The sequence below is a fragment of the Pelobates fuscus genome, chromosome 5, assembly GCF_036172605.1.
Source record: "Pelobates fuscus isolate aPelFus1 chromosome 5, aPelFus1.pri, whole genome shotgun sequence".
NCBI lineage: Eukaryota > Metazoa > Chordata > Amphibia > Anura > Pelobatidae > Pelobates > Pelobates fuscus.
This window is the reverse complement of record NC_086321.1, coordinates 131,946,381-132,018,469: the sequence shown is the minus strand read 5'-3', so window position 1 is coordinate 132,018,469 and position 72,089 is coordinate 131,946,381. Positions and strand designations below refer to the sequence as shown.

Genomic DNA, 72,089 nt, shown 5'->3' with positions numbered 1-72,089 from the left:
TGCTATCCTTACAGCAGAGATCAGACTGTAGTGGACACTGAATACCCTAGCCTAGCTATCAATTTCCCTATCTAATCAGCAGCAGCTACCCTTTCCCTCCTCTCACTAAGCATGCAGCTTCAGAATAAATCTAAAATGGATGCTGGGAGGGAGGTGGGAGGGTCTGCTAGGGAGGGTGTGCTGCTGATTGGCTGGAATGTGTCTGCTGACCGAGAGGCGCAGGGTCAAAGTTTGCTCAATGATGACGAATAGGGGGCGGATCGAACCGCACATGTGTTCGCCCGTGGTGGCGAACGCGAACACGCTATGTTCGCCAGGAACTATTCGCTGGCGAACAGTTCGGTACATCACTATTTATTATACATTATCCCCCTTAGTCATTTATCGTTGGACCTAGGCAGCATGATGTCTTAGGCCGGCCCAGAGAGTGTGTGAGTGAGTGAATAATATAATACATATGTTCAGAAACATATTAGTAATATATGTAAATCGGGTTCATGCAAAGAGGGTGAAAAGGTATTAAAGAAAAACACACTTATTGCATCAAATTTACAAAGCCAAACTTTTAAAAGCTTTCCTCATTTCTTTCTCGGGATGAGGAATATATCGGTTTCAGACTGAGGATTTCCATCTGCCCAATCTTTTAATAATATGCACTGGAGTGTCAGTGTTGAAGGAGACCGAAGCTGCCCCTATTCTAAATGAAAGACCCGAGACATGGATACAACACAATCTTAGGAGTAGTGTTCTGATGTAGAAGATGAATTTAGCCGTAGTCAGAGGGATTCCGTGAGAGTAGTGGTGAAATGTGTGTGGCATGACTGAGTGTGGGTAAGTAAGAGTCAAGTATTTTAACTGGGCACTAGCTCTAGGTGGGATAAAGTGGTATAGCGGATGCATGAGTAGTTTGGTTCGTTTTAGAGGTTTGTAGAGAAAGTATATAGTGATCATGATTTTTAGCGATATCCAATATTTTTAAGGTGGTCTCAAACAAACATAAAATGCTATATAAAATTTGTGGGAATATCGAATAGTCGTGTACAGTAAATCAGAGAGGGCTCAGAATATCGAACCATCGATCGGTAACCTGGATGAAGTAGGGGGTCTGTTTTATTAAATACGCGGTAATATGCTTTTAATGGGATAGGACGTTAGGAAAGGTGTGTGATTGGGATAAGTGGTTGTGGCTGTATTTACCTTATCCTGGGACCGACCTGGCTCCTAAGCTTGAGCCGCGCGTGGCTGGATTACTCCTGCCTCCACACGAGCCGCATGCGGCTTGATCTCCTCTTCTGACTTAGCCGCATGCACTGACCGCAGTGATCGGTCACGTGGCCCGCCTGGCACTAGGAGCATGGCTCGAGTCACGAGCTCGCTCTTAAAGGGGCAGACACAAATGTTTTGGGGGCGTTGGCATGATGTGGGCCAATCAAATGTTAAAGGATATTTAAACTTCCCTAGACCTATCCACTTTGTCCCATCGTGGTTTCTGTGTCAGTACCCTTTAGTGCGTTCCTTGATCTATTTAGTTTATTTTGGTATTGACCATGGCTTTGTTTTTTACTCTGAATTTATCTTTAACCCTTTCCTGTCTTGTTTGACTGATTACCATCTACCTGACCGCTATTAAGCATGTCGGGTCGGTCAGGTAGGAGCAACATTGCTGGGTCATCCCCTTCTGGGGTGAAATTCGCTTGTTGATAGCTGCTTAAAGTGAGATATTGAGGGAGCTCACACGAAGTGCGTCTTTCCTCCATGACAGCTGCTGCTGATTTAATAGGGAAATCGATAGCTAGGCTAGTGTATTCAGTGTACACTACAGTCCTGAATGACTCATCTGATCTCTGCTGTAAGGACAGCACCCCAAAAAGCCCTTTTTAGGGCTAGAACATTAGTCTGCTTTTTTTCTTCTTCTGTGTAATCTAATTGCAGTTGCCTGCCTGCCAGCGTGTGTGTCAGGCTCATAGCGTATACTGTGCCCACTTGCCCAGTGCCACCACTCATATCTGGTGTCACAATAGCTTGCATTAAAAAAACTTTTTTGACTGTAATATAAGAGCAGTCAGTTTCCTTCACACGTGTGCGTTTCAGGGCCTGCCAGGGCACAGTGTCACACCAGTGCAACTCATATCTGGTGTAACAGTAGTGTACATAAAAAAAAAAACTAGAAATTTGACTGTGAAATAATAGCAGTCAGTTTCCTTCACACGTGTGCGTTTCAGGGCCTGCCAGGGCACAGTGTCAAACCAGTGCAACTCATATCTGGTGTAACAGTAGTGTACATTTAAAAAAAAAATACATGGGGCTTATTGTCACCTTTCGGGGACCGTGTTGTACGTGGCTGGTTGGAGGAAGAGACCTTCTATGACATCAGTGAGGACAAGGAACGGGACATGGCTAGTTTGGTATCCAACCTTGTGCAAATGGGGAGTTTGCGGTTGTGCAAATGGACTGTTTGCGGTTGTTTGCGGTGCGTTAAACGGGGAGTTTGGTCTGTCACTGTGAAGCGGGCGTAACCCTTACACTACCTGATCGATACAACAGCATACCTGATGTTTTAAAGCACGTTATTCCAAACAATTTAGGAATGTTAGGTGATTTCTGCCCTTTATGGATTAAAACCAGACTCTGCATCAACTATGTAATTTTCCATGGGAGTTTTGCCATGGATCCCCCTCCGGCATGCCACAGTCCAGGTGTTAGTCCCCTTGAAACAACTTTTCCATCACTATTGTGGCCAGAAAGAGTCCCTGTGGGTTTTAAAATTCGCCTGCCTATTGAAGTCTATGGCGGTTCCCCCGGTTCGCCCGTTCGCGAACATTTGCGGAAGTTCGCGTTCGCAAACTGAAAATGTTATGTTCGCGACATCACTACTGATATATTGTGATGCACACTAGGCAAGACTGATATAGGAAGCAGCTGTAGCAGTCATCTGAGGAGTGGCCAGTGGAGTTATCACTAGGCGGTAATGTAAACACTGCATTTTCTCTGAAAAGACTAAAGGTAATGATTCTACTCACTCTAGAACAAATGCAATAAGCTGTAGTTGTTCCGGTGACTATAGTATCCCTTTAAGTGTATAGATATTTTTTTACAGTTAATAGATAATTTTATGTTTGGATACCAGAACAAGATACATAGGTTCCAAAGCCATTTTGAGTAGCTTATAATGATATTTATTTAAGATGCCAGGAATTTTGGAGGTAGTACATTTTGCATAAGAAAATACACATGGATAAGTAAAATAAAAAAGCTTGAAGGGGAGGTAACCATATTCAGGATATTGTAAAAGAAGAAATGAAGGGCGGAGCCTGAACGCCGAGGAGAACGGTCACAAGCAAAGCGAGCTCCGGGACTCACACTGGGAAAAGCACGCAGAACAACCTACCTCACAACCTACCTCACAACCCACCCGAAAGGAAAACACCCCAGGACCACATGGGGAGAAAGGGGGGGGGAAAAACGATACCAAACAAGCCCACCCCGGGCCTCACGATCGGGGAGATGTGGAAGCAAACACGTGGAGTCACTGCATCAAGCATGGCGGCACTACATGGCGGGTGCTCAGACTTCTCGGACGAGATGTCTGACGACGCGGAAGAGGTGCAGCCCCAGCCCTCTTACCCACCACGGAAGGTAAAACACCAAGGACTGGAGGCAGACTCAGCCCCAATCACCACAGCGACCATGAAAACATTGCTAGAGGATCTGAAGAAAAGCTTCCATGACGATGTCACAGCGCTCCGTGCAGACCTCAGAGGCCTGACAGGCCGCATCACCAAATTGGAGGGCTCCTCACAAACGCAGGCCCAAACCATAGCCACACTGCAGCACAATATGCTGGACCTGAAACAGCAAACCCAACAATGCGAACACTGCCTCGCTGAACTGGAGGATGCCAGGCAGAGCCCTAACATCAACATTAGGGGAGTGCCTGAGGACATCCCAGGGACAGAACTGCCGAAACTAATGGGGCGCCTACTACTAACAATCTTGCCACACAGACAGGCCACCACGACCACCCCAGAAGAGGTCTTCAGAGTCCCCAAACCGAAAGGAGCACCACCCACAGCTACGAGGGACGTCATTGTCACCCTCCACAGCGGCAGGGACAAGGCGGCGATAATGGCCTCCCTTCGCGGCAAAACCCCCTACCGCTTCGAGAACATGGATCTCTCGTTCTATGCAGATCTGTCCAATGGCACCCTGGCCTGGAGAAGATCACACAAACCGCTCACCTCAGAACTCCGCACTCACAGCATAGAGTACCGCTGGCGCCCCTCCAGAGCACTGACGGTCCAACAAGGATCGAACATCTACACCATCCGAGACATCCAGGATGCTCCGGCCATGCTGAATTCCCTGAACCTGCCCCAGGACTCGTTACTCCCAGTAGGACCAGCAGGTACCAATAACAACTCCCCAGCTTACACCCACTCCTGGAATCCAGAACGGATTACTCCATTCGTCCCCCAGCACTCCACTCCTGACGCATATGCCGCGGTCACAACCTAAGACCACAAGCTACTTACCTGCAGAAGTATCCTGCCGCATACCCTTTTATTTTCGGTCCGGGGGACGGGGCCCCAAGTAACTACCTGACTTACCCTTGATACACTTTACAGAAACCGTACGTGCCCCTGCCTGTGATCACAGTAAGCCATCACTGCAGTTATGACGGATGTGACATTTGGAAAGAAAAGAGCTTGGGTTTTATATTTGTGTTCATTTTTAAAGTTAAATTCTTATTTTATTTTCTCAATTCATGTCCAACTCTCAAAATGTCTGCATCGCACGACTAAGCCCTTTTGTGGGCTATTAGACCATTGGTTTGAAATTAACCTGTTAGTTGACTCTGCCGTGAGGCAACCAGTACCATAAGCATAATCTAATTCCCAGCTGTGCCCCATGGAAGAGCTCGGCTATATATGTGGAGTCCAGTAGATATTTGCCCCTTTTTTTTGTTGTTACAGAGTTGAACTTTACGGACTCTCATTTTCTCATTCTAGCTCGACGTGTCATCAATATATGTAATCCCTAGCCAACATTCACCCTCACTTGTAATGTTATATATTTTCTCTCCTTACTCCATTTGTGTTAAGGTATAACTCCAGTGATTTATAACGTTGTACTTGATATTGCCTCGCTAGTTACTTACACTATGAACACTAAACAATCGCCCACTAATGAGGGCAGCGAATAGAAACGCATACACAAGCCAGTTTGAATCCATCTCACTAAAAATGTATAGCCACAATGTTAGGTAAATACAGCACACCCATACACAACGAGGCTAACCAGTCTAAAGCTGTACGACTGCTTACTCTCTTGAAAACACAACACCAAACAACCACAACCTTAAACTCCACTCCTGCGGTTGTAGACATGTCCAACCTAGCCCCCTTTAACACACGCGACATAGGCGGCATAGACTGCTACACTACCAGATCTTGGTTTTTGCTGTCGGCACAGCATGTTACCCGCAGCCCCTAGCATACCCCGTAAGTGTGCTCCCTCGGTGAAGGCTGCACGCTCAAACCCATAACACCCAACATATTATTAGCGAACAGGCACCAACCGTCAACATACATTATACAGCCTGGAGGCTTCATTGCATGGCTGCTTCACTTACCTAAACTCTTCTAATGATTAAGCATAGGTGGCTACCCATCAATCAGCTAACAACCCGAATACCTCCATACACCCTGCCTGTATTACACAGGACGCCATCTGATACTGCATTACTGATACACTAGTACACTAGAATTTGTGCATGATACTCACCAGCTAAACCAAGCCTATTCTCTTTTTCTTTTTTCCTTTTTATTTTCCTTTTCTTAAATCAAAACTATGCGCTGTACACTTACCCATGCTAAGGTTTAAACTGTCTAAATTTTTAGCACACTGTTGAAACGTCGGACCCTATTAGATTCTCTCATAAAACTAAAAATGTGCTGTATAATTATATGCCACGTTATGTTTCCTCTGTTTGATGTATTACTGCTTGTGACTGCTATTGTGGCTGAACGAGCCTTTTGTTATACCACGCACAACAAAAATAAAGAATTAAAAAAAAAAAAAAGAAGAAATGAAATGGGTTTTGTGACGAACCGCTTGGCACTCTGGCCGAGTGCCTCCGCCAATCAATGCTCCTAGTGCTCACCGAGGAATTCCAGCACTCTACCAGACACCAAAAGCACTGCAGACCCCACTTCCAGCGATGCAGCTGCGCCAGGGTCTCGCCGTCCTTCACCCACCCTGGACCCTGTGACCAGCTTCCAGTGGGCAGACCTCTCCTACTCCCAGAGAGCATAGCAGGAACAGCTCTTATAAGCTAGTGATTATAATTCCTGGGGAGTATAGTGATATAGCAATCCCCAGGATAGATACAGCCGTTTCCCCCACACATGAGATGGGACTCTATGTTAAGGGTAAGCAGTAACAGAATTTTAATGGAGGCACATTGGCCTTTTATGCAAGTTTCCCAACAAGGGTGACATCCAGGTGGACCTTGATGGGCACAGCGACACAAAGTGAATAAACCAATACAGACAGAGTCATACAGTGAGACACTCCCATACACAAACAATGGAATCCCTCCTCTGTGCATGGGAGATAATTGAATCAGGAACTGTACTAATCTAACCCAATTATCTCCAAGCACAGAAAAACATACAATTTTATGAAACCCCAAAAAGTACCTTACAAACACATAAAACCCCATAATATCCCCTTATAGCCCCGACCATGCACATGGTCCTATGCCCAAAAGAGTTCCAGGGAATCAGGGCTAACGGTCGGTCTTTCTGTCTGGAGTACAAAAGTACATAACTCACATGAACAGAGCCTTTTAAAGTATTTTAGCCAGGTCTATAGCAGGGGCCATAGTCACAGGGTAGGAGGCTGGCAAACAGGCCCCTCCAAAACCCAGTAGCGAGGTTACTTTTGCCACAGGTTTATAGATTAAATACTTTAGCACCTTACGCATTAAATATTGAGTTCGATCTTTTTAACTTTTTTTTTTTTTTCAATTCTTTATTTAAATGTCGACCGGCACATTGCATCATATTACTTTTGGCCTACGCAGAGGCCCAATCATAAGAGTCCTCTTAATAGTTGCAATACAGAAAGGAAGGGTATGTTAGTGCATAGAAAATACTTCGCACATGGCTTGCGCAGAAGCCTTTCAGACATATATTTGTGTTGTGCCGAGTCTACATGTATTTAGATTTCGTCTCAGTTCGTAGGTACATATATACATCGATGACTATTGTGCATTGAGACATATACAAGTAAAAATATCCAACAAAATATAAGATAATAAAGTAAGGTAATATATGTACAACATAAAACAAAAACTGTAAAACCTGTAACATTGGGTATGTCATGTTGTATTTTGTATCTTCGAGACTGTCGGAGTTGGGATTATGCTTAGTATATTATATGTCATATTGTTCCCAGAGTGCCCAAGTTTTTTGGAAGGAGGCATTGGAATCGCGAACCTGTGCGGTTAGCTTGTAATTATCCCTGATTTTGGAGAGGACTAGGGAGATCGGGGGTACTTCGTGTTTAATCCAATATTGTGCTAATGCTCTACGAGCTGCCAGGTTAAGCATATTTAACAGTTTTTGGTCGTGTTTATTGAGCCCCTCTGTTGGCTGTGATAGTAGGCATGCCCAAGGGTCAAGTGTTATCCTGCGTTGCAGAATATTCGAGGTTAGGTCTGTAACTTTTCCCCAGTACTCTTTAACCTTGACACAGTGCCACCACATGTGGATGTATGTGCCCTTTTCTCCGCAGAGCCTCCAGCAAGTGTCTGTGGGGCTTAATTGCATATGGCATTGTTTAACAGGGATCGTGTACCACCGAAGTAGTATTTTGTATGATTGCTCCTGGAGGGCCGTGCATACGGAAACTTTTGCATTAGCCTCCCAGATATCCTGCCAGTCTGTCCCCTCCAATGTCTCCCCTAAGTCCGTCTCCCATTTGTCTGTGTGTGTCTGATTGCCCCAGGTCCCTGATTCTAGGCATATATGATTGTATAAGAGCGAGATTAGTTTGGTTGGCATACGTTCTTGCAAGCAAATTTTCTCATAGAAAGTGAGCGGTTTGGCTATTGCCGTTCTGACTTCTCTGGTCTGTGCGAAGTCCCGTATCTGGAGATATCTGAAGAAGTCACTTGTTTTTAGTGGGGCCAGGGATTGTAGATGTTGGTAAGAAACTAATTGGTTGTTTGAAAACAGGTGTGTGTAGCGTTGTAGGCCTGTGGCCTCTATGCCCTGAAACTCTCGTGCCCTCAGTCCGGGTGGGAATGCCCTGTTGCGCAAGACCGGAGTCATTGAGGACGGTAAATCTGTTAGTTTAAGTTTCTTTGCGACCCTGTCCCATAAGCTAAGGGAGTTAAGGATTGCCGGGCATTCTGTCCGTAGGAGTACTCTGTGTTCTCTGGGCACCCACATAAGAAATTGCGGTAGGTCTGCCCCAGTCATGAGGGATTCTATGTCCACCCACCTACGTTGGTTAGTCGGGCAGTGCCAGTGAGCTATTTGAGCCAGTTGTGCGGCCGTGTAGTAATGGTGCAGGTGTGGCATACCTAAACCTCCCCTCCATTTAGGGTTATACAGATTTGCCTTGGCTATCCTGGGTCTCTTTCTTTGCCATATAAAGGCATCTATTGCCTTTTGTGTGTCTGCTAGGTCATTCTTGGTGACCCGGACTGGGAGCGCTTGGAAGAGGAATAGCAGTCTTGGCAGTATATTCATTTTTACTGAGTGTAGCCGGCCAAGCCACGTAATCGGTTTATCTGTCCAGTTGTCTAGGTCTGTCTTAAGTCTGTTGAGCAGCGGTGTGTAGTTGTGTTGGTAAAGTGCTTTGTGGTCCGCAGTTAGCCTGACGCCTAGATATGTGAGTGTGGTCGTAGACGTTTTGATGTGGTGCGTTCGTCTAATGTATTGTAACTCTTGTTCGGGAATGTGAAATGGTAGCGCTATTGATTTGGTGAGATTGACTTTGTACCCGGATAACTCCCCGTAAATTTGAAGTAGTTTACCAGATTCGCCATTGAGGGGATCGGATCTTCCAGTGTGAGGAGTATATCATCCGCATATGCTGCAATTTTAAATTGTTCCCCCCTAATTTGTACCCCTTTAATATTTGGATCAGTTCGGATGAGATGTAGGAGTGGCTCAAGTACTATCGCGAACAACAGCGGCGATAAGGGACAACCCTGTCTCGTACCATTGCTCACTCGAAATGGTGTCCTCGGGGCGCCCGTTATTATGGTTTGTGCCTGAAGGTCTGTGTATAGGGCTTTTATGGCAGTGATATATGTGTCCGGGAAGCCTTGTATTTGTAATAAATGGAACAGGAAAGACCATTGGACCCTGTCAAAGGCCTTCTCTGCGTCAAGGGACAATGCCAGGGCTGGTGACTTAGAGTTAGACATGAGCCACATCAGATCGGCTCCTCTGCGTGTATAATTGTATAATTGGCGCCCCGGCATGAAGCCAACTTGGTCTGGGTGTATTAATTTTGGGAGTAGTGGGGTTAGTCTCCTCGCCAATATCTTTGCGAATATTTTTAAGTCCGCGTTTATAAGTGATATTGGTCTGTAATTAGTGGCTAGTGTACCGTCTTTGTCTGGTTTGGGGATTAAAATTATGTTGGCCGTAGCCATGTCGCGGTCTGGAGTGCCGCCTTGGAGGAAGTGGTTGTATAATTTGGTGAGGTAGGGGGCTAGTTCCGGTTTATATCTTTTGTAATAGCCCATATCGTACCCGTCAGGGCCCGGTGCTTTGCGACCTTTAAGGGTTGCTATCACCGATTCTACCTCCTCCTGTGTGATGGGGTTCTCCAGGGTGTTGGCCTCCACTGTGGACACCTGGGGGAGGTTTAATTGGGACAGGAATTCTGTTATGCGTGTGGTATATTGTGTCTGCGCTTCCCCTTCTCTTGGAGTGTGGTTGTATAGTTTCTGGAAGTATTCGGTGAACGTGCTATTGATGTCTTTCGGGGTGTGTACCAGGTCATTGGCTGCGGTCCGTAGCGTGGTTATGGGTTTACGCCCTGGTCTGGGTCGGAGGGTCCGTGCTAGTAGTGTGTCCATCTTGTTGGCTTTTTCATAGAAAAAGCACTTTGACCAGACTAAGGAGCGTGCTATGTCTGCTATGGTAAGTTCTTTTATAGCGTGACGTACGGTTTGTAGCTTTGTGTATATGGTGGTTGTGGGCACCTGCTTATGTCGTAGCTCTAGTTTCCTCATTGTGGTTTGTAGTTCTAGGAGGCGTTTCGTTTTGGTTCGTTTTTTATGTGTGGCTGCCTGTATGAGGTGTCCCCTTAACACCGCTTTGTGTGCTGCCCACAATGCGGTCGGGTTGATGTCTTCCGTGTCGTTAGTGGTGAAATAGTCTAAGATTTTCAGTCGGGTGGTGGCGGATATGTCGTTGTCAGTGAGTAGGTCTGTGTTGAGTCTCCATGTCCATGCGTTGTGATGTTGGCCTATGCCTAAGGTTATAGTCACATCTGCATGGTCCGACCATGTGATATTGTTGATTTATGAGTGTATTAGTTTAGCCATGCCAGCTCCGTTGAGGAGAAGGTTGTCTATTCTGGAGTATGTAGTGTGGGGTGCGGAGTAGTATGTATAGTCTAAGGTGTCTGGGTGTTGTAGTCTCCACGCGTCCATTAGTCCAGTGCGTTGTAGAAAGGTATGGAGGAGTTTGTCCTGACCCCCTCTTCCCTGTGAACGCTGAGTCCCTATTTTAGAGCTACGGTCGGTCGCCGGGCTGGGTACAGGTGCATTCAGCTTATCAGGTCTACTCGTTAAAGGTGAACCTAATACCCCTTGCTTCTAACAGAGCTCTGGGTCTCTAATTGATCCAGAGACCAATTCGGTCAGTCGTACTGATATCGGGTAGGCTGCAAGGGTGTTGCTACACACGTTAATGCAATAACCCCAATTCTAACATTTATACGCGTAACCAGAACAAGTTTGCAGGTATCTGGTTGCGATGCTAAACTTTCTTCCAGTTTTTAACCCTCTTTTTTTATGTTACTTTTTTTTTTCCCCAATTTTTGTTTTTATGCTTTTTTTTTTTTTTTTTCTCAACATAACATAGTTTTTAACATTTGGTGTTGCCCATTACCTATCACATGTCTACTATATTTAGCAGGTTGCTGGTATGGATAGGGTGTAGTGGTAGTGTACAGCATGTTGGGGTACTCCGTGTGGGGGTCATCATATCGCAACATACAGCACACAAGCACACCCCACCTCCACGGATCGCTCTTTCAGAGCTGGGTGTAAAAAATTAAGTCCCATGTAGAAGACTTTAACTAGGCAAAGGCTGCATACGATACCGATCAGCTGTCAGTGATGAAGTGTACGACAGTTCAGGTGAGTCTCTCTCTCCTTAGGAACCGGGTCCCGGCATGTTGGGAGAGTGAACCATAGGTGGTCGTGAGGTGACCGCTGAGGGTCTCAGGTGTGGCGGTCCGTCGAGGCTTTAGCTGCTTTGACGACTGTCCAGTCTGTGGGTAGATCTTCAAGCTCGGGCGGTGTTTCTCCGGATAGGGCAAAACTTCTTGGTGGTTCTATCTGGAGGCTCCTAAGGAATCTTAGTGGGTCTCCTCCTGGTTGCAGGGTGTAGGTAGTCCCGGCCTTGAAAGCCACCAACTTGAAGGGGTGTCCCCATGTATATTTGATTTCCCGCTCTTGAAGCAGAGTTGTCAGGGGTCTCCAGTTTCTCCTGCGTTGCAGTGTGGTTGGGGAAAAGTCCTGGTATAAGGTGATGATAGCGTTTTGATAATTTAGTTCATTGGTTCTAGCATACTTCATCACCGCTTCTTTTGTGGAATAGTAATGAAAACGGATGATGATGTCTCTCGGTGCCTGTCCCTCCGTTCTACGGGCTCGGAGCACTCTGTGTGCTCGATCGATTGCCCAGTAGGTATCAGGGATGTCTGGGAGTAAGTGCTTAAAATAGTGCTCCATTTTGCTCACCAGGTTCCCTTCCGCGGCTGTTTCGGGGAGGCCTCTAAGTCTCACATTATTGCGCCTGGAGCGGTTGGCGAGGTCTTCCACCGTGAGTTCTAAGTCACAGATCCGCTGTTCCATTGCTCTCGAGTATGATGCGGTATTGTTATGGGCCTGCGTGACCAGATCCATCTTTTCCTCTAGGGCCGCCGTCCGGGTGCCCAACGCCTGGATTTCTGCCTTGACCTCTCTCGTGCTGTTGGAGATTTCCTTGGCAAGGAAGCTTTTCACCTCCTGAAGTTTAGCCAGTATTTGTGCAGGGTCCCCTGGTTGCGTTTCTGGCAGGTCACTGCCCGTGGTAGAGGCCGGGGAGAGGGATCCACGCGGGCTGTGCTGGCGGCCATCTTGTGAGGCCTGTCTGCCTCGCGGCGTTGTTAGCATGTCAGCCACCGATCTGCCGGTTTCTCTCCTGTCGCCCCTTTTTTTCGGGTCCTGTTTCAAGCCGGAGTGTCTGCCTGGCATAGTGGAGGGTATTAGGCTAGTTTTTAGGTCTCGATGCTTATGGCTAGTGCCGGATTAAGAGTGGATTCGACGGAGCTCCGGAATTATGCGGCCATCCCGGTCGGTGTCTAGGCCACGCCCCCCGATCTTTTTAACTTTTTATAATAAATTGTTCATTATTTTTGATATGTCTATATTTTTAAAGTAATTTATTTATGCATGTTAATTTCTGTATATGTGTAAGACATTTTAGATACAAAATCCTTTAATCTATCTTTCTCCTTCTTACCTCCCTTCTGTTTTATGTAATTTTTTGTGTTTGGTGTTCTGTTTTTTAACTACTCCTTCCTTGTTTATTTTAAGAAATGGATATACCGTGACTATGGGACTAATATATGCATAAATGGTTTTAACTTCTTGACCAATTATATGCTTTGGAATTCGGTCTTATAGACTGAGATAAGCCCACAGGGCGACTTTAAATACTGATGGACAAAGACCGAAGGACGTGATCTGAGGAAGCCAGGAGTTGGCGAAACGCGCCATCACACCGTGTGTAATTACGTAAGCAGGCTATTACGTCACATGAAAGACTTCATCGAACTCCGGCCACCGGTACGAACACTACAGCCCGGGAACGCAGAAGTGCCGGCTACTGGTATTACTGAGAACTCTTAGCAAATTCATCCGAGAGTCTGGTGAGACAGAGTATACTGAGACGTGTTAAAGAATAAAGTTTCTTCAATTGGATTTCGTCTGTCCATTGTTTTCCTATATACAAGGCTGGATATATATTCAACGCACATATAGCCTGAGCAGTTCTTTAACCTGCTCCTGGTTTGTAAGTGTGATTTACATATCTGGTTCTCTAAATATTATTAGTGTATAAACAATATACACTTTCATGTTGAGTTCTACATATGTGCAAGTATAATATTTTATAAATTTTTAGATTTATAGTGTATTGGCACAATATTTACTTTAATTTTATTTTTGTTTTATTTATAAAATATTTTACCAAGAAAGATACATTGAGATTTCTCTTGTTTTCAAGTATGTCCTGGGTCCACAAAACATTGCATTGATACAATAGGATACTATAAAATACAAAACAGTAATATTACACATCACATACAAAATTTAACATAGAATAGGTAGGAAATATATAATCAACCATGACATGTGAATTTTGTTTTGAGGTAGGTAGAGAGGGATCTCTTAAAGGACTTTAGGCTTGGGGAAGATTTGAAAGTGTGCGGGAGGTCGTTCCATAATTGCGGCGCTCTGTAGGAGAAGGAGGATCGGGCAGCTTGGGCTGCTTTCTTTTTGTATTGACGTAGACTAAATAATTAGCTTTTTGGATATACATAATAGTCTGTAATTGCACTTTAATTGAAGCACAATTGGATGTGTCATTTGCACAATAATTAATAAGCACCGTTTGCTGTCTTTTAACCCCTTAAGGACCAAACTTCTGGAATAAAAGGGAATCATGACATGTCACACATGTCATGTGTCCTTAAGGGGTTAAACACCTTTGTGACATTTTAAAAGCATGTATATTTAAAAGGCACGATCTTAAAGGCACAAGCGCACTTTGCATTTTGGTTTGATACTTTTTATTTTAGTGTTCTGTAAAGCTGATACACTGATACGGTGCTGCTATTTAACAATCAATATATTTCTAGCGCCATATATACTTGGAATTTTTTGGTTTGTATGATTTATTATTAGTTTGATAATTTCAAATGTTATTTGTAAATGTAATGCCGAACACTTGTCTTTTACATTACCGGCCCCTATAAAGAGTAACTGAAGATTGTCTGTAACCTTCTACATATGTTGGTGCATGTGATCAGCTGGAACCCAAATAAAGAACAGTGTCATCATGTATGTAACATGTCTACTGAACATGTGTAAAGGTGACAAATATCGTCATATGTATGATTTACTATCTGCTGTCTCTACGATGGTTACTAACAGCCAGACCAAGTTTGTTTCTGTTGAAATGAAGATATCATAATCATATGGAACTTATTCATCAAACCCAAACTTGTCGAGCTTGGGAACATTCAAGTTTAGGTACTTTGGCCTAACATTTGCAGATGCCTTGACAATTCTCCACAGTTCCGTTCTTAGTAGATTAACTCCCAAGTAATTCTAAAATTGAAACAAGAATAACTTGGTGTTTCAAGGTGCAATACTTTTCTTTATCCACAAAAAAACAACCCATAGAAAACCTAAACAAAACAGAAGTCCACAATGAATGGGTTACTTGTTTCAGTCCTTTAGTAGAATCGGACTGTGGCAGCTTTAGAGCAGGCTGGCCCTAGACATAGTGCTAGCGGAGTCAGAGAACAAAATACTGACCCTGACCAAATACAAATACTGACCAAATACTGGCCACAATACCGTACTCTACCATTTTATTGTCCTCAGCCATACACCCTCAGTTAATTTCTTCTCAGTTTTCACCCCTATGCCAGCCAGGCAATCAAACAGACTGAGACAGACAGAAAGACAGATTGATGGAGACAAGAAGATTATAGCAATCTGTAGCAGATTTGGATGAATAAATAGGAATATATCAAATTATGCTATGAGCTGTGTAGATCACAAGTACGTGATTCAAAGGTAATCCATCATTGTGATGAAGAGTTAAAGGGAACATTACTAAACTGCAGAACCTGCTCCAGACACCCCACCCATATCACAGGTTCCTTATAAGTTAATGTGAGAATATGAATTCTGACCAGTTCCAATCAGACCAGCTAAACACTATTAGAAGGGCTTGACACCCTTATCTAAAAATAAAAAAGAAGAAATTACCGGCCATGCATTTGCTATGATAGTATTTATCGTCCCTTCACTGGAATTCATACTTCTGTTGTAAAGACCAGTTGGCAAAGGGCAATTCAGCAACATGTGTTCTCAATGACTTCTACATTTTCCAGTAGCTAGGACGTGATAGCATTTTTAAGTGATGTTTTTCATTTCCGTTTAACCACACTAATAAAACTAAACCCAATATTTCCATTTGTGTCAGTAGAAAATGAATACATCTTTGGGCTGGCTACTCAAATTAAAGTTTGACTTTTTTTTTTTACCTGTCTCACATACACTCAACAGCTACTAAAAGAAAAATACTTACTATTATAGTGATATTAGATTCTAGTTGTTTTTTGTTTTTAATATAACACATAGATTAATCACTAAGCTAGATTTTCGATGCATGAAACAAAAATGAGGTCTCGGAGATGGCAAGCCTAAGTTTGATCTATGTCTCATACAGTAGCTGCTGTCTTTGGTCAGGCATGTTGGTTAGTCTTTGCAAAAACAAGGGCCGTTTGCCAATGTGAAATAGTTTTAAGTGATTATATCAGTCCTTGCAAAGTAAATCGAAGTCACCCCACCCTACATCATACAAGGACATACAAGAACAAAGATTCTACACTTTATTTGGAACAAGGGCGTGCATGGAGGATAATGGATAGCTAAATTGGTCTTTCAGCCAATTTACTAATACTAAGTAAAGATTACTTAGTATTAGTAAATTCTGCCCCTACTCGCTATAACACGAGTAGGGGCATGTCTGGTAAACAGTGAGCAGCCTGTGGCAAGTCACTGTAAAAAAACAAAAAAAAGTGTCCGCCCTCCCGAGCCCCCACCTGTGCTGCGCGAGTGGGGGCTTCTAACCTGAAGGGGGGACCTATTGTCCTCCCCAACCCCCACTCCTGAACGGCGGGTGGGGGCCCTAAATTAGAATAAGGGGGGGGGCATATTTTCCTCCCCCGGCCCCCACCCCTGAGCAATGGGGGCCCTAAATTAGAATAAGGGGGGGACCTATTATCCTCCCCCCTGGCCCCCACCACTGAGCGGTGGGTGGGGTCCCTAAATTAGAATAAGGTTTAGGTTAGTTTGTTGCCCGCTCACTATTATGTGGGGGAGGGGGGGGGGGGGTTGGTAGGGTATTTGTTTATTGGGGAGGTTAACTAGGGGCTTATCATTTAGGGCCCCAGCCACCTCAAATGTAGGGACAGGAGGGACAATTTAACCCGCTTATTATTATTACCATTTATATAGCGCCACAGATTCCGTAGTGCTTTACAATATTATAAGAGGGGGGATTTAACTATAAATAGGACAGTTAGGGTGTGGGCGTGGGGGGTGGGATTTAAGAAGTAGCAGAGTATCTAAATGGACAAAAAAAAAATCTGTCTTTGGTAATTTCTATTAATTTGTCTTTCTGACAAATGGATGAATAGCCAACATTTGGACAATAATTAATGCCCAAGTGTACAACTGAGCATGTGAGCAAATTTCAAAGTGCAATCTAGTTTGGTGAAATAGGGGACCTAGGGCTATTTGATGGTGACTAGTGGGACAATTATATGTAGAAAGGTCAATGGCGGGTGGTTAAAAAACAAAAACAAAAAACAAAAAAACACAGATGCAGCTATGACAGTGCCGCTTTAAAGCAAAGTGGGAATTCTATGAGTGGTATGAGATTGATTATTTCCTACCAAAAAATCTGATCTTTCCCTCTAGTGTACCTCCTCAATCTCCTGCTTTGGCAGAATGAATGCAATCTAACAAGCGCTACGGAATCTGTTGGCGCTATATAAATGGCAATAATAATAATAATAATCTCTATGAATATTCTTCCAATGAATAATAAAATAATCCGGCTGAGTATGTCTGTTATGAAGTTCCCAAGTCCCAAGCGAAAAGTGATTATAGCTCCAAAGTCCCCAAACATCAGCCTAGACTTGATGTAGGGGTAAAACGAATCTGTCTAATCAAGGCTCAATGGCTAACTTTTATACAGTACAAAGACACAGCAAACACTCCCATGACACTCCCACAAAATGTCCCCAAATTACAGTGTCACTATTCCTAGGCAATAATTACACAAAATATGAAAATACATAAAAACACATTAAAAACATTGGAACCCCCACAAATAATTACATCCCTGGATAGCTGGGATCTGAGTGCCCATGTTGTCCAAATAGCGCTCAGATCCCACAAACACAGCCGAATCACCACCGGGGTAAAGTTTGGACCGACTGCATTTAGGAGACGTCTGCCGAAAACAGTTCCAGAATTTTTGTGCTAGCGGACGGTCCATTTCGGGAGTTCCATGCAAATAAACTGTTGAACGGTTCCCCTGGCTCATAGGTAGCATATGTTCGTCTTGTCCATATGAACAAACCTACCGAACAGCGCTCTTCTGGCTTGTCGTGGAAAGAAGCAGGCGTTTGCGTGGTTTCACTGATGTTCATGCGGTTGAGTGGCTGACTTAGAGTTCCAGAAACTCGACGACCAAGTTGCGCTGCCTGCGTTCGTGCAACTAGATGGCCGCCGTTTTTTCCACAACGTGGCATTCGGTTATACGAACGGCAGCCCCACAGAGAGAGCTCTTAATTCTGCAGTTTCTTTGTACTTAATGAGCCAGGGGGTGGTCTGTGTGCGGTAGTTTATTATACCGAATATATGGGAAGCATAATTGAACTCTAGGAACTTGTCAGCGACTTGGGGAAGAGAACAGCTCTGGGGTAGGCCAAATAGTGGGTTTTGTCACCAATCACCAACAATAAAACCTAATCTAGAAATCTAGAAATGGATCAAACCTAAAAATAAAATAAAAAATTAAGTACCCCATCAGGTTTCTTACTGCCTATAACATATAACACAGAGTTAATTTCTAGTAAAGAAAAATTTGCTTGTTATTTCTCTCAATCTATATCTGAAAATCTCAATATCACACTGGGAGATATAAATCTGGTAACTGGTGAATTACTGCCAAAAGAAACAATTCTCAGTTCAAACAGGCAGCTCGCTTTTACTTGTGTGCTCACAGAGCAGTGTTTCCCAATTCATGTTCACACAAATGTGGTTCCGCCAAAATTTCTGAAAACAAAATGGCTGCGGGCGGCGAGGGAGCAGTGGGCAGTGATCTCCCTGCTCAGCTCCCTCATGTGCACAGCAGTGGTGCCGGAGCCGGAATATGACGTCACTCCGGCTCCGGCATCACTAAGAGGCGCGCGAGGGAGCTGAGCAGAAAGATCACTGCTCCCTCGCCGCTTGCATGCCAGCCGCTCAGCAGGCCCACTGGACCACAGGCACCGCACGCCAGCCACTCCGCAGTCCCACTGGACCACAGGGACATAGAGAATTCCAAAGGTAGGGAGGTTGGGTGGAGTAAAATTTTCCACAATGTTGATACACTATGTCAAAGGGTTCCACAGGAAAAATTAATTGGGAACCCTGTCAGAGAATAGTACCCACTCCGCTTTCTAAAATCAGAGTATTTAGTATGACCTTACTTTTGCAGATTATGGGAACTGGATCCAGGACTAGCCTTGGAACATCATTAATAGAACAAAGGGTCAGGAGGGGGGCTGAGGGAGGTGGAGTTGGCAGGGGAGAAGAGAGAGAGAGAAATGTCCATGTACTTGTACATATTGTTTAAATGTGTTATTGTAAGAATTCAGATTCTAAAAATGCCAGCAGAATGCAGGGATATTATCACATATTCAGCATTTTGACACTCACAGTTGGATGGCTAAAAGCATGCATTTGCAACTAAAAAAAAAACAAAACACATTGCAGGATTAGTTTAGTTTAGTTAGACATCTTAAGTGCAGTAATGTGTGCCCAACACTCTCCACCTCTTCGTAGCTCATTTAGGCTGTTTAGGAGCACGTTGAAACAATAAAAATAATAGAACTCTATGCAGTCCTATGAGGGGTGATGGTACAACCAATAATAAAATAAGTTATTATATAGTAAATGTGCTTATGTGTTCAATTGCTATGTCTTACATTTATTATTTTAAAAATATATATATATTTCTGAACCATGTGTACAAAAATACAATTATTTTCCACTAATATCTATTAAACAGTCAGTTTGTTATATGTCATTACATTCAAATCTAAGCAGAACTAAAGAAAAAAAAAAAGAAACTGGAGTTTTGTTTTTAAATTGAAACATTTTAATTTTAAGAGCAAATTTCACAGAAGTCTACAAGATGAGGATACCAAAAACTTGTGAGACTTGCTTTCGATTACAGCTTTCTACAAGGCAAAACAAGATAAGACCTTCAAGAGTAAATTAACTTTGTACAGGTGAAATGTAACCAGTCATACACAGACGACACAGGCTAGATTGAATGCCTCTCTCTTGTATAACTTATTACATCACAAAATATTATATCCTTAAAATCTGTTTTATGGACCTCCTTGGATTACACAATAATGAAGATTTATTCGGGAGTACAGTTTTGTACAAATACAGAGTAAGACAACAATAAACAAAATAAATTCTATTGGGTTTAACCAGGTTCTACAGATTACCATGTTTTTGTGGGACACATTTCTGTATTCTGCTGGGCAGATCTTGACAGAAGTGCCCAACAGTATGCAGAATTCATTTGTTTCTGATTGGAAATCAGTTAAGTAATCATAAGCGGCATTGATACAGACTCAGCATTCTGCTAGGAAGTGTGTTCATATCCTGCTGAATGTGTGTTGCAAACAAACATTTGATAATTGCCAAAATAAATGCAAATCAATTATATGTGGGGTAGATGACAATGGCGAATACATCTCAAATGAATGGTCACATTACAAGAATTTCCAGCCATAAAATATGACCGATTTGTTTCTTTGCAACTAAAGTGGCATCTCGCCATTATATTAATGGTTCTATTTTAAAGGAATACTATAGTGTCAGGGATGCAAACATGTATTCCTGACACTATAGTGTGACTATTTAGGTGACCGGTCACCCTCTGATCACATGGGAAAGATGTTTTTACTCGCCTTTGCCCCCCACACTGGGATGGTCTCTTTAACCACTTAAGGACCAAACTTCTGGAATAAAAGGGAATCATGACATGTCACACACGTCATGTGTCCTTAAGGAGTTAAACCTTTTTTCTGAAAATGCAACGTTTACAGTGCCCGCCTGCAAGGACAGGCTATAGTCCCCGAAACCACTACATTAAGCTTTAGTGCTTCTGGTGACCATAGAGTCCTTTGAAATAAATATTGCCTTAAATGCGGATATTCCTATCAGGAGAAGCCAATCTGCCTAATATTCTCCTCTTACAGACGAAGATGCTGTAAAACTGGAATAGGCAAGTACCATTAACTATTTTAATTTAAAATCAAATCAAACAAAAAAAAAAACGAAAGAAATAACATACCTGCACATCCTACTGCCATCCAAATCTAATATACATATTACAGAGAAAAAAAATAAAATAAAGCAAGGCACTTTGGACTACTACTGCTCTTTAAAAATCACATTAAACATCACGTTTCCCACTCTGATTGGCGGGTGCATAATTGCATTTAAAGTGCATCGTTTCCAAAATAGGAATGAATTAAAAACTGCATGAGGCATATTTTACAGAATACATTTTTGCGGTGAAATGTTGTCCAATGGCAAACATAGGATTGAATATATTTCTTATGCTTAACACTATGTAGAGATGAGCAACGACCCTGTGGAATGTGTTGTGGATAGGACTCTCAGATTCACCACTTTTTCAGGTTATCACTTCTAACTGCTGATGGTTACCACATGAAAAGTGCTGCCTTGGTATATGTAACAATTGTATAGAGCAGGAAGGAAAGAAACTGACAAATCAAACAGGAATTCTCCTTTAATTAAATTAATTCTCTCTTGCAATCTAAAAAAATATTTATGGCCCTAACATATGCAGTTTAAAAACCTTCCCTTAATATATAGGGTAGATGGTCACTCCAACCAAAAATGTTACAGCATCACCAATCCATTATTCTGATCCAGGTTGATTCCGTTTCATACCACGACATATGATAAGGAAACTCCGGATTCCATTTGGCTGTTGTTTTAAAGGTACATACACGTCCAGCTACACAGAACAAATACACTGGAGTGAATACCAAAAGAAGTGAATCTAAACACCTTAGGACTGCCAGATTCATAAAACTAAAAATTACTAGCGCACATAATGACCGGGCTTTTTCAATCTCTATACATAATGGAGGTTATTGCATTGAAGGGTTATTAATCACAATTTACATGCATTCTATGGGGGTCATAGTTTTTAACATCCTCCACCATTGATTTTAATCTAAGGCATGTTTCTGTTGAGCGAGTGAGGACAATAAACTGGACTGTGGAACTACATGTCCACCATCCTATATAAACAAGTAAAAATTCACATCAAAACATATGTACATATATTATTAGAGTCACACGCTAGTTAAATTTACGGTTACAGGTAGCATATGCTACTTTGCTTAGATAAAACCAGGTATTTAAGCTTCACTGTTAAGTGCTAGTTTCCACATTAAATATCAGATTCGATTCCATGGCCACAAAACAGATTTTTATTTCTTATATTGAAAATCAAGAAGTACACAGCTCCATCGGGGTCCACCGAGGGAGGGCTTCCCGGGGTCATGGCTACAAGCCCACAAAGGAGCCTCGGCCGTGGGCCTCCCATCCGATGGGGAAACCAATGAGAACGATAACATAACGGGGGGTTCTCTATAAAGTGGCCCATGGCCCCGAGCTTCCTTCCCAAGAGAACACCCCCATGGGTGTAATTCCACACAATTCACAGGTCCACAGATTACCTAGGGAACATCATACTCACAGGGGCCGACACTTCTTTCTCTGGCTCAGAAATTTCACTTTCCTTTCCGCTCTTCACTTCTCTCTGATTTTTTTTATGTAAATTTGTTTTATTCGTAATACAAAATAAAACGTATTGAACAAGCTGGTTCTTGAGCGAGGGCTTTACGTCACACAATGCCCCACTACCTGTTTCGAACATACCCAGAACCTCATTGCTGGTGACATAACTTGAATCAATTGTTAGCAATACGAACATGATGTCATCACTTATGCTGTAACAATCAATTGTTGCCTTGAATGTACGGTCTCCTCATACTACCTGCTGTCAATACACAAATAAAGAGTTCAAAAAAATAAAAATATAAAAAGCACACAGCTCTAAGAGTCTTCTTGGCACAGTAATCAGAATACCTACACACTGTACTCCTAACTTACTCTATTCATTATACTGTTAACCTACTATCACATGCTGCACATCCTACAGAGTAACACATAGTCACCCACATCTTATATCTGGAGAGCACTTTAGACTCAAATCTGAATGGACACACCTGGTAGCTGCACATCCTCAGTGCCCTTAGGTTTTCACCCAAGGATCATGCAGGTATCTGCAGCGTTCGAGGAAAAACACCATCGACTAACAGCCACTGGTCCTTGCACAGGTTGTGGTTCAAGGACTTCCTCTGCTCCTTCTATCTTATCTTGGTTGAATATATAACTGCTACTATCAGAGTTATTCACTAAAGTAAGAATTCAAGGCCAGCATAGTTAAGTTAGAGAATTTTTCCAGCTCAGCTATTTTGACCTTCAATTCGAAATTAATTTTGAATTGACTTTAAAAATGTATAAATTCAGCCCACTCAAATACATGAAAGAAGAAAGGTAATCTTTCCCCTGGCCATACAAGTGCCTCTATGAGAATGTGGGTACATGTCATACAAGCCCCCACTCTAACAGGCCCTGTTAGAAAGAGAGTCTATAAGTGACTAGTTCCATTTATCGAAAAAGCAAATCGAGTTAAAGGGACACTATAGTCACCTGAACAACTACAGCTTAATGTAGTTGTTCAGGTATTATCTATAGCTCCCTGCAGGCAATCTAATGTAAACACTGTATTTTCAGAGAAAATACAGTGTTTACATTGATTGATAGGAATACCTCCAGTGGCCGTCACTCAGACGGCCACTAGAGGGACTGCCTACCACGCAGGGCCCTAAAAAGGCCCTGTACACGTCAGACGTATTAAAATACGTCTGACGTGTTCAGGAGAGAGAAGGCACTGTGTGCGCGCCTTCTCTCTCCAGCCTGTCAGCGGAGGAGGGGGGCGGGCAAAGACCGTGAGCTGAGCTGTCACTCAGCTCAGGGCCGCGCACACTGCGCGCATGCGCGGTAGTGCGCTCAGCACTTCAGAGGGCGGCATGAATGCCGCCCTCTGAAGTATGTGCGCATGTGTGGCGAAGCCGCGCATGCGCACAAGGGAGCAATGATGCTTCCAAATGGAAGCGTCTGATTACTCCCTGCTCGCGCCCGCCTATTTCGTCATTTTGACGAAATAGGGGGCGCGGATTCACGAGGCTCCCGGCGCTGGAACGAGGTGAGTAAAATCACCTCCCTGGAGAGTCCCTTTAAGCATTTATTAGATCCATCTTCACTGAAACTGCTGATGAATGTTGAACTACATATCCCATAAAGCCCACACAGTACCATGATATGCAATTAAATAGTTTAGTGGCCTTTAGATCATGTATACAGAACATCAGATTCTGTAAATATTCTCAGATAATATCTATGTGTTATTCGCAGCATTAATCTATAAAATTGATTACCTGTCTGAAAAAGCATTAGATCAGTTTTATGTCCAGTCAATCAGTTTATGTGCTTTCTATATTTGGTGGCTGGCAGTCCCGTGCTTATCAATTACCATATTTATATCGCAACGTATCATTTTCCAAATTAATGGAATTTAATTCCCTCTGTATTGGTCTACCTATTGCTGCATAGTTAAACCCATCTATTCCCTAACATAGAAGGAGGTAAAGAGGCAGAGGTAAGTGCTAAAATGTTTTGGTTTGTTTTTCCATTCACCCTGGTTCATGGCAGTTCATACAACCTAAAATATGTCTTCTAAAATCCAGCCATCAAAAAGTAATTTGGTTTCCTTTCAAATACAGACGACTAATTCCACACATTTAAGATTACACATCTAAAAAGATAAATAATTCTACCACCAGTGGAGGAATAGGACATCTAACAGTGTCTTCTGCTATATATTAACTGCATTCACAGAACCTCTCAGGTTTATACACTAAAATGGGAAGTGTCAGTAATTTGTTGGGGATTTTTTTAGCCTAAAATCTGGAATTCTGTGATCAATTCCCAGTTAAGTGCATATCCCTGTCTGTGCTAGAACCTCGTTATAATTTAATTGCTTTGGTGCCAACAGAATGAAGGCACCACCCATTGCACGGATCACATCTCTACCTTGGAGAAGTACTGGATGTTACAAGATGGAGTACTTTCACGACACACTCACTTTCTCCAGCTTTGGTGCCAACAGAATGAAGGCACCACCCATTGCACTGATCACATCTCTACCTTGGAGAAGTACTGGATGTTACAAGATGGAATACTTTCACGACACACTCACTTTCTCCAGCTGGAATGAAAGTTCTCCTACTAATCACACCTTAGTACATATCCTCCTTTATAGGAGAGTTGACCACCCGACCTGTATCACTTCTCTACATTCTTGATTAATTAAAATGAGAGAAGCACTGGCAACATTAAGATTCAGGACACACCATGATGGTTCTAGTCTTATCCTTGACCTTATAAAGTCCTTTAAAAATATTTGTAACTGTCCTTTACAGGGGACCAATTTATTTCACAATAATAAAAAAAATTAAAACGAGTGATATTTAATGTGGAAATCTGCTCTTGTTACCAGTGACCACTTGTAAAACCCTTTATAATATTAGACCCGGGAAAACATGAAATAAAGTTAGCTCGACAATGTGCAGAGCAGTTAACATTATCCATTTGAATGATGCACAAAAATCCAGATCTTTATATAGTTGTATGCTCCAGATCATTATGCAAGCCATAAATTCTAAAAGCATTAATATTACAGGGATCATGCCGAATTTTGGAGGTGCAGCCCCTTCTCTCACTATAGTTGTGTGGCAAAGTGCATTGGAGTACTCCAGTTCCCAATGAACAATAAATGGCACTAGTGATTATCTGTGTAGATCATACACGGGCTTGTTTCTTCGCACAGTTCAAGCTGCACGCTAGATGAAAACCACTTCCTGCTTGCCCCACAGTTGTAGTTGAGGGTTGTTCTGTAAATGTTCTTGGCGTGTTTTGGAAAGATGATTGTTGTACTCTGGAATCTCAGGGGTTTGTTGCGAGGTTCAAAAATAACCTGGGATTTGTAGTTCCTCCATGTGCAGTTGGGAGGGGAGATGATGGTCTCACTGTAAGACGTAGCGGTGGGAATCGGGGCATAAAAGATATGGTCTCGATAATGCTTTTCAGAGTCATATTTGACCTCAGAGTTGCATCTGTAAAGAAAATGTGAAAGTTACGAGTATCCTGAACATAGTATGTGCACAATTTAGTACAGTCATTATTTTGTTCCTATCCTTGACGTCTACATTTGAACTAAGCTGAACATGTAAGCTTTCATAAATAACTGTGTTGATATTTACAGATTCTTGAAATAACCATTGTGACAAACCCCCCTTTTTCAAGTGAGTTTGCCTGCTTGCCAGCCTCCTGCCCACAGACTTTGGACTCTGTAAAATGTGATGTAAAAGTCTCCGTTCGTGTATTTGGACTATATGGTTCGGGAACCGAACAGCCGCACAAACCATAGACCACCCTGGAGCTTGTTAAGCCTAATTGCTGCATAGTAACAATTTCCACCTCAGTGTTCTAAGTGTTCGTCTGGGTGGCCGCAATTCCTATGGACGACCATGAGGTGGCAGCCATCTTGTTCGCATGAAACCAGACTGCGGTGTTTCTTGGAACGATTTTCAGACACAAACTACCAAACACTGCTGGACTTCCATGATCGCCTGCGTTCGGTTCGACAACACTTAGAAAGACACTGTTCGGTGGAAACGTTCCCACGAACAAGGGGAACAAGCTCAAGGGTAAGACTTGACTATGTTCGGTAGTTTGTTCATTTTTAAACTACCGAACTAGATTGACCGCAACCCTGATTCTCTGGAACTGTTTTGGGCATGGGACCATACGTGCAGTCGGTCAAACAAATTGATTCCAGGAAATTCCTGAACCCCTGAACTGATCCGAGTGATTTTTGGATATTGGGCACCCAGATCAGGGCTATCAGAGGATGTCACTTTTTTTTTTTTTTATAAATTCTTTATTTTGTTGGTGTTTCATTTTTGTACTTTATGGGGAAAGGGTTACAGAAAGAAGAGATTAGGATGAAACGTTGGTTTAACATATAACAGTTTGTAACAGTATTAACAAGTCAGGTATTGGCTTATGCATTGCGTTGTTGTGCCTAGTTTGTATCAGTGTTCCTGAATGTTGCTCGGCAGAGGATGTAACTTTTGTGGGGGGTTTCATGTATTTTAGGGTACTTTTGGGGAAAAAAGTGTGTTTTTTCTGTGCTTGGAGATAGTTGGATTAGATTAGTAATTCCTGATCCAAATATCTCCCAGGCACAGAGGAGGGATTATCTGATTATGTATGGGAGTGTCCTGGATCTGAGAGTCAATGTAATTGTGTATTGGTTTCTACTGTGGTTTACTCTTAGGTCCAGGGGGGAGTTTCCCTTGCATGGGGACATGCATATAAGGCCAGTTGTGGCTGCTATTAAACGTTTTCAAGCTTGTACTCCCAGAACTATGTGTCGTCTGGTTACTGGGAGGGGAAAGAGCTACTCTTTAATCACTGTTCCAGTGTGGAGGATTCAACGGGGAAAGTCCTTGTAAGGACTAGAGCTCCCAGGACTGAGTGTCGTCCAGTGCCTGGGGTTGTCTAGAGCGAATTCCCATTCGGCTCCAGAAGGGAGCGATTCTAGGACCCCAGTCAAGCCACAGTGACTGGGCAGAAGTGCTGTGGTTTGTCCCCTGTTCCAGCTAGGAAGCGGTCCTTGTCGGAGGTACCCAGCCAGGGGTACAGGGAGCTCCGTTACAACCATCAATTACATAGCATGTTTCTGGACAACCAAAATCTGCAGCATAGAGACTTAATAAGACTTGTGCATATTGTTATGACTCTCCAACCATAGTGACTGACTTAATATGGCACCAGGTATGTGAGACATCATACCATGCATGGATTTTGCAAAGTGGCAAATGACCATGGGGTCTCAGCCCATGGGTACGTTTTAGGACTTCTTCCACATATATTGACTCAAGCTCCTCCTAAAACTTGCCCTTTATAATGATGCAAGTCCAACCCTAAACCCTGTGTCTTCTATGAACCATATTGCAACACCAAACTGTTGACTGGATTCAGAGTATTTGATAAACCTATACTTTTATAAAGGGTATACCTGCTGTATTAACCCCAAATCAGGCTGTATTAACCCTTCAGTCCATTGAATTAAAATCATGCACCCACAGCAAGGTCCCCAAAACTACTGTATAATTAAAGGGACACTCCAATGGGCAGATGTGGTCTGGGTGCCAACTACCACCACCCTTAACTCTGCAAGTGTAATTATTGCAGTTTTTTTAAACTGCAATAATTACCTTGCAGGGTTAAGTCCTCCCCTAGTGGTTGTCTATCACACAGCCACTAGAGGGACTTCCGTGTTCTTAGACCACGAAAGGTGTTTTAAACGACGCTGGACATCCTCACGCTGTGTGAGGACCTCCCGCATCGCCGAAATTGGATAATGCTTTCCTATGGGGAGATCTAATGCGTGTGCGGGGTCATTGCCGCGCATTAGGTCTCCCCTGCCGGCTGACGTAGGCAGGGGAGGAGAGTAGGCAGAGCCTGACCCAGCGCCGAGGGACATCAGCGCTGGACTCTGGTAAGTCACTGAAAGGGGTTTTAACCCCTTCAGCAACTTGGGATGAGGGGGTAGAAGGGAGAGGGGCACTGTAGGGTCCTGCAGTGCAAGGAAAACGAATATGTTTTCCTGGCACTGGAGAGTCCCTTTAACTACAAATATGGTTCACTAAAGTGGCAAATTATAGAATTGGAGGAGTTATTTCTCCCTCAGTATTACAGGGGATCCAGGCCCTGTCAGCACCCCCCTAGAAATCCCCATGATACTGTGGCATTATATGTAGAGGTTAATGAAGGCCAGCAGAGGACACAAATGTGTATAACTTACAGCTGATACTTGCTAGATCCCATCAGACACTAGGCCCGACCATAGCTGTACCACCTGCTATGTTTATCGATTCACCATTGCTTAAAGCAATTTTCAACACACTTAAACATGCATACAAAAGCAGAGTAAAGAGGAGAGTTTGCTACATGTTTCACAGGTGATGCTGTAAATATCCAATAAGCAGTGCTTTATGGCCACAGTATGGGATTTGTTGTTCAGCAAGGGTTTCTGTAAGGTCACAGACAGCTTTCTTCTGAACAAAGCTGAATCTCAACTCAAAGAAACCTGGCATCAAGTAAAGTAGATTTTTTGTAGCAGAAAGAGGAACACTGCAAAATAAGATTATACAATACCTATTTACCATCATTACCAAGTGTACCCTAATCCGATAATGGAACCCACCACGAGTTGGTGCCTGGAGCACCCTCTTAAGAGAGGGGTACAGTGGTCCTACATGTATCCCACCAGAAGGTCTGCCATTAAAAGTATCCTCGTATTTGTGAATTACCTGATTTCCTGGACTGGACTTGGATTCACTTCAATGCTCTCGCCAAAAACAACTGGATGCATTCTGGGTCTTGTCTCGGAGATACAGCTGTTCAGAAGGAGGTATGGAATCTGCAGAGAGAGACAGGTTGATGGTTAGAAAGGCTCCTGGTTACAACTTGCTGGTCACCTGTAGAATAGAGAGTTAAACTCTACTGTAACACATTTGAAGGCACCAAATACTATTGTTCTTTAAAGCCATCTTTAGGTGAGGGCATCTTTAAATCTTCACAAGTGCTGGAGATGTTGTGGTTATATTTATATAACTTCTAAATTATATCACATCTTGATTGTATTAAAACAATTTCAATTAATGTATGATTGTTAATCTGCTGCGAAACTGTTTTGGAGAAGGGCTCTGTACAGACATTTTAAAATAAAATAAGAGAACAAATTGTGTTTATGATGCACGTTTTTTGTTCAGTGGAGTCTACTCATACATGCAAGAGATCATCATTCTAAAAAGTGCTATTAAATCACAGAATCAAGAAACCTATTTTGTCCACAGGGCCGGTTTAATGAGGTTAATAAAACCTGTCTGGGTTAAGGTTTCTGCTGCACCTGTTATGCATTTTACAACTCTAGTCTTTCTGGTATATTATAGTCTGTCCAGAAGCATTCCTCAGAAGCATTTTCATTGTTTTGGTGTTAAATTACATAATGAATTTTATCCCACTCTGAGGTTTAACCTTTAATCTGGGCCCTCTCTTACTGATGTCTGCTTTCTGTTATTAACACTTGCCTTCCATTATTAACCTTTAATTAACGTGAGGGGCAGAGCTACTCAGCTTGCTATATAGTTGAGGGGGTCTCTGGGGGCAAAATAATCTCCTGTAACCACTAGTCGTTTATCATAACTTTAAAGCATAATAATAATCTATGAACCTGCCTGAGGATTTCTCATCCTCTGCCTTTTGAATCATATAACTGGTCATACGTTTGGGCAGACCCATTAGGCATGTATGCATGCTAACATAAAGAGTGCAGAATATGTGACATAATGTAAAACTCATTGAGACTACTCGTGCTGTTTTCCATAAGACATGTCAGGTATATAACAAGCATGTCGTCCAGCATTTACTATTATTTTTATTTTCTATGATTTGTAATGCGCTACAAAGGCATATATTTACCCAAATAGCCTGCTTCATATAATATACTGCTACCTTTGCTAGCTTCACATATAGTTAATCTAATCGTTGGACCCTTAATGCCTATATGTCACACTACACCCAAGCTACAAACCTATAATCTTAAGCGCAAGTAGCTCTGTTTTATGCATGTCTAGCTTAGCATGTTATACCACAAAAGCGATGTTTAAGAGCTTGATATCTTCATATAATATAAAAACGTGCCGTCTAAACTGCCACACTGTGAAATGTTATGGAAATGCTTGTAGATGCTTTCATGGCTCTACACGCTTGTTGTCAATCTATGCACAAGAAAAATTAAGAATTTAAAAAAAATTTTTTTTTTAAATTACATAATGAAGACATTTCAGCAGAATGCATGTCATCTTTAGACTGAATATAGCGTGCCTTAGACACTAATTTTTTTTGTAATTTTTTTTTAAAATAACCATAATATTACCAGTCCTTGGGAAAAACAACAAAAAAACAGGTAAGAGAACAAGCTGAAGTGGATTTTAAAAAAAAACAAAAAACAAAAAAAAACAACAACTTACCTCAGAAGTGAATAAAGTAGGACTAAAAAAAGAAATGTCAGGCAACCACAAACAGGATGTACCGATGTCTCACTGAGAATCACAGAAGGATACTGAGCCAAGGAAGATCCTGTCACTATACCCTTAACCTTGTGAGCAGCCATTTTGAGTCATAGCACATTTTGTGAAACATTTACATTTTTCTTTCAACCAAGTTCTTCCCGCCACCAACAGATCTACTTCATTAATTAATCATGTATCTAACAACACTGTTGTACCTGGGCAAGAGCTTGCACAGTGATGTCCGTGGTCACAAGTGCTACTTTCAAGCTACATAAAAACATTCCCGGCCTTGGGTGGAGCCCAGCGCAGTAAACTAGGTATGTACAGTGGGTCTAGTACCAGGACCTACCTAGGACTACCTTAAAATCACTGAATTGGTCATGGTACTCTGAGTAACCCCTTAAAATAACCAAATCTTATGTAAAATAACATTTATCTGCCTTGGTTTCAGAAACAGACTTCTTATCGTTTTCTATGAGGAGTTTGAGCACTTCAAAGTTTCAAGCTCTCCAGACAAGCAGTAGCTAGCAGTTTGTCCTAATGACAGACTCTGGCCTTGTCTAAATAACCGAGCATAAATTCCAGGTTTCTTTAAAGCAGACCGCTAGCGTTATATTGTCTTACAGCCAGCACTCTGTCAGAAGGTTTCACACAGCTCATATTGTGCTGAGAGACCTACAATTCTGGACTAGTTTATTTTATCCTAGGGAAATGAGGTAGAACTGTACTTTGGTTGAACATGGTATGATAATATTCCATTCAAACTACTACTTTTATAAGCTTTGCATTGCAGCGTGCTTGAAGCTTAATTATCATTTTAGATTTTCAGAGACTGTGCCCCAACAACTTGCTGAACATTTACCTAGAGGAATCTCAATACAATAAGCATTGCGGGGCAATTATAGCCATCATGGAGTGGAAGCTTAGTGGTTTGGGATGAGCTTATGGTGGAGTCAAGGCCGAAGAGGTATTAGACACGGTAGCATCTTGAGAACAGTTGCTGGCTGGCATCTACTCTGATGTAAACACCCAAGATTTGACAAATTGTGGTCCAGAGCACACCCTTCTTATTCAGTAGAAGGACCATCGGTCCAGCATGCAAAGTAATTGTGGACAAGCCTTTCCAAAAATGGTATGTCAGCTTCATAATCCTGCTCAATTTTTTGAATGCAATAGGTCTGTATAATGCAGGATAAGATGAGAGCTGATTTTACGGTCGGGATGGCAATTGGGTGTGTTCCATTCTTTTGAAACACCTTTGGGATGGGCATCGCATGTTTCTGTTCCCCTTGTTTAGGGATGAATATGTGGGTCCTTTTATTTTTTTTTGCAACACATGTATGGAATCAGGGGAGGGCTGGTAAGTTTTGGCTTGGGCTAAGAGTAATTTACTTGAAATGCACATATTTCTGTGTAGATGTCAGTAACAAATTGCACAGAGGATATATGGGTGAATCCATTGACACTAATTTCCCATCTCACCTGAAACCACTTGCAAATACATCCACAACATACATGGTCATTAAATCCTAGCAGCCTGGTTGGCAGCTGCTAATCTCCCAGGAGAGCTCACAATGAGCCAATCATGGCCTGGAGAGAAATTAGATTGTGGGTCGCCAGTTTAAGCATAAACCCACACAGTGCTGAAAGACCTTGCACAACTCCTGCCTGTTGTACTCTACCAACATCTAAAACACATGATTCTATGAGACTCACAATCCCTGTAAGCAAGAAGCCTAGCTAGGGCCCCCTCTCCCCCCACCCTTCCCTACCAAATATGAAAGAGGGAAATCAAAAGATACATGTTAAAAAGGTATCCATATGTCTCACTTCATTGTGAGCAATAACATTTATTAGAATATGCTATTGCTCTCTAGAGATTATTAAAAAGATAGATTAAAAGGAAACATTTCTCTTAAATGACTGGATACAATGCACAGTGATAGCAGAATTAAGTTTTAAAATGTTAACATTAATATTTAAAATTAATGTGTTAAATAGTTGCCAAAATGGCTTGTATTACACTTAGTATTGCCATTTAATCCTTTGGCACCGCACCCTTCCCAGAACAGGCAACATACAACAACCCAAGCAGCGCAAACAACTCCTGTGATCTTCAGTAAACATGATGGATAACCATGATGGGAGTTGCAGTTTCCAGAAACTGGAATTACAGGACTGCCAGAAGCTGGCATTCCTGGTTACTCATTCTGAGAGTTAAAGGCTTGAGATGTAAAAATAGTAGTCATCAACATGCCCTTTGCATAACTTTAAATGCCAACGAGTATTTTATTATTTTTTATTATTATAATCAATTTGCAACAGCATTACTGCATCAACATTATGTTAAATTAATTGTAATTATGAAATGGGAAAATGCTCTTCATTCTTTTGGTTGGAAAAAAGCCTCCAGCAGTGAGACTTCCCAAATTATAATCAGGTCGACATGTTTTGGCAATTCTGTGTAGACTAGAACGCATTTACAAATAGTGCCTTTAGCCCAAACCATCTGAACGTCTTTATCACTGAATGCAAGAGAGTGATGACTTTTAGTAGAGCTTATCATGATTTATAGTGATGTACCGAACTGTTCGCCGGGGAATAGTTCCCGGCGAACATAGCATGTTCGCGTTCGCCACGGCGGGCGAACACATGCGCGGTTCGATCCGCCCCCTAGTCGTCATCATTGACTAAACTTTGACCCTGTGCCTCACAGTCAGCAGACACATTCCAGCCAATCAGCAGCAGACCCTCCCTCCAGACCCTCCCACCTCCTGTACAGCATCCATTTTATATTCATTCTGAAGCTGCATTCTTAGATAGAGGAGGGAAAGTGTAGCTGCTGCTCATTTGATAGGGAAATGTATAGCTAGGCTAGTGTATTCAGTGTCCACTACAGTCCTGAAGGACTCATCTGATCTCTGCTGTAAGGATAGCACCCCAAAAAGCCATTTTTAGGGCTAGAACATCAGTCTGCTTTTTTTTGTGTGTAATCTAATTGCAGTTGCCTGCCTGCCTGCCTGCCAGCTTCTGTGTCAGGCTCACAGTGGATACTGTGCCCACTTGCACAGTGCCACCACTCATATCTGGTGTCACAATAGCTTGCATTTAAAAACAAACATTTTTTTTTCACTGTAATAGATTAATTAGCAGTTAGTTGTCTGCAAGCGTCTGTGTGTCAGGCCAACAGCGTGTACTCTGCCAGTGCACAGTGCCACTCGTATCTGGAGGCACAATAGCGTGCATTTAAAAACCCACAAACTTTTTTTCACTGTAATAGATTGAATAGCAGTTAGTTGTCTGCAAGCGTCTGTGTGTCAGGCTCACAGTGGATACTGTGCCCACTTGCCCAGTGCCACCACTCATATCTGGTGTCACAATAGCGTGCATTTAAAACCAAAATTTTTTTCACTGTTATAGATTGAATAGCAGTAAGTTGTCTGCAAGCGTCTGTGTGTCAGGCCAACAGCGTGTACTCTGCCAGTGCACAGTGCCACTCATATCTGGTGGCACAATAGCGTGCATTTAAAAGCCCCCAAACTTTTTTTCACTGTTATAGATTGAATAGCAGTTAGTTGTCTTCAAGCGGGTGTGTCAGGCCTACAGCGTGTATTCTGCCAACCTCTGCCAGTGCACATTGCCACTCATATCTGGTGTCACAATAGCGTGCATTTAAAACCAAAAAACTTTTTTCACTGTTATAGATTGAATAGCTGTTAGTTGTCTTCAAGCGGGTGTGTCAGGCCTACAGTGTGTACTCTGCCAACCTCTGCAAGTGCACATTGCCACTCATAGCTGGTGTCACAATAGCGTGCATTTAAAACCAAAAACATTTTTTCACATGAAGCGGCTGTGGTGCTAGTGTTGGTGGTGGCGGCAGGCGGGTGAGTGGTATCTTGAGAGGTGCCCAAAGCTAAGCTGGAGGAGGATGGTGCGTCAAGGTTCTGAGCGGAAGCTGTAGAAGATTGGGTGTCCTGTGTTAGCCAGTCAACTATGTCCTCAGAACTTTTCAAGTTCAGGGTACGTGGCCTCTGAAAATTGGGCATTATTCTAGGGGAAAAGGGAATCACAGCACCACAACCACGACCACTCATATCTGGTCTCACAGTAGCTTGCACGCATAGTACCACTAATCCCCCCAAAAAATTACAGGCAGAGGCAGGCCACCCCGCAGGGGCCGTCGTGGTCGTGGTGCTGTGATTCCCTTTTCCCCTAGAATAATGCCCAATTTTCAGAGGCCAGGTTTCAATCCATATGTCAAGGTGTCAATATGTCATATGTCAGGTGTCAATCCATATCCATTGTGATTTAGGAATGTTAGGTGATCTATGCCCTTTATGGATTAAAACCAGACTCTGCATCAACTGTGTAATTTTCCATGGGAGTTTTGCCATGGATCCCCCTCCGGCATGCCACAGTCCAGGTGTTAGTCCCCTTGAAACAACTTTTCCATCACTTTTGTGGCCAGAAAGAGTCCCTGTGGGTTTTAAAATTCGCCTGCCCATTGAAGTCTATGGCGGTTCGCCCGGTTCGCTGGTTTGCGAACGTTTGCGGAAGTTTGCGTTCGCCGTTCGCGAACCGAAAAGGTTATGTTCGCGACATCACTAATGATTTAGTGATTTAGAGCCTCTGTGAATTGTAGGCATTCTAGAGTTGAAATCACACCTTATAAGACTATGAAAACTGCAGTGTAAAAATTTGCAATAAATTAAGTAAATAAGCAGTTTATTAAAGATGAGTTGACTATTGTCTTTTACACAGAGTGGGCAATTTGAAAACAATACAAAGAAGAATGGATGTTTACAGTGAATAGTCTCGAACCAACTACTGAATGCTAAATTTAGGTCAAAATAGTACAGGTGGAAAAAGGATAAACTTCAGGAATTTTTCCAACTTGGCATCTTACTTCCCCACATTTCAGTGGAAGAATGCAACCAAGTGTGATCAGTTCTGGAGCTCTGATGTGAGAATGTGCAATGAGAATGTGCATGAGCAAGCGGAGATGGCTAAACCTTCCAGCAGCATCCATACTTACCAATATGATTTGCAAGGACCTTGGAAAAAAAATAAAAACAATACACAACACATTCGCAGAGCCTAGCCCCCTCATCATTAAAAGGGCACTATATTCCTGACACTCTAGTTCTAAAACCGCCATTTAGGTGGTCAGCCTCCCTTACCTTTTGTTAGAAAGGTGATCGACTCACCTATTTCCAGCGCAGGGCTTCTCACTGACAGATTTGATGATAACATAATAATAATAATAATGATCTCAGCCAGTCACAAAGCTTTCTCAATTACGATGATCTCAGCCAATAAGAATGGGGGCACAGCCAAACACCACCCTGGCCAATCAGCATTGACTCAATGCATCTCTATGGGGAAAGTTCACCGCATACACTGTGCAGCACTGCCCCAGGAAGCACCTCCAGTGGCAGTCAGAGTGGCCACTGGAGACGTTCCTAGGCTGTAATGTAGACATAAGGCTAGCAAGGTATTTGCTAGGGCATTTGGGGGAAGGCGTTTTTTTGCCGCCCCCATGGAAAGTGCCGTCCAAGGCAAATGCCTTGCTAGCCTCACGATAAATACATTGCTGATATTATGTAAACACTACCTTTTCACTGCAAAAGCCTTATGGGACCACCGACTATACTCACCACAACAACTACAATAAGCTGTAGTTCTGGTGACTATAGTGTCCCTTTAACACAAACACATACATGTTTTTAGAGACAAACATGCATAACTAGCCACTCATACAAATACATAACTTGCCACACAATTAGCAACATGCTCAAACACACACCAATGTTCACAACAGATACAAACATGCAATCACAGACACATTAATATACATAAAATTGCAATCAAACAGTAAAACGTGAAGCACATTTTTTTATTACTTACCTAACTTAATAGGGCCTTCAATGGATTTGTGCAAATATATACAATTAAAATTAAAAAGAAAATATAGAGTAAAACAGTATTACAACACCCTTTATGTGTACAATGTGCAAAATGGTCCACTCACATATAATAGAGCCTAATGTAACGGCTCAGATCCTAATGTGATACATCACCTAAACCAGTGACTATGGGTCTTGTGGCTCCAAAGAACAGAGATATATAAAAAAAAAATCTAAAGCATTCTTAGGCTTTAAATCTTTTAGTAAGGCACTAGATTTTGGATATCTGTTTTTTTACACCATTTGAAAACATCATGGAAAACGTATATTTTAAAGGCAAGAATACAGCCAAGGAAGCCAAAATTTTGGCATTGCAGTGTTATTTTCAAACCAGACTGGCACAGAATCTCCAGTTTCGCCTAGAATCTGCAAAATTCATATTCAAACATATTTTTACATTTAGTTCTGGTTGGAATTTCTCTTGATAGATCGGGTTTTCAAAAGACAAGAGCAAGAGAGTTGTGGGGGTATTTGAATTACAAGTGAAGATTTTTTTTTGTTTTCCTTTTGAAAGATTGGCCAACAATAACACATTTTATATTAAAATTCTGGGCCAGCATCACAAAGACTACAAGATGTAAATTCTACAGAATAGCAGCATGCCTCACAAGTGTACTTGAATTCTATTGACTGATCTCAGTTTGACTCCCTAAAGCAGGTTTGCTATCAGTGATCAGCTTTAACCCATTAAGGACACATGACATGTGTGACATGTCATGATTCCCTTTTATTCTAGAAGTTTGGTCCTTAACCCCTTAAGGACCAAACGTCTGAAATAAAAGGGAATCATGACATGTCACACATGTCATGTGTCCTTAAGGGGTTAAGGGCTTAAAGAAACATCCCAGGTACACATACAGCAAGAATGCATCTGACAAACCATCATACAAATAAAAATATACACTTCTTAGCACAAGGCCAGATAATCAGTTGTTTTGTTGCTCCTCCCCCCCATATTGGTGACCCCCTCAATATTCACATTGTGTGAATGGGAATGCCTTCACCAACATTGTACAGCGCTGTGGAATTTGTTGGCGCTTTACAAATATTTATATACTGCTTTGCCTTAATTTATATCTCTGTATAGAGTAATGAATGATCTTATCCTTGAAATTTTAAATGACCGGCACAATTTAAAAGCATATGCGATCTTAGCAATCTCACCTTTGTTGCCAAGTCGATTTCCTATTTTTAAGCAGATAAAATCTTTGTTGTGCTTATCTTTCTTGCATCACGGGAAGCTGTAGCTTATTCGGCCCCAGCTGGCCCCCAGGGAGAGAGCGCCATAGAGACGCATCATGAGAGTTGCCTGACTGTGCAAGTTCAGACGGAAATCATTTCTACGAATACAGCAATAAAAAAAAAAACAAAAAAAAAAACTCCTACATACACACTTTTGGCAGATGCTTTGAAAAGAATGGGAAATCCGCTTTTTAAGATATATTTTCAGGGAGCAACAAAACAAAAACCAGAATGTTAAATAAAAATTACCAGACACCTTACGGGTGTCACAACTGCTAGGTGATATCCACACAGGGCACCAAGGCCATGGTAAATCGTTTTGATGTGCTTATTAAAAAGGATCTTGTTACTCAAGGACTGGCCATCAATGGTGATTGATAGTGGCTCCCTGGGTCCCTTAGCCATGTATTAAAGGAAGCTACAGTCCCCCCATCATCTGCGAGAATTATTTTGGCCCATCTGCAGTCTTCTGGGATCCTCAATAGACCTGAAAGCTGTACTCTTGCACATACAAGCCACTAGAGGCAGTCTTAGCGCTGCAATGTTTTATATTGTAGGGTTAAGGGGATAGGGGCACTGCACCGTGACCACTTCAATGAGATGAGGTGGTCTGGGTGCCTATTGTGTGACTTTGTGGCATAGCATTTCATGTTGTGGTGTATTAATGCCAGGTCTCTTCTGTATAAGCAGGGTTAGAGATCAAAATATCAATTAATACCTGGGGTTAACCTATGGGAATAAGGAACCCGATCTTGAACCATTACCTACAAAAATCCTTGCCTCAGGAATGCAGTTTACACTTCCTTAAAAACATATGACAACAAAAAACAAACAAAAACAAAACACAACTGAGTTTTGTGGAAACTATTATAGATCTTCTTTCCCTCTTGAAATCCCTCCAACTTAGTTTTTTATCCCATTTCATTTATCATACTGGTATGTTCTCTCCACAAACAGAGCAAAAATAGTCTGGAGAACAAGAGGTTAATAGAATTAACAAAAAAACTAAAAAAAACTCTAGCAAGGAGGACCATGCTGTTCCAATATAAACAGACCTTGTAGTTCGATCCAATAATAAAATATATAATTCAGCTGGAACTAGATGTCAATAGTGTCACTAAGAGCTGCAGTTGGCCTTGTTTACCTTGGAATACTATACGAGTTGCAGTTTTATAAAGTCCATTTATACAAACATGCCCAAGTGATTGATGTTTGAACAATGACGCTAGTGTTGGATTGGAAAATAATGCCTTTAATATCAAATTAATCTACTGTGCTTGCATCGTGCTGTCACAACCTCCTTGTGCATACACCTGCCTGAATAGGAGGAAGTACACCAGAACAAGTATTAGCCTTCTGTTAACATTCTATGGCTGCTGTGGTCACGAATTCATATATTGAAACCAGTGGTCAGTAAACTGACAATTTAGGGGATTAAGAGGCAAAAATAGGACATTTTGGGATGTATTCTATCAGAGATAACGTTTACTGTGGTGCTTCAACCAGCTAATTCCCCATTGACTTCCACGGGAAAAACACTATTGGTTACAATAAGTACACTTGACTTGTCTAATAGAATCTACCTGTTTAGGTCAGAAAGGTCGAGTTGGAGAATTATTTTGGCCCATAATTTGTCATTTCAGTGGAATTTTGCTGAATATTAATTGTGCAGCTTCCATTAGCAGGCTTTAAGCAGATGCCAGCAGGGTATAAAATAACAGACAATACAGAATTTCTCTTTAGCATGACCCTGAAGGAACACAGGTCTTTCAAAACCCTGAGGCAAACATTAACAGGATTAGAATTCCAGAGTTAATGTATACAAAGCTGAACAAACTAGATACCAAATATTATTAAACAGTCCTTTTACAAAAAGTGTAATGACTTACGCCCTTTCCTTTGGTGGAAATGTTACATTTATATTTTGTTTAAAAGAATATGTATTCTTTCATCAAATCCTATAGCTACCGCACCCCAAAAAACACCAAAAAAAAAAAAGGAAACAAAAAATAACAAACAAACAAACTTAGACTGAGTGAGATAATTAGAATGTTGGGCAATATTAAATCCAAGCAAAAACATTTTTTAAATTCAGTCCTCCTCCAAAAAAAGAAACAAAAACTAACAAAACAAGAAAACGACTGGAAAAGGTTTATCAAGAGCAACCATTTTGACTGAAATGTTTTTTTTTTGTTTTTGTTTTTTAAATCAAAGACACTGTTCGTATTCACCTGAAACCAATAACATGTCTGGATGACCAATGTATCCCCTTTCCTTTTATAGTAGGCAAGTCAGCATCATTGTGAAATAAGATGTTGGTCACCATAATACGCCCCAAGACATGGATAAAGCCAAATAGCAGCATATGGCAAGAAAGAGCGGATTAGAACTTTTGAATTGTTCCACATTTTGCTGAATATTCTGGTGTAATCACTAGTTTGTATTAGAATTCCAATGATATTCCATTCTGTTTGAAAACGCTTCCCTCTTGTTTGAGTTGGCTTTCCCCCCTCTGGATGTCAAGTATCTTAGGTTGCGGAGTTCAGGGTAGCTAGAAAAGACTATGTGTACCATCCATAAATATATAAATAAGCTAAATACTGACACTGGAATATCTCCGATTTCCTTTTTACACAGAGGTTGTAAACAGGGGATTGGCTCCGTGAGGTCTGGAACAGAGACACCTGTCATAATTAAACGATCTTGTTTTAAGAGAGATTGACGTAGAAAGATGATACTTTATCCGTGAAATTCCATACTTCTACTTGGTCTGTCAAGCTGGGTAGATTAAGCCAATATCTGTAGATTACAGTTATTTGGGTAATCTTTTTTTCTAACCTGCAGCTTCTGTTTCAGCAATGACTGCATCAGCAATGGTAGGGGCATTGCCTGTATATTTTGCCAGCAAGGTGAAAACAAAAAAATAAGTAATTTACATGATGAGAGATAGCTACACAATTGAACTATGTACGGTTAACTTGTGTTTCCTTAAACCCTTAAGGACACACCTTCTGGAATAAAAGGGAATCATGACGGAATATTTCCGTCATGTGTCCTTAAGGGATTTTAAAGGAACACTATAGTCACCCAACCACTTTATCTTAATGAAGTTGTCTGGGTGCAGTGTTCCTACTCTTTTAACTCTGCAATGTAAAAGGTTACAGTTTTTGAGAAACTGCAACTTCTAGTGACAGTCATACTGAACAAATCTTGGTCATGTGACGCGGTTCCCATGGAAATGTTTGAATGCGCGTGCTGTACTTGCTGCACATGTGCATTAGGTCCCAAATGCTCCTCTATTACAACACTGAATTGGACCAACACAGAGGAGGTCATGCCTCCTCAATGATATTGCAGAAGGAGGAGCGGTAAGTACCCCAAGGGAGCTTTGGCGCTGGAAAAAGGTAAGTTATAAAAAATGTATTGCATTGAGGTCTGGAAAAAAGTAGGAAAAGGGACAGTATAGAGTTAAGAATACAGTTTCTAATGTTATAATGTTCCTTTACAAGGTCACTCTAGGAATCTGATTTGTATAGCAAAAAAACAGGTTTCTTTTTAAAATCAAAACAAACGCCAGGAAACCCCTCCCTCCACCCCCCAAAAAACCCATATATCACAACTGCTAAAGCACTGTCAAGATGAAATTAATTAGATTGTCCCAAAACAAATTAGACCGTGCATATAGCCTATGTAGATTATAAACACCGCACTGATTGGTAGTAGTTATTGTACTTAGAGTGCCCCTTTAAGAGGGAGTTTTTTTTTTTTGCATAGTTTTACAGAAATAGCTATACAATATATTAACAAGGTTTCGTTAAAAGGACGACTATGGATGAAAAAAAATAAAGTAAATAAAAATGAGCTACAAAATACTATTTAGGCATTTGAGGCTAAAATAAGTCACATATGCATTCTGGTTTCCAAAGACAGTAGCATACCATACTTTAGAAGCATAATTAAACATAATTAAGTTTTCAGGCTGGCATGGAATGATGTGTGATCTAGGTCAATAACAGACAGTGAGCATGATGTCCCGTGTTAATCCCTTGCTAGAATTATATAAAGTATTACTCATTTAATAATAACAGTGAACTGAATGTTTCGGAAAACCATCCTTGAATATCAAGTTCCTGATACAAATCTTTGAAGGCAAAAGAGGGAATCAAGTTCACAGCCTAACTAATTTGCATAGTTAGTTATATATGCAAGTATGCTTTATATCTAATTAATTACACATACGTAACATCATAGACAGTAACATAAGAAAAAAAAAGCTACAATACATACATTGTAAATAGTGTTTTTGGAGCTTTAGGGAAGTTTCACCTTTCAAATGTATTATGTGCAATTGTACGTGTAGATTGTGTATGTGTAGCAGTGTGTTTTTTTATACTGACAAACACTGCGGTATGTACACTGCAGGCCTCCCAACATCCCGATTTCAGTGGCATAGTCCCAATTTGTGCATGGTGTCTCGCTGTCCTGACTTCTCTGGTGTCCCACTTTTGGGACCCTGCAGATAGCACTGCAACTTTCTGGGTGCCCCGTCCCCTTTGGGCAGAGCCAATGAAGCAATCGCATTACTGGCCTGCCCAGTTTACCCCTCTACTACTGGCGTCCAACTACTCTGGATGCTGGAGTTGGGAGTTAAGACATTGTGTCTTTGTAGCAGTGTGTGTATACTGGGTCTGATTGTGTGTAGTATTGTGTTATCTACATTGTCTGAATGTGTATAGTAGCGTGTGTATACTTTAAGTGTATGCATGTGTATAGCAGTGTCATTGTATTTATGTTTTGTCAAAGTATGCATATAGCAGTGTGTGCATACAGTGTCAGAGAGTGTGTGTCATTGTGTGTATACTATGTCTGAGTGTGAATATATTCTGGGAAGCTCCCACCCTACACGAGTAGAATGCTCTCCCCAGCCATTCCTGCATCCTATAATCTACAGAGCACTGGAATTATGGAATAACCTCACAGACAGAATCAAATCTTTCTCCAGTCTAAAATCCTAAAATCACAGTCAACATCTCAACGCACCTGTAATCACGGTTGATTATATTTCTTACCTGTTCTGTGTTAAATGTATATATGTGCATTTTAATATTACTTTATATTTTTAATATTATACTGTACCCGATTGCATCGATGCAATGTTTGTGGACCCAGAATACACTTGAAAACAAGTAATATCTTAATGTGTGTATATATATACACATACACACACACACACACACACACACTGCTCAAAAAAATAAAGAGAACACAAAAATAACATCCTAGATCTGAATGAATTAAATATTCTTCTATAATACTTTGTTCTTTACATAGTTGAATGTGCTGACTACAAAATCACATAAAAATTTAAAAATGGAAATCAAATTTTTCAACCCATCGAGGTCTGGATTTGGAGTCACACTCAAAATTAAAGTGGAAAAACACACTACAGGCTGATCCAACTTTGATGTAATGTCCTTAACACAAGTCAAAATGAGGCTCAGTAGTGTGTGTGGCCTCCACATGCCTGTTTGACCTCCCTACAATGCCTGTGCATGCTCCTGATGAGGTGGCGGATGGTCTCCCGAGGGATCTCCTCCTTGCCTGGACTAAAGCTTCTGCCAACTCCTGGACAGTCTGTGGTGCAACGTGACGTTGGTGGATGGAGCGAGACATGATGTCCCAGATGTGCTCAATTGGATTCAGGTCTGGGGAACAGACGGGCCAGTCCATAGCATCAGTGCCTTTGTCTTGCTGAGGAACTGCTGACACTCTCCAGCCACATGAGGTCTAGCATTGTCTTGCATTAGGAGGGACCCAGGGCCAACCGCACCAGCATATGCTCTCACAAGGGGTCTGATGACATCATCATGGTACCTAATGGCAGTCAGGCTACCTCTGGCGAGCACATGGAGGGCTGTGCGGCCTCCCAAAGAAATGCCACCCCACACCATTACTGACCCACTGTGAAACCGGTCATGCTGGAGGATGTTGCAGGCAGCAGAATGTTCTCCATGGCGTCTCCAGACTCTGTCACATGTGCTCAGTGTGAACCTACTTTCATCTGTGAAGAGCACAGGGCGCCAGTGGCGAATTTGCCAATCTTTGTGTTCTATGCCAAATGCCAAACGTCCTGCACGGTGTTGGGCTGAAAGCACAACCCCCACCTATGGACGTCGTGCCCTCATAGAGTCTGTTTCTGACCATTTGAGCAGACATGCACATTTGTGGCATGCTGGAGGTAATTTTGCAGGGCTCATGCAGTGCTCCTCCTGTTCCTCCTTGCACAAAGGCGGAGGTAGCGGTCCTGCTGCTGGGTTGTTGCCCTCCTACGGCCTCCTCCACGTCTCCTGATGTACTGGCCTGTCTCCTGGTAGCGCCTCCATGCTCTGGACACTACGCTGACAGACCCAGCAAACCTTCTTGCCACAGCTCGCATTGATCCTGGATGAGCTTCACTACCTGAGCCACTTGTGTGGGTTGTAGACTCCGTCTCATGCTACCACTAGAGTGAAAGCACCGCCAGCATTCAAAAGTGACCAAAACATCAGCCAGGAAGCATAGGAGCTGAGAAGCGGTCTGTGGTCACCACCTGCAGAACCACTCCTTTATTGGGGGTGTCTTGCTAATTGCCTATAATTTCCACCTGTTGTCTATCCCATTTGCACAACAGCATGTGAAATTCATTGTCACTCAGTGTTGCTTCCTAAGTGGACAGTTTGATTTCACAGAAGTGTGATTGACTTGGAGTTACATTGTGTTGTTTAAGTGTTCCCTTTATTTTTTTGAGCAGTGTATAATGTGTGCACCTAAGGTGGATATTTTGGCTCCATTTTTCTCATACGTCTCCCATCAGAGAAAAATAAGGACTTTGCATTGCCAGTATTTGTGCAATACCTGCACTTGCCAGACTCAATTACAAGCTGGGCCAGTAAAATATCAGCTAGATGGCAACCCTATAATTTTTTAATATTCTACAGACTTTATAACATCTTTGCCCAAAGCTAGTAAACAGGAAAATATTTTTTACAACATTCTAGTATATGCCACAGAAAGAATAGTGTAACACTACCCTAAAATGATGCAGTGATTTGGACACACAAACATCATGAAACAAAAATAAAAATAAAAATTAAACTTTGAAAAACAAGTTATGGTTATGCTATTTTTTTTAGAGGACTTCATACCAGTAAAAGCCAACGCTGACAATCCAGATATTTGTAAACTACGTATCCCATGATGTTCGCCCAGACGAACGGGAAATGAAACTCAAACATTTTGGGTGCCAACGCAAGACATTACTGCTATATAAATGAAACTAAATATTTAGGTATTTTGTGCTCACTGACAGATATTACCCAAACTTTATTACAGCATTTTAAACTGCATTTATTTGAGGTACTTCTAGATATGTGGTCTATAAAGAATAGATACACAATCATTCATTTGTAAGGCTGATTTTTATTTCTCTGTCCAATTTTTGCTCCAACTAGCATGTATGATTTATTTTACCAGGAAGGATACATTGATGTTTCTCTCATTTTCAAGTAAGTCCTGGGCCCACAAACATTCCATGGTTACACTATAATACTACAAAATACTAAATAATATAAAATTTAACACATAACAGGTAATAAATATAGTCAACCATGACACGTGCATTCTGTATTGAGGGATGTGTCCATAAATCTCTTAACGGATTTTAGATTGAATGAAGATTTAACCCCTTAAGGACCAAACTTCTGGAATAAAGGGGAATCATGACATGTCACACATGTCATGTGTTAAAGGAACACTATAGGGTCAGGAACACAAACATGTATTCCTGACCTTATAGTGTTAAAACCACCATCTAGCCCCCCTAGGATCCTCATGCCTCCCTAAATATAGCAAAATCTTACTTGTATTCAAGCCTGAAGCTGTAGCTCTGCATGCTGTTTGCCTCAGAAAAACAAGCTGTCTGCTGACATCAAAGTGGTGGCCTGATCCAATCACAGTGCTTCTCCATAGGATTGGCTGAGACTGACAAGGAGGCAGATCAGGGGCAGAGCCAGCACAATTCAAACACAGCCCTGGCCAATCAGCATCTCCTCATAGAGATGAATTGAATCAATGAATCTCTATGAGGAAAGTTCAGTGTCTGCATGCAGAAGGAGGAGACACAATGTTTGGATGCATTTTAGGCAGCCATGACCCAGGAAGGATCTCTACCAGCCATCTAAGGAGTGGCCAGTGAAGTTATCACTGTAATGTAAACACTGCATTTTCTCTGAAAAGACTGGGTTTACAGCAAAAAGCCTGAAGGTAATGATTCTACTCACCAGAACAAATTCAAGAAGCTGTAGTTGTTCTGGTGACTATAGTGTCCCTGAGGTTATTCCACAATTGCGGTGCTCTGTAGGAAAATGAGGATCAAGCCACTTTATTTTTTGTATTGCGGTATGCTAAATATCGTGCTAGTACTGGATCGGAGGTTATAGGAGGTGGGAACAGCCGGGGAGAGCATTCTACTCAGATAGGGTGGGAACTTACCAGAAATGCTCTTATGCACAAGGCTGAAAAGATGAAGAGTGCGTCGGGATTCCAGCGACAGACAGTTTAGCTCTTTTAATATGTCACAATAGTGGGTAAAGTAATTACATTCTAGTACAAAAGCGGCAGAACAAGATATTTGAAACAACAGACTGCGGTCAGTGTGCGATTTGAATTTGTAGTTTACGGAATTTAGGTACAGTTCCAAAGATCATTGTAACAGTTTTGTCAGTTTTTAGGAAGAGTTTGTTATCCGCTATCCACTTTTCTACCTCTGCTTTGCTTTTCACTAGAACAAGAGTACTTTGTGCCCAATATATATATATCCTGCATTAATACTTGAAATATACCTTATAGCATTAAAAAAACAAAACAAAAAACACAAAACAAAAATGCAATGATGATTAGTTTGATGAATAAAACAAATGCTCTTTAAAAGAGTTATCAATGTACATTTTATTATAGAAAATAAATCCCTGGTTGCCGTACCTAATTAAATAAGATAACCATACCTTGTTGATGGATGTAGTTGGTGATAAAAATGATTTTATTATTGAATATTTAAAAGAACGCTCCAAACATAGTAACAACCTGTGTTCATTGCATATGTTCTGGTGGAAGGAGGTTCCGGTTCTTATTGGATTAGATATATTATTAATAAATGTGACATTTTACACAGAATCACTGCAGCTATAAGCCCAGTCACCACTCAATGACTTCACAGATGAAAGTTAGGCGCTCATGACAACTTAATTTCAATGAACAATTATTATGGAATGAGTCATAGGAACTGATAGGTAGATTCATCCCACGCGATCTGTTCTGAGACCGCACAGTCTTAAACTAGTCTCCATATGCAAAACATTGCTGCAACTCCTTTAACAAGAGGTGGAAACCAAATATATCTGTATTGAATATCATTTCTGTGTTTCCCATCACGATCACATACTTCTCATATTTTCACCTTCCTGCTCCTTCCTGTTTTTTCATCATTCTTTTTGACAGCCCAGAGATGAAGCTAAAATGAAAAGATATACTGTACAGGCTCACAGCTTTTCAGAAAAATGGTTTGTTGCAAACAGTTCGGATTATGTAATATCCGAAACTTGGTAGTAGGATCGTCCAATCGCATATACTGTGTGTATATCTTGGAAAAACAATATATATATTTGTTATAGTTAAATGTCTATTTTCAATGCCACTTTTTATTCATTTTTAATTTTTTAATTTATTGACGCCAGGGATTGCAAAGTTTAGCCCAAAGTAATCAAAACTTGAAAAATAGTGGAGTTGTAAAAATGTTACAGTTTGGATACTTTGGTCTAAATTCCCATTCTATAGTGCTTTGTGGTGTATGCCACCCAAACTTTGTTTATAGACAGAATGCAGAGCATAAAAATAGGTATATATATATATATTGCACAATATCTTAGAGGTGCGTGTTTGGTAGATCTCAGTGGTTAAATATTCCATGGGTTATTGTTTTCATACTTTGATTTACGGGGGAAAAATAAAACAAAAATAAACCTAAAAACAAAAAAAGTTAGATATCTGATGGCAGAGCGCAGTCTATAACCAGCTTTACACCGCTGCCGATTATGATATTGGGTGATAACGGATAGGAGCCGCAGTCAGCAGTCTGACAAGTCTTCCCCTGTGATACAGACAGGGAGAGCAGCAGTCTGCAATATGATAGGTCTACAATGCAGTCTGCACGCCACAGGAAAAGCAGTCTACAATACAAGTCTCCTTTACAGTCTGCACACTCATGTGATACAGACAGGAGCAGCAGACTAAATTCATCGACACTCACTCTGCTAGCATCCTGCCCTTGTCATGTACTATAGATAGGAGCTGCAGTTTGCAAGACCTTTCAACACCCCTTTGCAGCATCCATTGGTCTATGCAGGTATACAGCAATAATCCCAAATAATGGCCTCAATCTGCTATTTACAGAAGCCCACAGAGGCCATATGTTAATATTTTTTATATTTTTCTAACTTGTTAACTCGAGAAGACAACTTGTTGTCCTGAGAAAACAAGTCTGAAAAAATTAAAATAAAAATTAAAAAAAATACATGGCCTCTCTGGGCTTCCACAGCCAATTACATATTGACAATAACTAGAGAGATTCCACTTATGATGATGGGTCACAAGAATTGGCACCACCTCACTAGTGGAAAGGCACCTTAATGGACACTCCAGGGGTGTCCTGGGGCTTTACCCCTTCAAGTCAAAAGGAAAAAAAAAAAATGATAATACTCAAAGAGGCTGGAGTGAACCAGACTAGCTGAGTATAGTCCTGGAGAGAAAATCGATAAATGAATAGATAAATGGATAAATGAATAAATAAATAAATAAATTTAATTAATAGTACCGTGGATACCGTGTAATCTGGATAGGATAAGTAGATTAAACCAAAACACAGTGATATCTAGCCCTAATGGCTCTCCTCCATACATTTCCAAAGATACCAAATATCCTATTCACTCAAACAATCACGTCTGGATACTGACTTTAATCGGCAATTTAGCATGGTCAAGTCCAGTGGATTAGAGTGTAAACCATAGGTAAATGTCAGATAGCTGACCCAGGTATTCAAGAGAGGTCACTAAAGAGTCTGTCATATGGGTGAATGCCGAGTGGCTATTAGTTGATGCCAGTACAAACAGAGCCTAAAATGCTACGGCTGTGGGTAGCTGGTTAAATCAAAAAACGCCCAGATTCGGCATTAGGGATAGCATGCAACTGCACCTATAACTTGTTGCTATTACACTATAGTGCTAACCTATACATGGTTATCATAGCTACAAAGAAGATGAGTTCAGCATGCTTGAAAAAATTCTTCCCATAACCCCCAGAGGAACTCCCTCGGTAGACTCCAATATACAATAGTGTCCCAACAGAAAAAGGAGGTGAAAGAAATAATTAGAGTGCCTCCATGTGCAGAACCATACTTAGAATGTTGGTTGCCTGCACATGGTGATAGATAGCTTAAGGTGAAAAAAAATGTGTATGTGAGAAAAGAGCCCAAAGAGCCCGACGCGCGTTTCGGTGCTTTCTTAGATGCACCTTCGTCAGGGGCTGACTGGAGACTAGTCCATAGTCTCCTTTTATATGTAGTCAATTACTTGAGCCTCTAAGCTATGTCCAATCAGAAAGCCGGTGGTCCGATCATTCCGGCGCCAAAACCCCACGTGGTGGTATGTAAATGAGCTGCCTTCCCTCACCCAATCCTGTGTCAGTGTTAATCTATCTCGGTTTCAGCCTGCATTAACACCTTCAGTGCCGGGTAAGTTCCCTGACATACAGGTCTCTATGAGAAGGTGGCTGTCCAACATAGTTACAGTAACTATTGGAACTCACACATCATAACTCTGGGATCAGAGTCGGCTCCGTTGTTACGGTATACATTGTGATGATACAAATCATGTATCTTTTGCACTGTTGCTGAAAGCAATAGCCGACCGTGACAATGATGTTTACCATCTTTGTATAAATAAGAAACAGAAATTCGTTGCATAGCCTAAATGACGAATAGAAGAAGTGATGGGTTATAAGAGATAGAAAGGAGCCCAGCGAGCTTCATTTAGTACTTATGATGGTGGTGGTTCACATCCCTTCGGGTATCTGTTAGCGAGATACCATGAACTGCTCACTAAGGATAGGGGTTATTACGAGCCTTTCCGTATAGATTAACCATCCGGGTGCCGAGTGGGTTCCCAGGCACCCAGTACTTATGGTGATGGTGGTTCACATCCCTTCGGGTATCTGTGAGCGAGATAACTTGATACATATTGACCCATCAGTAATTAAAACCACAGAAAATGCATAAAATTAATACATTGTAAAGAGAAATGTTAAATTGTTAATTCAGATTTGTAGCATCAAAAGTGTACAGCAGTAAAATGGAATGTGTGTGGGTGGCAGTGGGGGGGACAGGGGTAATACTAGCATGACCCTTTATCATATATTTAGACCGTTCACTATAGTTATTACTTTAATAAAGTGGGGTTAGACAATTTGCCTTTTTATCATGACCGGCATACTCTTAACATAAGGATATATTGTATTTACATTTCTTTGATTGCAGTTTTATTTTGCTTGTCAGTTTATGCATGGCATCGTTGCATTAGATATCGGATCTATTATTTAGGGCTTTATAGGCGGATTAGATACATTTCTAAAAATAAAACAAAATAAAGTGTTTATCTATATAAATATTCCAGAACAGAGTATGATGGGACAATGAATGTCATTACACAGAATAGACAGACAGGTTTGTTTAGGTGCTCATTTTGGTTTTCACTCATGGAGCCACTTAATCTACCCGTATTTCTTATAGGCAACATGTATAATAACCGCAAGCTTTCACCAAGTGAATTTGACTGTGAAAATTCCTGTTCCACACACACACACACACAGTTCATAAGAAAACCTTTCCTCTCGCCCACCTAATTCTCAGCTCATTGTGCTTACAGACTGTCTTTTTAAGAAAGGGATTTCAACATATTTACAGTTGTCTGAAAAGTTTCTACAAGGCTGTCAATCACTGTAACACAACATCTTAAACATGTCACTGCCATAAGCTCATCCTTTTAACAAAAGACACAGGAAAGGTAGGGCTTTGGAGAAGCGTCTGTGCATTCAAATGTTAAATGTCGGAGGGGGGAAAAAAATCATTAACTTTTTTCATACTTTGGGTATATACGTATATAACTTCGTTCTCAACTGTTATTGTGCGGATTGAGTAAAACCCAACATGTGTTACTTCTCCTGATAAAACCCAAATATTTGACATTTATCTATTTTTGTAAACAACACTAACTGCCCTTTTATGTCCGGCCTCTCATGCTAAAACCAGACACATGCTATAATAATACAGCCCAGCATATGAACACAGTAATTTACTATACGAAATATAAATGCGGCCCAGCATGCAGTTGGACTCCTCGTTCGGATTGGCTACTTTAAAAAAAATTTTACAATTATTTCAATACATTTTAGAATTGGAGAAAAATTCAGGACTGGAGGTTATTGACTATTCCATGATGCTTGAACGTTTGCTTCTATCTGCTGAAGTGTTTTTAGGGCCATAAAAAAAAAAAAAAAAAAAAAGTTTACTTGTGTGTCATCTATAAAAGTAGAATATTTATATTTGACCAATTTTAACACAAAATGCATCAAATCAATATCTACCTCTTCTTTTTTTTTAATAAACACGTGCAATCTCTGAAAAAGCGAGTCTCTGCACCACATACCTCTACACGGGAGTCTTTTGTTAAGAAAAAGCTATGGAGAAGCATAGACATGTGATATTACCAGCCGCCTGTGTCCATTCACTCAGAATTATGAATGATGTAAGCCATGTATAAGTGAATGGATGCTGCTGGCCAGACACACACAGTCCCATACATTGGTAGTATATGAACACACTCATACTGACATCCCTATGCCACCTTGATTCGGGACTGATATCATGCAGGTTCCGTTCCATGACAGGCAAGCCTGAAACCTGATAGGCTATGGTGCCCACATCAAATTGAAGGGCAGAATCAGGTAGCATATGTTTTTCCCCCTCAGAAAAGCCACATAAAATCCTGAAAATCATTGATGTGAATGACTTCTTTATTCTGCACCCATATGAAAGAAAAATTAGAGTTTACATTAGGTAGATTTTAATTTCAACACTTTCAAGGTTCATTTTCTGAAGTGATAATTCAAGGTGAATTTCAAATTCAAGGTCAAAATAGCCAAACTGGAAACATTCTCTAAGTCAGCTATACTTTCAGTTTGGCTACTTTGGCCTTAAAGGGACACTGAGATCAATACAACTTGTATGCATACCTTGAATAAGGATGTTTTGGTGTTTTTGCATGAGTAGGTGAGGCCTAGGAGGCAGGCTTATGGAGCAGCATTCTGCAAAATATATATTTTGTGCAACCCCCCCCACCCCGCCAAAAAATAAATAATAATACAAAAAAAAAAAAAAAACACATGCCACTATAAAGATTTGAGCATGCAACAAACTACAGCATATTATGGAAGCCAAATTCAAATGCAGTAAAGAATTATTGGTGAGAGAGTCCCTTTAAATTTGAATTCTCACTTTCGTAATTAACCCTGACAATTTCAAAATGTTTTGTTGCTGCACATTGGAAAAGTTGATTGAAGAGTTTTCTTATAGACTATAGTTGAAATGGAATACAGAAGTGTGGTTGCCTCTGTAACAGGTTTCCAGATTGTGCCATTTCACATATAAACACTGATATTCTGCTTGTATTTCAACCATAATCTATTCATCTTGATCGCCAGCAATGTATTACTAGGAATTACCCATCTGTATAATAAATTATTAGATATTTCATATGTTTTACCCGAAAGGTAGTAAAATTTGTGAAGAAGAAGAGCTTGCCTTCTTTATCTATTCACAGGAACAAACCGGGTATTAAAGGAAGAGTGCAAGCACCACAACCACTACATCATGCTGCAGCGGTTGTGGAGTCAGGAGTCCCTGAGTGACCTGCTCCCCCCCCCCCCCCCCCCAGTCCCCTCCTGTCCTGTGTATTCTGATAATACAATAAAAGAATGCTTGCTTCTAGTTAAAGGGGAATGGTCGTTACTCCAGAAGGGACAGTTTCTTGGTCCCCACTTGGTCCTCAGTGACAAATGTTGCAGAGTTTATTGGGGAAAATAAAATCGTGATAGCAAGCAGAAACTGTACTTATGCTCACCACACTACTTCACTGCCCCATGATGCCTCAAACATGCACAGGTATCCACACAGAAAGGATGTTGAAATATATTTACTGTTCTAATAACGAAGCTTAATGTACTTTACATGCACAACAGGTCAATTGTTAAATTCCGAATGGATTTTTAAAAGCACACAACCAATAGCTAACTTTTAACGAGGAACGTGGTTGTGTAAATATATAACATGTGACAGATCAATAGGTGGTTCAAAGCCTAGTTCACAAGTTACTTTAAGCACAAACTTCATCTGCTTGCATAGGATGTTGTGCAAGTACGTCCCTTGTCTCCCTGCCTGCCTCAAAAAATGAATTGAAGAGGAAGAAAAATGAATAGAAGAGGAAGTTATAATGTCTCCTCTGTCTGTCTAGATTTCTGTATGGCATGTGCACACTATACAAATCCCCAGATTACCGTGATGGAGCCTGAACTGTGGCTGCATGCATTTGCCGTTCTACAAAACGACAGTCAGAACACAGTGCCTTTGTAATGCTCAGCCAGCTACCGCACAGCTTGAGGGTGATTAGATATATCGTTTGATGATATTTTTAATCACTGGTTGCTAAATTCGGCTGTAAGGTGTTTGTATCAGCGGTGTTGACACAGGATGTACTATTTTGACAACAATATGCAATACTTTTGTTCACGTAAAGGAAATTTACTTAATACTGACATTTGAAATCACATTAACAGCTAACTAGAACGCTGTAAACCTGCAGGCATTAAAACATTACAGTCTCACAGAACCAGCAGTTTTTTTTTTTAGACAAGACATACTTCGTTATGATCTCTGATCCACATATTGCAAGCTCACCTGCTTCAAAATTAAAGTCGAATATAAATAATCCTGGTCATATAAAACATTAGGATGCATAAGGTGATTGAAAAAAAAACAAACAAAAAACCTAAATTACACTAATGGGAGAGGGGGATGGCGGCCTCGCGGCGGTATGCTGGTGCACTGAGTGTTTTTGCACATTTACCACACTAGTTGTAGTGTTGTACATCTTTTCTTTGTATTATAATGTTATCTCTATATTGAAAAATAGGCAGCATTATAGCCCATGTTGCATAAGTAAAAGATCAACTGCAAGGGGGCTTCATGTCATTTTCACAGCTTCCAGGGTTATCTTTGTACCTAAGCGATAATCAGCTACTCTATATTGAATAATGTTGTGGGTAACTTATAGTTGATGTGCGAATGAGCTTTGCACCAAAGTGATAGACACCTACTGTATGTTGAACTATATTACAGGTAGTTCATGCTTAAAGTATAGCTGTACTTCTATGTGTGTGCTACCCTTGCACTGTGCACTTTGTACTGGCTGTCAAAAATAAAGAATAAAAAAAAATAAAAATGGGAGCAAGCATTTTAAATCTAAACCAGGTCTCACTTGAAACTGAACCTCCTGTCTGCCACTAAGCTAATCACTTGCTGCATGATGGGAATAATTGCATTCTATATAATATCAGATTCGTTCTATAGGTAGGAGGGGAATTGCTTTCAAATGTGTCCTCACATGATGAACTTACCAGACATGAAGTAATCTCTGATAATGACTGGCAGAGGAATGCACACAAGCAATACCTTGTCTCAAACCACATTTAATCTATATACAAAGAAGGGTACTGGGGAGGAAATATAGTATTTCAGGATTGGCAGTAACCGAGACCTATTCATTTCAGGAGATTCAAAACAAAAATGTTGTCAGTCTCTTCCATCCAAATATGGAAGGTTCAGCAAGAACAATGACCCACACCTGACAATAGGCCTAGACTCTGTAAGGGAGGTGAGCCTCTTGCTTTAACCATTTTGACTTATACAATATTACTACAGATTATAATGCGAGATGGCTTTTAAAACCTAAATCCAACTCCAATGCTTCATTAAGACATTATGATTTTTCATTTATTACTATTATTTTACGTAAGCTGTGCTGTGGCAGTACCCATTCAGATACACAGCAGAGCTCCATAACTGCGCTAGGAGATATTTTGGAACAAACACGTAAGATGTATCTGAACACAAACAAGGCAAATTATTAAACAATTTCTCAAACAATAAATTAACCAATGTGTTTGGAGGTAAAATGCCAAAGGATTATTGTACAGGTTCCTAAAGAGTCACAATAACAACCACTGCTCGTTGAGTAGCTTACAAAGCAAGGGTGTTTCCAGCCATTGTATCTCTGCACAATGATTCGAATAACTGCAGCGATTTGTAAAAACTACTGCAGCTATAAAACTGCCCTTTCAGTGACTGACAAATCTTAACTTCCTCTTTTACCTTTCAGATCCACCTAGCATTTGTTTATGGTCGGCACCCACTCAGTGAGCAAGTCCAAACCTCCCCCATCCAGATATTGAACAAGCACTCATGTCTTCCTAGGACAAGGTGCCTACACAGCATCCAAATACATAAAGCTGTAAAGAACTTAATTTATTAACGACAAAGAATAAAGTAAGCAGCAAGTTATCTATTTGAATAAATTAAAAGCATCGTGACGGCCGATCTACATATCCTTTAGAAGGAAAGCTCATTTGAGCAGAGCCCTCAACAGCGTCTGCTCCTCTACGTCCAAGTCATCTTGTCGCAAATACATGTCTGTTAGTAGACTTATTGTACATCGCTGCAGAGTTTGTTGGCGCTTTATGATTAATAAAAATATCCTATAAAGCGGTCTTGGGTAGGAGGTTTTCAGAAAACCACAATGCTCTCACTGCTGAAAAAAAATTGTCACCTTCATAGTAAACAAGGGACATTTGGAGGTAAGAATTCTTTCTAGATGCCTTTTATGCATAATCTACATAATGCATAAAAATAGATGGTAAATCCACCCTGGAATGAAAGTCCCTTTGAAGGTTGTGTTTACTTCCTGGAATCTGTGGGCAAATATCTCAAAACTGCTCATTCTTGAGGCTATAAGCATTCCAAACAAGCAGACTGACTGCTTTAAAATATAACTCTTTAGTTCCCTTTACATATTGGATGGAAAATATTTGGACCACATTGGCATGCAGAAAATTTGACACCAGGCCCTATTTGTTCCTTCACAGAGGAGCTGGAGTACTATTGTACAATATATAAATAGATACATGGGTATATAAAGTTGAATTGTTTTAATTCATCTCTTATTCTAGTCTACTTGTCTGATTTATGTAATTTATAAATTTATTTGAAAAGATGCCTTAATACAAAGGATTAATTGAAATGCCAACTGTTGCACAATAAAGTTACAGGGTTACATATTTACACACACAAAACTAGTTACATTATTTAAGCACGTGACTTGCACTCACTCATTGTCAACTATTATTTTGGACATTCAGTCACATGCCAATAGGCAAACATCAAGATCCTCAGCAAGTATTTTGTTAACCTGAAAACTTAAATTGCTATTCAGAACACCATAAATGGACACTTCATGCACCATAACAGCTTCATCTCATTGAAGTGGTTATAGTATGTGGTGGGGGGAGTGTCAAATCAGTGAGAGTATTTGTCAGTGTCCTCTGTGTGCAAGTATGTGTGTGTCAAATCAGTGAGTGTGTCCCAGTGTCCACTGTGTGTAAGTCTGTGTCATTGAATGTGTGTGTGTGTGTGTGTGTGTCAAACCAGTCAGTGTGTCCGCAGTGTTTAAGTGTGTGTCTGTCAATGAGTGTGTGTTTGTGCCAGAGTGTGACAGACCCGTGAATGTCAGTGAGTGTGTGTCAAACCAGTGAGTAACTGTGCATGTTAGTGTGTCAAAACAGCGAATGTAACCACAGTGTGTAAGTGTGTGTCAGTGTTCTATGTGTGCGTTATATTTTCATTTTGTGACTTTTATACTTCAGATTAGGAATTTGTTCAGACCTGCAGGGTAGTTCTCAATAAAAGTTTGCGAAGCACTGCCATAGGGTATGTTTTCTTATAAATGCATTCTGTGGGTTTCCTTCCGGTACTACCTCCACGAGATACATGACACTTGGGAGGTATGGCTGTTTTAGTGTTTTCTGTCACTATGATTCAGTAATTAGACCCATTAGAATTATCAGCACCAGACCCAATAGGCTCTTAATCTGGCCCTGCTTGCAAGTGAAGGAGACACGGTTGAAAGTAAGATGTCCGTGCCTACTCATACACTCCTTAAACAGAACAATGGGAAAACTAGACTTCCTCATATGAAATCTACTAAGCAATGCAGAATGTAATTTCTCCCATAAATCTCCTCTTACCTTCCCTGTTTAGAGCTGGTATTTAACTGACAGAGGAATTCATTTATTGGCCTTGGTTATATCTTTCCCCTCTAAACTTGCAGGGAAACTGTAAATAGCACTACTCCTCTAAAACTTCACAAAAATATTTGTTGGTTGCCATTGGCTGAGAGTGTCAGATGACCAATTTCAGCCTGCCACCCCCACCCACTGCTGCTCAAGTTAATGCTTCCTCAATAACCCAACAGCACAGAGGGGATAGGCTGCTGAGGACTTACGTTTACCATTAAAAAAAATATTTAACACTGGACACAAGGATGGTGCCAGGGGACTTCAGACACTCTGACAACTTCAATGAGATGAAGCCATTACACTGCCTATATTGTCCCTTAAAGGGATTCTCTAGTGCCAGGAAAACAAACTCGTTTTCCTGGCACTAGAGAATCCTGGATTGCCTCCCGCCCCCCCATCCCACGTTGCTGAAGGGGTAAAACCCCTTCAGACACTTACCTAAATTTAGCTCCGCCGGCGGGGGGGACCTAATGCGCATACGGATGCTTTCCTATAGGGATTCCCGCAACGCTGGAGGTCCTCATGCATAGCGTGAGGATGTCCAGCGTCGTTTACACAACCAAAAGTCGTCTAAGAAGCTGGAAGTACCTCTAGTGGCTGTCTGATACACTTAACTTAACCCGGGGTGTCTACAGTGTCCCTTTAATCACGCACCCAATGTTTGAATTAAATGTTATGCAACATAAAAATAACTTGGTAGGGATTAAAACATATCTCCTAATTTTACATTATTAACAAAAATGATATTTAAGTTCTACTACTTCAGTTCAGAAAAAATGTGCAGCCCAAATGCCCATTTGCAGAATTCTCTAAACTAGTAGAATTGTATAGAACGCACCTAAAAGAGCAGTTCAGTAAATGGTGCCAAACTACTTCATGTGACCTAGTCTTTGGAGTCTATTCAAAAAGTGTACAAGTGAGGTTGAATGGTTAGTATGAGGGAGCCCTCCTGCTCCCACGTTTATCAATGCATGGTCCTCAGTGCAGTATAATTATCATACAAATGAGTAAAGGGACTGGTTTAGTACTCATGGGACTAGTGTAAAATGTAGTTACCACATTGAAATGTTTTGTTCACCACTCTATCATCATTAACATTCTGTAATAATGTGCAAGCACATTGATATAAAAGATACAAAGCACCACAGAGTTGTCTGGGCAAGCTGCCACAAGAGACAATCAAGACAAGTGTGACCAGCAGTAGCTCAGCAAAGCTGAGATAACGTACTCACCACTTTGCTCTCTCTTCCTTCCTGCCTGTAGACATTTTCAGGTTGGTTTACTGGTGTCGTACTGCCGTCAGCTCTGATCTCAGCGATGCCAGGGGAAATGGAGTAAAAGGGGGGACTGGGGCTTGGTGGGAGACCAGAATCTGGACTGTCCAACAAACCTTCTCGATTCTTCTCCTTCAAGCTGTCTTCCATCCCTTGCAAATGTAGATGACCTACCATGTCTAGCAGAACTTTGGCGAATTTCCAGCAAAACTTGTTTCGATTCTTTTGCTCAGGGGTAAATTACAGGTCACATACAAATATTGCGTTGTTCGTACTTTGTGAAGGCAAAACACGGGATGATAAACCCCTGCAATAAGGAATAAAATGCATACTCGTAAGTCACAGCAATAAAATCTATACTTAAAATACTAGATCTATACCTTGAAGTATTCACTCATTTAATCTTCACAGTGTCAGTCAAATTAGTATTTATTCCCTTTTCAAGACCGTATCATAATAATGTAAAAACAAATAGGAATGTCTCTGGGACTTGTATATAAATATATAATACAATATACCGGTACTTAATACTGTCAGAACAATCATCTCAAATATTTGACCATATTGCCAATGACATAAATTTCATCTTCAAAAATATTCCTGATAATAGTATTGTGTATATAAATTTGGATAGTGCATTTATTCTCTATACCCAGGGGCCAGGGAACCACAACTCCAAATTGTGTACAGGTGTTTTTTTTGTTTTGATTTGAGGTATGAATTAAAATTAGTCTGCCTAATCTGCATGTGAAACTCATTACTATACAAACAGGCCTATACATTCACATTATACTCCAACATCGTATGTTGCTGTACAGAACCAAAATATACTTTATTATATATACACAGTAACATATTCAGCACCTGTGTTCAGTGACTTGCAGTACTTTGAAAAATAGATGGCAAAATTAAGACTTGATGGAATTATCCAAGAGCGATATAGTGTTGTGGTAGCTTTTTATAAGCTTACATTTTTCAATTTGCTACAATTCACCATTTAGATAAAAAGAAAAATCATTTAAAATTAGTGCTAAAATAGCCAGGATTTAAATATAGCGGAGTTGGACAAGGTTTACAGATAAGCTATTTTAGCTTGAATTTTGCCATTACGATTTGAATTTTGCTCCTGTATAGTAGATTTCAGTGAATAAACCCATATGATTTAACAGCCACAATAAAAATTAAAAATGTGCAAAGTATAGATTACTTTGCTTATCACAGGTAAGTTGACTTCTTTTCAGATGGTCTCCAGTATACTCAAACCCATAAACAATAAAAACAAACACACACACACACACACACACACCTACTCTTTAAAATTATATAAGTAGCTTTCACTGAATGTATATAACCATTCCATAAACAATAATATTCTCCATATAACAATATTAATTAAATTGATATCAATAAATGTATTTCTGTCTGACAGGTTCAAAGTACTGGGGATAGATGTGTGTACACACACACACACACACACACACACAAATACATTTTAATTTGCTCTATATCAGAATGTGTATTTTGTAGACATCTACAGTTACTTGTTAGTAAAAGATGTTTGATTTTAGTGTTAAGGCCAAGCATGAGATATTTCTCTCTAAGACTATTTCAGTTATGATACTTTTTATTTAATTATGGTTGATTTATACCTCTAATATATACAAACTGAGTGTTTGCTTGGATCTTCTCAGGAATACAGTAACTAGATTCTCCCCCCTCATTCTGTGTGCTGAGGGAGGGCTGTCTCCTCATAGTGGCTGCACTGTCTCTCTGTTTACTGTATTCATTGTGGAATACAGGGGCAGTGGGTGCTTCTTATCCCCCATACAGTACATGTTACAGATCTGGAGCAAGGAAAGACATATTGCCCTGTACACACAGCTTCTGTAAACTGAATTCCTGCCAGGGATCAATGGCCCCATTCTGTTTCTTCATAGCAGCAACCTTTATATCAATATCAAACAAAATTCCACGTTTTCCTTCCCTTGCCAGAGAAGCATCCAATGATTGAAATACATAGCATAGCCCAATGGCGCCAAATGGGTTATTATCACCAGTCAGAACATTGCAAAGTGTTAATGTGCAGTTGTTATAGTAGGACAAAACTTTGGACATGATTTAGCAAAGTACTGCGTTCTGGTAAGTGGAACATAGTTCTAAAATGTGCGATCACCATGGGAACAGCAGGTACGTTCTATGGGTAATTGCTACAGTTCTACAACGTTACACCTTCTTTCAGAACAATCTGCCCCCAGAGAGCCTGAATGAGTTAACCGGTTTAAAGTGTAGCCTATAATAAAATGCATTTCCAGATGGGGAGAAACTACATTAGGATCATATGACAATCGCTGCTCTCTCTGAAATCCGTATTACTCTCCGAAGCACAGAACTAGCCTCCTACCTTGATAGAAGACAGTGTGTCCTCACATGCCTGCCCTCCCACAGAGTGACTACTTGAGAGCACTGGGTGACAGACCAGTATATAATCCACAGTGTGTAATACAGAGAGCAGGTACAGTGCAGGGTTAGGACTGCACCCAGGTTAACCTTTTAAAAGAATTCACAAGTGGGTAAAATGACAGAGAGCTCTGATATTAAATACACCAGGGAAAGGATACAATTAGTGAATTCTGGACACGGGGGATCACCAACAGGTACTTACAGAGGATAGAGATCCCTTCCTTCCAGGAGGCACACTCTGCACCCTTGCTAAGATGTGAGCTGGAAGCTAATGGTTTCTGTGTTCCCTGGAGCTGATTCTCTGAGATCTGGAGGGAGTCCAGCCCATCCAGCACACAGAGCTGCCTATTATTTTTTTCTCATTCAAGCAGCGGAGGGAGGGACAGGGTGGGGGAGCATACAGCTGATCTGCAAATGTCAAACTGGGATGTAGTAAAGCAGGCTGTCACCAAGTAGAGGCGGGTTATTACTCTGGGAGGGGCCCCCTTTCAAAACTCTGCCATACCTATATATACCAGGAGCCAGCTCCCTGTGTGCTCCCTCTATAACACATGTGCACTGTGCAGTGTTGCAACATTTACTTAAAGCCACATTGATAACAGTTTTACACAAACACAGCATGCTGGGACTGTGTCAATAGACTCACAGAGAAACTGTCATCTCTGCGATTTTTACACAAAGTAATAATTCACTAAAATATTACTATGAGGCCGGACTGACTTTGTCAAATTATTCCCTACCCAAGGATTTCATGTTCCTGCATGATACTTGACATGAATAGTGCTGCCCCTAGTAGGCCTCACTAGTCTTTGTTTTTAAATTGCAAGTTTATTCACAGTTACTGGAATAGTTTTACTAGGCTGAATGAATGAGGCGCTATCACCTCCAGAGAAATGCCAGTTCCACTTTAAGGTAATGTGACGGAGCTCCCTGTACCCCGGCTGGGTTCCTCCACCCAGGATCGCTTCCTAGCTGGAACCGAGGAAAACTGCCACTCTTCTGGAGCCTCTCTGCCCTGGAACAGGATAGGGGACTAACTCTATTCCTTCCCAGGGATTGGACGACACACAGTCCTGGGAGTTCTAGTCCTTACAAGGACTTTCCCCGCCGGATCCTCCACGAGCTGGAACAGGGTGCTAAGCAGTGATTATAGCTCTTCCCCTCCCAGTAACTAGACAACACATAGTTCTGGGAGTACAACTGATTTTAATGAGCCATACTCTGCCTTTAATGCACAGACCCCAGCAGGGGGTCTCCATTGTATTAAGCACAAGTATTAAGTATTGTATTAAGCACAAATTGCGTTAAAGACCGGCAAGCTAATTATCTCCCAGGAACATAGAGCAAAACACAAAAATATGAAAACATTAAAGTACCACAAAACATCATAAAAACATGACATAACCCCACAAATAATACATTGTTAAATAGCCCTGATCTGAGCACCTAATTTCTCTAAATAGCGCTTAGATCCATGCAGTGTAGGGGAAACACCACCGTGTTAAAGTTCTGACCGGCCGCACACGTGGTCCTATACCCAAACTAGTTCCAGGGCATTTGGTGCTTTTGCCGGTAAACTTTCTGGAGCTCCTGCGGCCGCAATACGGGATGCTCCGCCAGGCTCTTAGGTAGCGTTTGTTTCCCTTAGTCTCAGGCACCTTCCCTCCAAAAAATGCTCTCCTGGCGAATTTCAAAGTGGTTCAAAACCGCAAACCAAGTTGACTGGGAACCTCAAGGTCACCTTATGCCAAAAACAGTTCCATTACATTCGCGGCTAAGTCCCGCTGAGATGACCAGGAACCCACGAAGTCCTCATGCCGAAATGAGTTCCATAGTGGTCTTGGCTAAGTACCGCGGGACTATTCGTGGGTTTGGTTCATGCGAATGGCGGCCAGAGAGCTAACATTTGGTTCTATTCGCATAAAGGAAAAGTGCCGAAGCAGAGGCACCAAGGGCAAGCTACTAATGGCGGCTGGGCAGGGTAACTCCCAAACAGTGTCCCAGACCGGGACCATAGTCGGTGGACAAGATGCCGGCTTCCACACTCCTCCAGGAATCTATGGCAAATGTACATGGGAAGGAGCATTTGTCATAGGTAAATTATATGTGATTTAAGCATGTATCAACAAACTAAATAAGGTAAATGTTAATATTGCTGTTTACTATTCTGAATCAGCATAGTGTGTATTAACTTATGGTTCTTTTGTTGCACTTTTATCCAGGATGTTTAGAAAGATTACCACATAGACACACGGTGGATGTGCATTGAGACAGTATAACAATGGGCATGAAGGAGAATATAAATACTATGTATGGGCTATGGCTTGGTAGCCAGGATCTCGATAGAGGGTATGGGAAAAAGCAGGGGAACCTTTCCCTTTATGTTGTAATGGGTGTGAGAGGAGCATTTAGTGAAACAGGAGGTGAGGATTTGGTGGGTGGAATAGCATTTTGGTACTAGAGCATTCACCATGGTAACCATCAGAGATATTCCATTGGTAACTCCTCTTCTTCCACATATCTTTCACCACTTTCTAGAACAGTCCAGTTTGATAAATGTTCCCTCATGTATACTGTCCCTACATACAATGCTGTAAGAACAATATGCACTGCCAAAGGTTGCCTACCCCTATATTGAACTTTGAATAACAAAAATAGTTTAATATAGCCAAACTGTGACTGTAGCAGAGATGGGGGATTTTCCAGGTCAGCTATACTTGTCTTCATTTTGCCAATTTGATTTTAAAGGGAAACTATAGGAACCAAAACAACTTCAGCTTAATTAAACAGTCTTGATGTATCGATTATGCCCCAGCAGTCTCATTGCTCATTTATCTGCCATTTAGGAGTTAAATCACATTGTTTATGCACCCTAGTCACACCTCCCTGCATGTGATTTGCCCAGCCTTCCTAAACACTTCTGGCAAAGAGTCATCTAAAGTTTAAACTTCCTTTCTTGCACAGTCTGTTTAATTTAGATTTTCTTATCTCCTGCTCTATTAATAGCTTGCTAGATCTTGCTGGCGGTTCCTGCTTGTGATTGAAGTTCAAATTACAGAGCAAGACATAAAAACATCTGGAGTAAGTTAACATGATTGAAAATGAAACCATTATGCAGGCTGTGTCAGACACAGCCAGGGGAGGTGTGGCTAGGGCTGCATAAACAGAAACAAAAGTAATTTAACTCATGACTTTCCATCCCATGTTTATAATGGATATAAACTACTCAAACATCCTACTACAAAAATCCATCTAGTTGAAAAAAATTCTTAAAAAGCAAGAAACACAGCCCTCTAACTAATACATTGTGCTCAACTTAGACATTATTCTTGTGCATGTCCTCATATTCTAAATGTAAGAGAGAGAGAAAAAGCGTGAGAAAGTGTGTGTGTGTGTGTGTGTACGTGCAGATGGGCGCATATAGTTAAAATGTTATTGGTTGGAATGATGAAATCAAACAGATAAGGTAAGAAAATGAGCAGTAGAATACTTTCTACTCTTTTGAAATGTGAACATGATATTGTGTTTTTCTTATAATCTATATCTCAGTCTAACAGGCAGATGGTGACTGAGATAGGAAGACAACAAGTGGATACGTCAATAGTCACAACAAGAAGGTAAATGACATAAACACACACAACAATGAATAAAAGAAAGGAATCTTAAACAAGGTGCAATAAACATATTGTCAACGTTTTCCACTTATGACAAGAGCTTTTCTGTACTTAATATAATATTTAGAAATGCTGTTGATTACATTCATTGGCAGTGATATCACTAAAGGAATTTGGCTGGTCTTTGTGTCATTGCCCATATCGACATTTTCAAAGTGCTTGATACCATCTGACACTTGTTCCAAAACATTTCTCCAGTGATATCCACAGGGTTTATTGACACCTGTGCAATTCTTTCCATTAACATTGCTTCTGCATTGGCGTCTGTAAGTTGTCTACTGGTGTTTAAGCATTGCGGAAACAGTGTTCCAAATGTTATATATGCAACTACAGAAATATGACATTTATATTCTACTGTATTCACACTGGGAAATAGCCTAACTGAGCTTAAACCGCTCCCAATATTAATCTTTTAAATCAGATCTGAAATGTTTTATTTATAGAGTAAAATTATTCTGATTCCGTCTGTATGTTCCATAAGAGAGGACCATAAAGACTTACATTTACTTGGAAATGGGTCACGTCAGAAAAAAACAACATGTAATTTACTAAATGCCAAATTGTAGTGGATTGAAAACCAGATAACAATGTTTAACTTAAACAGTATTTTTTTTGCAAATCAGCAGTTTTTGAGTAAAATTTGCAAACCAGTTTTCAACTCTACTTTGGTGTTTATTCAATGAAGCCACAGACTATTATTTACTTTTAAATTAAGTAAGGATGCAACAATGATAAAAAAAATGCAGCACCTCACCAACTGTATGTTAAAGGGAAACTATAGTCACCAAAACAACTTTAGCTTAATGAAGCAGTTGTTTTGTGTATTTGTCCCGGAGTCAAATGCCAGAGCTGAAAAGGCTTGCGCTGTGCATCTGCACAGCAACAGCCTTTCAGCCAATCAGGTAATCAGGAGAGCCGTGCTGAGCGCGGGAATCCTGATTACCTCAGATTTTTAAAATGGCATCATTGATGGAGGACTCTATTTCTGTGTCTGCCACAGATTTAGTGGATGCCTCTCTTAAAGGCAGCCCCATCAAGGGATCTATCCTCTTCATCTTCTGAGGAGGATTTGGTCCCAGTTTTAAATAAAAAGCATAAAGGAAGGCGGCTGGTCTCTTCCGCCAGTTCCTCGTCTAAGGAAAACTTCTCCGCTCCTCCTTCCCCTCATACTCGTTTGAGTAAGCGTAAAATTAAGGGGACAGGACCCCAAAAAAGGAATAGCATGTTTCCCTTGTTTGAGCACCAGAAACACCTTCCAGAGGGACAAATCTCATTGGAGGTTAGATAGTCCCTCTCCTTCCTCTTCTAGAGCGTTCGCTCACTCTTCCTCCCAAAGCCGTCCCAGTTCCAGATACGGCTCTCCAGAAATAGACTGGGAATCCGATGAAGTGGTTCATTCAGCAGCTTCCACTGAGCGAGGGAAGCTAAGCAATGTTCAGATGGCCAGAGTAAGTCTCCTAGGAAAGACTCTCCCATCAAAATTATTTCACTCCAGATGGGCTATGGACAGGGACGGACTGACAGCCTTCTGGGCCCTCGGGCAAAATTAGATCCTGGACTCTTCAAAAACCATATTAAGTATTAAAGGGACACTATAGTCACCAGAGCAACTACAGATTAATGTAGTTCTTCTGATGCCCATAGCTAGTTCCTGCAGGCTTTTTAACGTAAACACTGTTTTTTAGAAAAGGAGGAACACCTTTAGTGGCACTCATTCAGACAGCCGCTAGAGTTGCTTGATAAGTCAGTGCTGCTGATGTTTAGTATCTCCACACTCTGCATGGAGACATCATAAGGATTGATTCATTGCATCTCAATGCAGAGGTGATAATTGGTGTAGTGTGGCATTTTGCTGCGCATGTTTTTCTATGAAAAAGAATTTGTGTAGTGCCAGAGAGTATAAAATGCAGACGTCCATGTAGCGTAAATGGGTAAATGCATTGTTCCATGAGTGAGTAGAGCAGATGTTCGTAAAAGCAGGAGTGTATTTGTATGGAATGTTGATGTGTGAATGTAAGGGTGTATTTATGTTGAATGTGAATACAGGGGTGTAATTTGTGGAGGACTTGTGTGTTGGTGTATGAATGCTAGTGTGTATTAGTATGATAGTATGAAATGTCTGTGTAAGAATGTAAAGATAGATTTGTATGGACTGTTTGTGCGTGAATGCAGTATGTTTGCACAGTATATACGTGAATGCTGGAGTGTATTTTTATGTTTGAGTGAATGCAGAGTTAAAGCATGTGAATGAGGGGTGTATGTAACATTTGTGTAAGAGTGCATGTGTGAATGAGAGGTGTATTTGAACCTGCGTCAGTGTATGTGTGAATAAGAGGTGTATTTGAACCTGCATCAGTGTATGTGTGAATGAGAGGTGTATTTGAACCTGCGTCAGTGTATGTGTGAATGAGAGGTGTATTTGAACCTGCGTCAGTGTATGTGTGAATGAGAGGTGTATTTGAACCTGCGTCAGTGTATGTGTGAATGAGAGGTGTATTTGAACCTGCGTCAGTGTATGTGTGAATGAGAGGTGTATTTGAACCTGCGTCAGTGTATGTGTGAATGAGAGGTGTATTTGAAACCTGCGTCAGTGTATGTGTGAATGAGAGGTGTATTTGAAACCTGCGTCAGAGTGTGTGAATGAGAGGTGTATTTGAAACCTGCGTCAGAGTGTGTGAATGAGAGGTGTATTTGAAACCTGTGTCAGTGTGTGTGAATGAGAGGTGTATTTGAAACCTGTGTCAGTGTGTGTGAATGAGAGGTGTATTTGAAACCTGTGTCAGTGTGTGTGAATTAGAGGTGTATTTGAAACCTGTGTCAGTGTGTGTGAATGAGAGGTGTATTTGAAACCTGTGTCAGTGTGTGTGAATTAGAGGTGTATTTGAAACCTGTGTCAGTGTGTGTGAATTAGAGGTGTATTTTAAACCTGTGCCAGTGTGTGTGAATGAGAAATTTATTTTAAACCTGTGTCAGTGTGTGTGAATGAGAGGTGTATTTTAAACCCATGTCAGTGTGTGTGAACAAGAGGTGTATTTTAAACCTGTGTCAGTGTGTGTGAATGAGAGGTGTATTTGAAACCTGTGTCAGTGTGTGTGTGAAAGAGAAATGTATTTGAAACCTGTGTCAGTGTGTGTGAATGAGAAATGTATTTTAAACCTGTGTCAGTGTGTGTGAATGAGAAATGTATTTTAAACCTGTGTCAGTGTGTGTGAATGAGAAATGTATTTGAAACCTGTGTCAGTGTGTGTGAATGAGAGGTGTATTTGAAACCTGTGTCAGTGTGTGTGAATGAGAAATGTATTTGAAACCTGTGTCAGTGTGTGTGAATGAGAAATGTATTTGAAACCTGTGTCAGTGTGTGTGAATGAGAGGTGTATTTGAAACCTGTGTCAGTGTGTGTGAATGAGAAATGTATTTGAAACCCATGTCAGTGTGTGTGTGTGTGTGAATGAGATCTGTATTTAAAACACCCTGTGTGCCTCTGCCCTATCTAAGCCCTTCATCCCACCTATTCCTCTCCCCTAGCCTGCTTACCTGCACCAGTTTGATGGGTTTTTTTTCTTTCCCCCAGCTTTCTCAAGCAGCACCTGGGGGCTGGGAGAGATCTGCTGGGCCAGGCTCCAGTCCTCACTATCCTTCCATGCTGTGAGAGCTCCGTGTGAGTGGAGAGGAGAGCAGGGTATGATGTCACTTCCTGCCCCCTCCTATCCTCACACGGAGCACTCTATACTGATCGCAGGCATAGAGAGGAGACCTGGCAGTGAAAGCAGGTATGCTGCCAGGTCTCACAATTAACGGGGGATTTATTTGCAAGGAGGTTTGTTGCAGGGGCCCTCCTAAGTCATCATGGGCCCCTGCAACCTTCCTTTTGACTATGGAGATCTCTGATCTCCACTTCAGAATCTTGTGTGCAGCCGGGCCCCTGACTCACTCGGGCCCTCGGTCCATGACCGATCTGCCCGAGTGGTCAGTCCGCCCCTGGCTATGGAGCACGATTCTGAGGTTAGAGATTTTGCTAAATTAGCCTTCAGATCCCCCTTGGTTAAGGAGGATGACCTTCTCCTCAGGAACCACATCGGTATCCCGGACATTCAAGCTTTAATGGCCCCAGAGGTAGACCCTGCGCTGTTATCCATCACAGGGAGCAGCGTATCCTCTGATCCCACAGACCAGACTTTTCGCAAAATACAGTTCAAAATTGCTGATGCTGTGGGCCCACTATTACTGATGCTGGATAAGGCAGAAAAAGAAGGCAATGCTCAGAAACCTTCCACTTCATCTCTGTTGGCATCTAAGATGGCCCTTTTAAAAGCGTCTGGCAGGGCAGTGCTAATTATTGGCCAATCCTTTAATTACATATCAAACATACGCAGATCCCGCTGGCTCCATGCAGCAGGTCTGTCCGACCTAGCCCCCAAATCGCATGAGTTCACAAATTTGGAGGATTCTTACCTATTCGGTCCCTCGTTCATTCAGGAGGTTAAAGGCCGTTACAAGGCAAGGAGATCCTTTTCAGAACTCAAGAAGACCATCCCTGGCTACAAAAAGCCCTTTCGGACAGAGGGTCGCCCCTATAGGGCTGCAGGAGCGTCCCGAGAAGCCTCTCACCAGGCCCAGTACCGCCACTACAGTGGAAGACACAAGCTCCCAGGCAATGGCAGAGGAGTGCATTCCAGAGGCGGTTCAGCTTCCAAAAGAAAACCCATGCATTCAAGTAAGTGCGCCTCCTCATATGCCACTAAATTTGAAGGATATTTCCTCAGACAAATGGGTTCTTAAGATTTTTCAAAGGGGTTTACAACTCCCCCTTTTAAGGTTCCCAGTCCAGAAATTTGCACTCCACAGAGAGGTGAACCCAGTGCTAGATGCCTCCCTTTCCTTAGCTTTAAGTCAAGGGAAAATAGAGTTGGCAGACATGTCTATTACAGGATGGGTCAGCCCATTGTTCCCAATCCCAAAGCCAGACGGTTCCTGGAGACCGGTCCTAAACGTGAGGCCTTTGAACACTTTCATCAAAAGGAAAAGGTTCAGGATGGAGGGTTTATCAGATCTTCAAGGCTTAGTACAGAAAGCCTTTTTCTGCATAAAGTTAGACCTAAAAGATGCCTTCCATTCAGTCCCCATAGCCAAGAAACACAGGCGTTTTCTCAGGTTTCAGTGGAAAGGAAAAGTGTGGCAGTGGACCGTTATGGTGTTTGGCCTATCCAACGCACCATACACATTCTCCAGAATTATGAAATCAGTGATAGCTCATGTCAGACTAAAAGGTTTCATGTGTCTATACTATCTAGACGACATCCTGCTCATGCACCCAGATGGGGAAGCCCTTGCTTCTCAAAGATTACCTTGCTTCCCTTTTACAAGACCTAGGATTTGTAGTAAATTTACAGAAATCAGTCCTAATTCCCACTCAAAGCATCCTCTTTCTGGGTTTCATACTGAACACTAGGACTATGTCTCTTGGAATCCCTCAAGACAAATGGGACAAATTACTGGTACATCTGAACTCATCTCTCCAGCACCAGAGTTGGTCCTTGAGAGACCTAGCAAAGATTATCGGGAAATTAATAGCTTTAACACCAGCATACAACAATTCCCCCTTACTTTGCAGAAGAAGTCAGCTGTTTGTAGGGAACCGACTAAGACAGGGCGGCCATTGGGAATCAAAATGTGTTCTCCCCAAGAAGGTCAGAGAAGAATTGAAGTCCATTCTGGAGTTAGAAATTCCACTTCCTCGTCCCCTGTTAGAGCAGCCTGCGGTAGTCACTCTGACGTCAGATGCCTCAAGTCACGGTTGGGGTGCGTTTACAACCCAGAACGCCATAAGAGGAATCTGGTCAGACCAAGAGAGTCACCTCCATATAAACATTTTGGCGTTACGAGCTATAAAATTAGCTCTCAAGGGCCTAGTTCCTCTAAACCAGTCACCGACGTCGGTAAAAGTCCAATCGGACAACAGGACAGCGGTGGCTTATATAAACCACAGAGGGGGCACAAGATCAAGGGGTCTTTGCTTAGAGGCTCTAGATCTTTGGTCTTGGGCCTTAGCAAGCAATGTTCAGGTATTCGCAGAATATGTTCCGGGAGAAGCGAACGAGCTTGCAGACTCTCTCTCTCGCCAAAGTTTGTCCCTGGCAACGATTCAATTAAAGATTGCTCTTTTCCAACGGATAGAAAGCAATTTTGGCCAGAGACAGGTAGATCTGTTTGCATCCCAAACATCTGCACAAACTCCCAGGTTCGTCTCCCGGACCTGGACAAAGGGAGCTTGGAAAATGGATGCAATGTCTTTCCAATGGACGGATATTCCAGCCCCTTATGCTCAGGGCCGGGGCCACCTGTAAGGCGACCTAGGCAGCCGCCTAGGGCGCAACTTACCAGGGGGCGCCGGATCCCTGTCCCCGCTGCGCCTCCTCATGCTGCGCTGCCTGAGCGCTTTAACAAGCACCAGGCGGTGCAGCACTGCTGCACGGAGGGCGGCCGGGTTTGAGTGACCGGCAGGAGGGAAGCGCAGAGCGCTCCCTCCTGCCGGTCTCTCCATGTAGCGTGGCCGGGCGGCGCGGAACGCGGGACAGGAACCTTTGTTTCCTGTACCCGGCCGCCGGCGGAATGACAGGAAGTGCTCACTGAGTGCCGCCCGGCCACGCTACATGGGCAGGAGGGGAGGGTAAGGACCACTAAGGGGGGGGGGGTTTGGGACCACTAAGGGGGGGGGCGGGGTTGTAATGACAACTAAGGGGGGGTTGTAAGGACCACTAAGGGGGGGGGGTAGGGGGGTATAAGGACCACTAAGGGGGGGTATAAGGACCACTAAGGGAGGGGGTATAAGGACCACTAAGGGAGGGGGGTATAAGGACCACTAAGGGAGGGGGGGTATAAGGACCACTAAGGGAGGGGGGGTATAAGGACCACTAAGGGAGGGGGGTATAAGGACCACTAAGGGAGGGGGGTATAAGGACCACTAGGGGAGGGATGGGGGGGATAAGGACCACTATGGAAGGGAGGGGGGGATAAGGACCACTATGGGAGGGAGGGGGGATAAGGACCACTATGGGAGGGAAGGGGGGATAAGGACCACTATGGGAGGGAGGGGGATAAGGACCACTATGGGAGGGGGGATAAGGACCACTATGGGAGTGGGGATAAGGACCACTATGGGAGGGAGGGGGGATAAGGACCACTATGGGAGGGAGGGGGGGATAAGGACCACTAGGGGA

At 41.6% G+C, this 72,089-nt stretch overlaps 1 protein-coding gene across 1 annotated transcript; it reads right to left on the bottom strand.

Moving 5' to 3' along the window:
* Positions 1–23,604: 23,604 nt before the first annotated feature.
* RFLNA (refilin A) lies at positions 23,605–61,536 on the bottom strand. The gene is made up of 4 exons (XM_063457023.1): positions 61,401–61,536; positions 58,697–59,045; positions 28,945–29,054; positions 23,605–25,677 (listed from the first exon to the last, which is right to left on the bottom strand). The coding sequence occupies exons 2-4, from the start codon at positions 58,913–58,915 to the stop codon at positions 25,344–25,346; spliced, it is 663 nt and encodes a 220-aa protein (XP_063313093.1). The 5' UTR covers positions 58,916–59,045; positions 61,401–61,536; the 3' UTR covers positions 23,605–25,343.
* Positions 61,537–72,089: the final 10,553 nt, after the last annotated feature.

Bases quoted from the DNA above. Each gene is read 5' to 3' on its own strand.
- RFLNA (XM_063457023.1), bottom strand. From the start codon at position 58,915: ATGGTAGGTCATCTACATTTGCAAGGGATGGAAGACAGCTTGAAGGAG. The intron at 29,055-58,696 runs GTGAGTACGTTA...CTCTCTCTGCAG, and splicing joins AAGGAAGAGAGAGCAAAGTG to ATTCCATACCTCCTTCTGAA. The intron at 25,678-28,944 runs GTAATTCACAAA...TTTTCTTTACAG, and splicing joins AGTCCAGTCCAGGAAATCAG to ATGCAACTCTGAGGTCAAAT.